At 31.9% G+C, this 72089-nt stretch overlaps 1 protein-coding gene and 1 long non-coding RNA gene across 2 annotated transcripts; both read right to left on the bottom strand.

The window, feature by feature from the left end:
* Nucleotides 1–7855: 7855 nt before the first annotated feature.
* LOC140452923 (uncharacterized) lies at nucleotides 7856–31279 on the bottom strand. The gene is made up of 3 exons (XM_072547244.1): nucleotides 31168–31279; nucleotides 15602–15661; nucleotides 7856–8675 (listed from the first exon to the last, which is right to left on the bottom strand). Exon 3 carries the CDS (start codon nucleotides 8629–8631, stop codon nucleotides 8098–8100), a length of 534 nt encoding a protein of 177 aa, XP_072403345.1. The 5' UTR covers nucleotides 8632–8675; nucleotides 15602–15661; nucleotides 31168–31279; the 3' UTR covers nucleotides 7856–8097.
* A 3921-nt stretch (nucleotides 31280–35200) lies between these two features.
* On the bottom strand, nucleotides 35201–42042 carry LOC140452903 (uncharacterized). The gene is made up of 3 exons (XR_011952240.1): nucleotides 42008–42042; nucleotides 41803–41863; nucleotides 35201–35230 (listed from the first exon to the last, which is right to left on the bottom strand). It is a non-coding gene; the product is annotated as an uncharacterized lncRNA (long non-coding RNA).
* Nucleotides 42043–72089: the final 30047 nt, after the last annotated feature.

The raw sequence follows: 72089 nt of genomic DNA on the forward strand, positions 1-72089 counted from the left end.
ATATTATCTAATTATCTAATGATTATTCTTTCATATTTACTTTGTTCTTCTTCTGACGGTAGTCTATGGTTTAGTTGCTTTAAACTTTTTTTCCGCTGGTTTCTAAGTGGTATAAACTGCTTCATTTCTATTCCGACTATAAAATTATCTTCTTCTGGTCCTCTGTATTTTCTTATATTATTTATAAATTTTTCCGAGTATATGATCTATTTTTGGTTTACAGTTTTCCTATCTGGTGATCTCCACGTCCCTTGATACTCTTTTGTGTTGGATCGTTTGTATCAATTTTTATTCCTTGTATTATTACATTTTTCCTCCTTTCTCCCTCTCCAATTTCTCTATTTTTCGATTGATGTGTTAATTTCTTTTCTAATTGAACTATTCATGTTATAGCTTTTTCATTTGTTCCTCGCAGCTTTTTTATTTCATCTTTGTAGTCGCCTTGTTGATCTTCTAGTTCTTTAATTTTCTTCTTTAGTTGTATGATTTCATCTCCGGATCTATATTGTTCTTTTTTATGTATTTTATATCTATTGTTAATTTCCTCATCAATTTTATTATTTCATCCATTCCACTTTCGTTTCCTTAATCTTTTTTTACTATTCTTTGTGTTTCTTTTATCTTTTTCTATAGTATTCCCCTCTTCTCTTCTCCTGATGCATGTCATTAATCCCTACTGGTATTCTTGGCCAAAATTTATTGGGTCATCCCAATAGCAATCATCTTTACTGACGTGTTCTACTAAGTGTCTCAAGTGAAAGAATAGGAGTTCGTGCCACTCCTATGGTTCCAGTTTATGCCACTCCTATTCTTTCCCTAATATACTTATTAATTTTATCTTTTTTTACATCTCGGCATTCTCATTTTCGCCACATGTATTCGTCGTTCCCCTTTTTAATTGCCCAACATTCATTTCTTTGCATCAAAGCTAGTCTTATTGCAGTTGTATCGAATCCTTCCTTTTTATCCTTCTTCTTCTTCCTTTTAGCTCCCTTTTAAAGAAGTGAAAAGTGAAAAGTTCCTTAGCCCTTCCCTTTTCAGGGGCCGCTATTTCTTACTCTTCTTCGCCACTCATGTCTGTCCATTGCATCTTCTTTACTGAAAGTTTTCTCTACCTGTCTCGCCATCAACAGCTCTATCCTTCATCCCACATAGTTTTCAGTTCTACATCTGGTAAGAGTAAACTATTGCAGTCTTTGTTCTTGGATATTTTTTTGAGACTGTAGCTACCCCGGCTCTGTCCATAATCAAGTTGTTCCTGATCCTATACCCTCTAGTCTTACCCAACATCTATCACATTTTCATTTCATCTACTTTCATCTTCTTTTCATGAATTCCCTATACAGGCCATACTTCACCTCCGTACACCAACACAGGTCTCACCACACTTTTGTATATCTTTCCTTTGAGCACTTTCCCTATATTTCTGTCACAGACTACTCGCTCATGCGCTTCCAGTTAAATCCACCAGCCTGTATCCTATGGGAATGAAAATGTTAAAAACTTTTACTTTCTTTGTTGTATGTTTGGCTATTTTATATATTTTTATGTCACCGTCTATAGTTTTGAAGATCTATCTTGTCTATGTTGTTGCCGACATTTATGTAGTTTTTTTCTCCTTTATTTTTTGTTGAACATCGTTTGACATCCACCAGATTTCTTTATTCTCAAAGTTATATCCTTAGGTTTCGATCCGAAGTATTTCGATAACAAGATCTCTAATAATGCTGGTTAAATTCTTCCAACATGTATTAGGACTTTCTTTCATGTTACAACATATTCTGTCTTCTATTTTTGCTCTAAATAGACTTTCTTACTTATCTTTTAGCATCAACCTCTTGAGTTTTTTGTAGTCCTCTATGATATTTTCAGTTTCAGTTTCTTTCTTTACTTCGATGCCCAGTACAAGAAATTTATGTTATTTGCTCACAGTCTTACTAATTATTACTTTGAAGTCCTTACATTCACGTATATCTTCTGATATTGTCATGAAATTATCCATTTGGCAGTTGTGATGTGCAATATAATGTATGTAATAATCTTTCTCAATTTTGAAAGAATGTGTTAACAATCGTTACATCTAAATCTGTTGCTAATTCCAGCATATCATCTCTAGCTTTATTTCTTGTTTCCAACTCTATTTCGCCTAATTTCTCCATAATATATTGCTTCATATCCCCTCTTGCATTATCCCACATGTATTAACTTTTAACTTGGAAGGCTACGAATTTATCTCAGGGTATTGGTCTCTTTGGTAGACTGCTTTTTCTATAGTTGAGGAACACTACTAAGGCAGCTTGAACTAAGACGCGTTTATATTAGGTCATGCTCACATAATATAGTAATATGCACTTATATACAATACGTTATATACAAAAGCTTTCATTGTTCAATATAGCCCGCTATTCAAAATTGAAAATCGGATGGGAACATACACATACCGATTTTGCAGTATGAGTTTTACTTTCAAATCATAAACATGTCAGATAACAAGATTGGTTGTTGAAAAGACATACATACTGTCATGTACATTTATTAAAAGAATTGCGATTATATTTAGATAAATTTAATTCCCTTTTGGAACATGTTCGAAAATTATTAATTTTCTTTTTTACCAACTATTCATTAGTATTTATCCGCTTCCACTTCTTGAAATTTAACAACCAAAATATTCATACCTTTTTTTCTAGCGGCTTTATCATGATATGATGTCTATTTTATTTGCCAGACACTCTCGTTCTTTATAATTGTCAAAGAAATATATTAAAAATTTCTATCTATAAGCCGTTTTCTAAATTTACCAGCAAATGATTTTTTTTGGAGTCGTACGATCTTTACGACCCAATATAATCCCAATATACCCAATGTAAATTTTATCGACTCGATAAAATTTACGACCCAACCGACTCTGTCGTATACTGGTGCAGACTGACTTGTTTGTTTGCCGTCAAATCGCGCCGATTTGGTCGAACGATGCAAATACACGATCAAATTACGTTCAATTTTGTAGCAGCATTCGACAAAATTGTACTGCAGCTTTGGAACGTGAGTGGCGGGCTTAACTGTATAAAATTTATTAAATTTTTGGACAGTCTTCTATTGAACTATTCGGTCTGCTGCAGAATTGGAAACAAAGCAGAAATTCGACCGGTATAGGCTAGGCTTTGACTAGGATCAAGAGATTAGGTTTCCATTCGAAACACCCCATATTATAATGTAGTTAAGCAGCTCTTTCTATGGAATTAAATGCTTCTATTATGTCTCCTAGGTCTCCTCTCTTACTTAAAGATAGAAAACGTAACCAGTGGATCAGAACCAGAACAAAGACAGTAGACGCGATAGAACAAGCAGCAAAACTGAAATGGAAATGGGCTGGACACAATGAACGTCTCCAAGACGGACGATGGAACAATGCCATCGGAAAGTGGCGTCCATACAATGCAAAGAGATCAAGAGGCAGACAACAGATGAGGTGGAAAGATGACATCAGGAAACAAGGAGGTCCCACATGGCATTTTTTTTTAATTTTACTGGAAGAACATGCCAAAATCTTATCTTTGGAAAGAAAAAGGACATAAAAAACGACTGATATTTATGCAAGTTTTACTCGAACATGCAAAAATCTTATCTTTGGAAATGAAAAAGAACATCAAAAAACACTGATAGGTATGCTATTTTCAAACATTCATTATGTATCCATATATAAAATTATTGTGTGTATTCGTTGTAAACTGTTGAAAATAACTTTCTCACGTATAATTTTTCTAGATCATGACCTGTGAACATTTTCTTTTATTATTTGCTTAATAACCGTTATGCTTTTTTACACAAAGTATTTGACGTGTGTTTTCCTATATGATACCCAAAGTAGAAAATGGATTTTATAGTATCTACTTTCGTAGAAATAGAAATGAAAATCGATTTTTCCAGTTTCTTACCTACGGGCTACTATGTGCACTGATATAACGAATGCCCAAAGATCATTCTAATATCATTTACATATTTTCGTCAATGATTTCAAAAAGCGGGAAAGCGAATTGTCTCGGCGATTAAGGCGGCGTCGGCGATTTCTTTGTTCCCCATTCTGTAACCATGACCTTTACGTATTGCTTCTATTATTATTTCGTCCATTATTATATTAAAGAGAAGTAGGCTTAACGAGTCACCCTGTCTGACTCCGCTTTGTACTGATATACACTGTGTAAGTTTTTCATTTATCTTTGCCTGTATTCAATTATGGAAGTAGATGGTTTCCATGGTTTGCATAATATTAATTGGTATGTTTCTTTTTTTCAGTAGGTATAAGACGTCTTCGACTTGGATGCGATCGAAAGCCTTTGTCAGGTCTATAAAACATAGATATGCTGGTTTATTGTACTCGATGGCCTTTTTTATGATTTGTCTTAGTACAAATAAGGCGTCTACGCAGGATCTTCCGGATCTGAATCCTTATTGTTCGTCTGATAAAGTTGTTAGTTTATTGATTTTGTTGGTTAGGACTTTTGTGTTAAGCTTGAGTGCGGTATTCAGTAGATTTAGAAATTTCAGAAATAAATTCAAAAAGAAATAAATAATCTTCATTTATGTCGAAATTATGGTACTTACGCAAATCGAATGTCCATTTTTTTTTAAGTTCTAATATTATACTAAAATATATAGCCACTAAACTAATAAACAGTTCTTAATACAGTAAAGAAATAAGCATAACTGAGTATTGGATATATTATTTGTGGAATTAACAATGTCGCCCCTCTTTTATAGTTGCTTATGACGTCTAACCCCTCCCAAATACAGGCATGTTTGCTGTTGTTTTAAAACAACTCACAACGCTAATGAGTTTTAATTAATGCTAGTCCTATGGATTTTCTTTTACGAGTTATGAATGAAACTGGCTACAACAAAATTATTTCAGAACATTTATTAAGTTTTTAATACAGCGATAACCAAGTGACAATACCCTTTACATGAATTACATAAATACCAATACCGAAACTTTTATATTTTGATTAAACATATAACACCCTTACCACCACCAGTTCTTAAACAACATATTTATTAATTTTAATCTGAACTATGAAATAGTTCGTGAACTAAATGTAGGTACTTCAGCTGGACTACCTATATACCTGTATTTACCTATATATTTAAGGTACTATTAACCCTTACCGTCACCAGTTCTTAAACAATATATTTATTAATTTTAATCTGAACCATGAAATAGTTCGTGAACTAAATGTAGGTACTTCAGCTGGACTACCTATATACCTGTATTTACCTATATATTTAAAGTACTATTAACCCTTACCGCCACCAGTTCTTAAACTACATATTTATTAATTATAATCTGAACCGTGAAATAGTTCGTGAACTAAATGTAGGTACTTCAGCTGGACTACCTATATACCTGTGTTTACTTATATATTTAAGGTACTATTAACCCTTACCGTCACCAGTTCTTAAAGAACATATTTATTAATTTTAATCTGAACCATCAAATAGTTCGTGAACTAAATGTAGGTATTTCAGCTAAAATACCTATATACCTATATTTACCTATATATACCTATATATTTAAGGTACTATTACCGTCTAGAAGTGTTTCCCAAAAAATGGCAAGAAATTTCAATCATCAATCATTGGCGTACAAACAAATACCTTTGTGCCTTTTGCAACGAAGTTTTTAGCAATGGCGCTATGTAGCCATCTAAGCTGGAAGATCATCTGAGAATATGTCACCCTAATAAAACAGATAAAGATTTGAAATATTTTCAAACACTTAAAGAAAAACTTCAGAAGAAATCCACGCTGGACAAAATGTTCGTTTTGGCCTCATAAACAAACGATGATGGTTTGCGAGCGTCTTATAATATCTCGTTGACTATAACAAAGTCCGGAAAACCGCATAATATCGAAGAGTTTATTTTGCCAGCCGTTAAAGAGCTTTTAAAAACTGTTCTACACAAACCTGCATCTGATATCATTAAAACAGTTTCTTTAAAAAACAACACAATTTAAAGATGTATTGATGAAATGAGTTATAATATTGAAAACTTCTTTGTGTGTAATTATTTGCAAACGACCCATTTCTCTACACAGCTGGACGACTCAATTTTACTTGTTAATGAAGCATTATTATTGGCATATAATCGTTTTATTATGGATCAAAATATCCAACAAGATTGCGTTTGCGAGAACTTTGACAACCGATAGAAAAGGCGAATTAGTATATTATGTTTTAAAGGCTCACTGCTTGAAACAACTAAATCGTATATCAAATTTTATATTGGTAGTTACAGATGAAGCACCTGCTACGGTTGGCCGTTATCCTGGTTTTATGTTTTTAAAAGAAAATGTAACCGGAGTATAACCAATACACTGCGTCAGTAAGAAACAGCATTTAGTTGCTAAAAATTTGAATGTAAGATTGCGTGAATACGCGGTTATTTGTGCAGGTGTGTGAAGAAACTCTTTTACGAGTTTCTCAATAGCAAAAATAAAAATTTGAAAGAAAATTTATTAAATTGAAAAACCAACATTGCTTATTTGGCAGATTTTTTTATTAAATTTAATAAGGGAAACTTGCAGTTGCAAGGTGACAGTTTAAATTTGATAAAAGCAAGGTTAATCATTTCAGCATTTCTTGCTAGAATTAAACAGATGAAGTAAAACATTACACGGAACGAATTTTCCCAGTTCACCAATTTGTTTCAGGTAATGTGCCAGAAAGACGATATTTCAATCTACGTCCAACATTTGAATGCCATTTATTCAGATTTTGAAAGTAGATTTGAGGATATTTTGACGCATTGAAGAAACGGACGTTACATTATGTAAAAAAAGAATTGATTTGAATAAGCACTAACGAAGAACTTAAAGGTACGGTTTAGAATCGAATAGCAACAATTCTAGCTCCAAAAAGACATACCTTTTGCTTATATTATGTAATACCGCGAGAAAGTTTTTAATTTCTTTTTCATATTCATACCTGCTAAAAAGGAGTTTCAGCGCAGGTATAGATCCAATAACAAAAAAATGTAACAAACTGGACATAATTAACTGAGGAGATTACTGTAACTGTAACAGATAGTTTTTATTTAAATTTAATTAATAAATGTGTAAAAATGTGAGACTACTGTTAGAAATTTAAATCTGTAAGAGTGAATAGCAGGTGGTCTATCTAAAATTAAATTTGAGAACCTCTGGTGTAGAACGCTAAAAATGGCACATTTTGAACATTTTTTTTGTGTATCTCATGATATTTGGTAATTAAACTTCTTTTATATTTTTATAAAACTTTTCAAGATTTCAAAATTTGTTTTTCAATTTTTTCCATTGTGGGTGTATTTAAAAGATGACTCCAAAAAATTTCTCGTCCATAAATTACTCGAGAAGGGTTTAAAAAAAAGTGGCTTTAGGGATAGTTTAGCAGAAAAATTAAAAATTCTCAAAACAAAACAAAATGGCGCATATTTGAAACAATTAATCAAAAATTGACTTTTCGACTTTTTTCAGTCACAAAAGTTTTATTTTTTTGTTAAATTGTGAAAAACTATCATAGAGAAAAGAACAATTTTTCAAACGTCCGCCATTTTGCTTTTTTTTGACAATTTTCAACTTTTTTTCTACTATATCACGTAAGGACACTTCTTTTTTAAAACACTTCACGAATTATATGTTTCAGATTTGCCGTTTCAGAGGTTAACTGTCCATCATGGAGCATTAATTTTTGGACGAAACATTTTTGGCGTCATCTTTAAAACATAGGAACAATGAAAAAAAAAAGAAAAAAAGATTGTTTTGTGATCTAAAAAAGTTGTATAATAATAAAAAAAGTTGGATTGTCATGTATAATAGATAAGACACAAAAAAATTAATTAATCAACACAAATTGTTGAAAATGTGTCATTTTTTAGCATTCTAAACAGTAATACTACCTTAATTAAACATAAATAATAATATAATTTTATAACACACTAACCATCAATGGGTGATAAACTTTTTATTGCTCATAGCATAATAGATTACCTATATACCTAGTACCCACCACCTAATTATTTCGGTTATCGCTAAGAATATTTGGCTATTGAAATATTATTACTATAGTCGGGGAAGTTTGTGTAAGACTCTTGTACTTTTCGGTGGAGGAGCTTTGATAGCTCCCGGTCCCTGAGGGTCAAATAGTGAGGGTCCGCTGCGTGGAGCACTTGGCGCTGGCCGTCTTTGTTGGCGCAGGTATTGGGGTGGTTCATTTCTATGTTTAATTATTCTCCTGGAAGATTCTCTCACAGGTTCCGGTAATATAGGAGAATAAAAAGATAAATTAACTTCGCCTGCCCGTCTTTGTTGGCTCGAGCGTCTTGTTGGCTCATCGGGGTTATCGCCAACAATATCTGGCTCTTCCAAGATTGGTTCTAGTGGTCGGCGCGGTTGAGCTCTACGCCTTGTACTTCTCCGGATAGGAGCTGCTCTTGGAGGAGCAGATGGGCGCTCTTCCCTCGAAGGAAGGATTACACGTCTTCTTAAATTATAGCGGTTCTCCTGGTCCTGGAGAGACGGATTTCCACGAACGTTGACAGATTCTTGAGGTCTGTTATCATTTGGTTGTTGTTGTTGTTGGTTAACATCACTCATTTTAAGAAATTCGCTTATGATTGAATCTTCGTAAGATGCGATGCCTAAAACAAAAACTATAGATTTAATGTATATTGTGAATAGTCTTAAAACACAGCTACAAACTTGGACATTTTTTAAGCTTTTATGCTTTAAGTTTAAAATTCAAGTTCTGGACAAGTATAAATAATATCAATACAGACCGAAACGGCAAGGTAAATAAATACCACCATGGAAAAATAAACACAAAAGAAGGAACTTGGAATGTGAGAGGTACTAATGAGCAGGGAGCTTTAAGAAACTTAGACCAAATTATGGAAAAATATACAATAGATATCCTTGTCCTGCAAGAAACGAAACAACTGGGAAATGAAATAATGAAAATAGGAATGAGCACACTGTTCAAGAGTGGAGGGACCAAGAGATATTTTGGAGTAGGATTCATAAGATAGCTAGCACAAGGTTTGATCACAAAGACATTCATAAGGTAACATGGACTTCTCCCGATGGAAAAAGGAAAATGAGATAGATCATGTCCTAATTGAAAACAAACATGATAAGGCAATAATCGATTGCAGGAATTACAGAGGTGCAGATACCAACAGTGACCATACACTAATAATAGCAAAACTAAAACAAGAACTACCAATAATACCAAAATCTGTTAAAGATAGATTAAATTACTAATTAGAGCGCCTTCAAGAGAAGCAGGTTGTAAACAGACTAGAGGAAGAAATAAATAAAAAAACTGGAGAATTCAGTCAAACAGGATATAGATGAAGAGTGTCAGACCATACAGACAGCCATGTCGGACGCAGCGTAAAAGTGTATAGAAAGAGAGCATATAAAAAGACGGCAAAACTGGTTTGATGAAGAATGTAGGAATGTTTTGGCAAGAAGAACCACGGCAAAACTACAAAGAGATAAAGAAAATACCCAAAATGCGATCAAAAACTATGTGGCAAGAAGAAGGGAAGTGCAAAGAATTTGCAGAAAAAAGAAAAGAGACCAACTAAAAAAGCAATTGAAAAACATAGAAGAAGCCTACATAAACAGAGAGGTAAAGAATTTCTACCCAGAAGTTAAGAAATCCAGAGATGACTCTTCTGCGAGTCTTCTTACAAACTCTCTCTGATGACGGGTAGACCCAGAAACACGTGTTAGGGAGTGGTAAGAGACTCAAATTAAATGGAAACGCAACCATTTTCGTATATGAATTTAAACAAGTTTGGATTTTACTTGTAGGATTTTTTTTTTTCTTTTTTGTATACTGTTTCATCATTGAAAAGTAATTTACGTTTGTTTAAATATTCAGATTTTAACATTATTACAGTTGTGTTGCCATTGTTCTAGGAAAGCTTTAGTTTGTTTTAAATGATAATTCTATTGACTCTTCTGGTGACTCTTGAGTTATTAATGTATGTTAAAGATCATTTTCTATGCCAGCAATAATGTTAAACGTAGGAAATTTTTTGGCAAGGTAAAGAAAAGTTCGGACCTAAACTTAAAAAGTTTTCTGCATTTGGTGGTGTTGCTTTGAGTTAAGTTCACTAGCCAACCATTCTCTGGTTTTAAATTTACTTTTAATTGGTTTCGTTTTTCTATAAGCTGTTTAATTTTATTTTGATTAAATACTGTTATTAATTTTGTTAAAAATATTTTCATATATTATTTTCTCTTTATTAAAAAATGCTCGTGTGAAATTATTATTGTATTTGTTAATTATGTGGTTTTTATTTTTTAACTGAAGTCATATAATCACAAATTATATTCAAAAAATACAATAATATGCAGGTCACCAGAAAAGCCAAACAAAATACAACAAAAATACAACAAAACATCAATAAATAAAATGATTTAGGTCATGATAAATCAAATTAAAATAAACATGAATAAAATGATGAAACAGTATACAAAAAAAGAAAAAACAAATCTTACAAATAAAATCCTTTAATTTGTAAGGGAGAGAGAATTTAAACTTGTTAAAATTCTCTCATTAACAAATGGTAGAATAAGAAATACATACAACTTATATACATAAATATACATAAAATATATAAATACATACAAGAAATAAATTTATATCTCACAATGGCATATCTTCATATATTTTTGGACTTCCAAAAGTACTTAAAAACAACATTCCTCTTCGCACAATTATTAGTAATATTGGAAGTCCGACATTCAACCTTTCCAAATATTTTGCAGACATTTTGGGAAATGGAATCGGTAAAATGGAATCATATACGGAATTTATGGGATGTTCACAATTTTATTTCAAAACAGTATGTACCAATTAATCACAAACTTATATCTTTTGACGTAAAAAATCATTATACTCTAACATTTTAATTCAAATAGCTTTAAACTGTGTGAAAACTAGATGGAATAACATATTTCTCTTCCACTTAAAGAAATTCTAAAGGTTGTAAAATTCTGCCTCAACTTAGCGTTCTTCCGACATGAACATGAATACTATTCTCAGATTTCTGGAGTGGCCATGGCTTCGCCTCTCTCAGCACCAATGGCAAACTTAGTAATGGAAATATTAAAAAAACAGTCATCTCTAAATTAAAATTCAACATACATTTCTACAAATGATATATGTTGATGACTGCTTACTCTGCATTCCGGATCATGAAATCGATCATACTCTTGAAATGTTCAATAATTTCCATAATAACATAAAATTTATTTATGAACTAGAAGAAAACAATAAAATTACTTTTCTTGACTTAAGTTTAGAATATAGCAACATTAACCGAATGATAACAACTAACTGGTGTACAAAAGATTTTTGGTCCAGAAGAATTTTTAATATCAACGCACACATAGTCCATAAAAGAAGTGTTGTATTCAGTCTAACTGAGATGGTAATTAAGCTGTTTAGCCCAAAATACCATTTCGCAAAACTGAGAAAAGCTGAAAGATATCTTATAACTATCACCATAATCATCATCAAAATAACTATCCACCAGAAATTTACAACATAATCTAATTAAAACATCTAATTAAAAAAGAAGTATTATCAGAAATCAATCAAATTGCAATACCAATCCTAAATAAACCCAAAGCATACCTAGCAATAATAATAATAATGTGACTAAATTAAAGAACACTGTATATCCTTATCATACATTAATGGATTTTGTAAACAAATGTCAAAAATGTTGGCAAAATATGATAATACGATATTAATGTTGGACATAAATCATCAAAAACATCTGGAAAATATTGTTCAAAATTTAAACCCAAGGTTAATAAAGATCATCAATCAAATGTTATTTATAGAATAAATAGTAAATACTGTAATTCAACATATATTGGGCAAATACACCAATGCCTGCATAGAAGGGTTGTTGAATGTTGCACACAAATATAGTGTACAAACACAACAGCCCTAGCCAAACATTCTCTAGAAAATAACCATTCCTTTGATTTTGAAAATGTACAGATTTTGGAAAAAGAACAAAATTACAACAAAAGATGCATATTATTATTGGACATGGTTTACATAAAAAAGGATCCAAATTTTATTAATAATAAGACCGATATCAAAGATCTTTCCAATATGCATCATAATTTAGTAAATTGAGTTGTTTTTAAATGCGCCATGGCGGATATTTTTAAGATACAACCCTGAACCAGTCGAGTTCTAAGATACCTGCTAGATGATATTTGTCAATGTTAGATACCAATATTTAAGGTCAGGAAACAACAAACTATGTATATATATACATATATATATATATATATATATATATATATATATATATATATATATATATATATGTATATATATATATATATATGTATATATATATAATTTATACATTTATACATCTACATAAATACAGATTGTTGTAATTTATTATTTCTTTTAGTGATACCTACAATGGGGACAATCCGATACAATATGAACACGTTTTGGAACTGAGAAGACATCAAGATTGAAACAACTAGCAAAATTACACCGAAAACTTGGCGCCCAGACCAACCGAAGGATTTTCTTACTCTAGTGCAGAGGTACCAAAAGTAACACCAAAATTGGAACCTATTTGATAGACACCCCAAGACCTTGAAACATCACAAAAATCGAAAATATAACACAACATGTGAATGACAGACTCCATAATACAACTATTACTAATAACATTCCATACATTGCTAAACTTAATTCGAATATCAATCAATGCGCAGATAAGCTTAGTCTTTCACTCCCAAATTACATATTAGATGAATTCTGGTTGTGACAAAAGAATTCATGTTATAACAGTCAAATATTAAAAATCTTAGTATTTTAATTAAAAACAAAACCAACTTATACAGTAGTTTCAATGATAAGTCGATAAACAATATCGCCAATATCGAAGTTCCTTTTCTAATTATTGACTTCTTAGCATTGGGTCCTAAATTTAACCTACCCACAACTCCTAAAGATATAGACAACTTTAAATTGATCAGTGAGGTAGAAAATATCATCACATGGACACCCGAAAAAAGACCAAAATCTAGTTAGAAGCTTACCTACTAATTAAATTACAAACTCCATACAACCCAACAAAACAGATAGGTCCCTCTCACTCTCAATCGAAAAAGAAACTAGAACCTATCTGAAAAAGAATCCGAATTTTCTAGTCACAAAATCCGATAAAAGTAATGTAACTGTCCTAATGGATAAGGATATGTCGCATATTCAAATATCATTGGACCTCCTGAGTGACCATGAAACTTAGGCATTGTTATATAAGTTGTAAGTATTTATTGTATAAGTTGGTTAAAAGACTCAAAAGTAGAGAACACACCTCAGATCAATTAGGGCTACCTAAAATTCCCAAACCTGATTTGCCCCTTAGAACAATAGTATCATGTATAAACTCATCTTTTCATCCTTTGGCAAAAATCATGTGTCAGCTACTTCTTTTAATAATTTTAACAAATTTAAGATTAAAGACTTCGATTTTGCACAAAAAATCAATAATACAATCATACCAGATAACTTAGTTGTAGTTGTGTCATTTCATGTTGTGTTATTATTCACTAATATACAACTTGACCGAATGACTTTAATACAGCCTATTTGTAAGATTCCTAAAAAAGTTTTTGTGTAAATTATTGCTTTTATTTATAGCCATACATATTTTTCTTTTAATAACAAGTTTTATAAACAAACATTAGAATTACTGATGGGTGGATCTGCCTTGCCAATAGTGACTGAAATTGTAATAAATAAATAGTTGTATTTTGTACATCAGAATGTGAAATTTTAATTTCCATTTATTTAACAATATATAGATGACCTGCTAACAGCTGTATCACATAATGAAGTGCAAAATACACTACCAATCTTTAATTCTTTCAACGCTCATCTGCAGTTTACTGTGGTACTTGATACTAGAGTTGTTAGAACTGAAAATAACATTATTTGTCTAGATTGGTATAGAAAAAACACTAACTCAGGTAGATATATACCTTTAAATTCTTATCACCCACCCTCTAAACAGATAGTTGATACAGTTCTAGCAATAAATTGATTTTCAAGGATTTCACATCCAATGTTTACAGAAATAAACTTCAAATTGGTATTTGAAAGTCTACTATGGACCTAATAATTATCCTAACAAACTATTAAACAAGCTGTTATACATAAACAAAAATAAATGTATTTAAATAATCTCAGGCAGATATATACCTTTTAATTCTTATCACCCCACCCTCTACACAGAATGTTAATACAGTTCTAGCAACTAAAAATAGATTTTTAAACATTTCACATCCAGTGTTTACAGAAAAAACTTAAAATTTTAATATGAAACTCTTCTATGTACCTAATTATTCTAAAAAACTATTAAACCAGCTGTTATACACAAACATAGAAATAAATGTATTAGACAGTAAATTAAATCAAGAACATACTAACATTGACACCTATGTACAGGTCAGATAATATGGAACATTACCATACATTAATAATCTTACACAACCTCTCACTAGATTGTTCAATCAATTTAATATAAAAATTCCTAATTATAATAATAAGAAGATAAATCATTCCACTCAAAACTAAAAGATGCTATCCCAATTGAAAAGAGTTGTAACGTCATCCATGGTATACCTTGTGAATGTGGTAAAATATACATACAGACAAGTAAAAGATGAGTCCTTCACAAGAGTGACTGCAAACATAAACCCCTTGCGACAAGTCTTAGCATACTTGTCAACGATAATGACCACTGTGTCTTCTATGCTATATCAATAATGTTCAAACTCTTTAAATCAGCAAAAACGAGGTCTAAAAGAATTATACAAGTAATTTAAGCTCAATTTACAAAAACTACCACAGTCTTATGTGAGAACACTGTGATGTGCTTCCTAATTTTACTTAAACATATTATGTTACATTATTTAATAACAAAAATAAAGATTAAGCAACTTATACTGCTCTTGTATATACTTGTAAAAATATTATGAAACACATGTAATCCAAATTACCACCAACATAAATGTAATTTAAACATAAAATTGTTGCTTCCCTTTTGAAATTATATTCATATAAGTATAGATCATAATCATACAGATTTGAACCTATAATATTTTACATTAATTACTAAAAGTTGCCAAAAGGTAGGCAGCACATGACTATGTATCTAAATGTTGACTACGAAGTCTAACCTACATTAAATCGTAACAATTTATATATAAGAAAAGTATTAAAATGGGTAAAAGTGGAACATAATAAAATAATTGGTTTTGTATTAACTTTAAGTTAATTAAGTAGTGGTGACATAATATATCGGTAGGACATTTTAAACGTTCCAACTAATTTATGACGCAGTAGAATGGAAATGCCGGTTTTTATAAAAATCAAAACTGTCAATGTAAAATATACCATATAGCATAATATTACCAAAGCCAAATAAGACATATAGAAGAAAATGAAATAAAATAGATAATATTGATTAATTTAAAAAATCTAATATAAAATACTTACCCCAGGGTCTGAAGAATAGCAGGAAAAGGTGTAGGAACTACAATACCAATATGGCTGACTCTGAAAGAGAAACGTTTAAATGTTAATAATAATTTATATCATTATACTTCGTATTTAGCATTTAATAATACTGTATAAATGATATCAAATTATATTAAAAAGGATATTAAAGAAATATTTATATTTAAAAATTTCCAGGTATACCTTTATAAATTAATCTTTCAATCAATCGACAGAAATATTCTTTCGTTGTTCATTAAAAAAGGGAAAAGAATCGTAGAATTTTCTGGAAAAAAGGAAATAGATATTTGACATAAACCGGATCACGTGACAATCACGTGACTTTTTTAGCTTAGTGTGATTGGTTGAATATATTAAATACAAATTAGCTGTCAATATTACAAATTTATTGTGACAAAGAATTAATTAATTAATCTTTTAAAATGTTTTTTGGGATTGTTTCTTAAGGGGCGATATTATATTAAAAATAAACACAATATTTTTACTTATTACTCTTAGATATTAATAGCAACCTTTAGAAAAATATATGCTGTGTTTTCTAGTATGAAAATACCGTGTTCATAAATAAGTACTTAATGTAACTTCTAAGCTATACAACCAAACACACGTACTTATAGCAAATATTAATAGTAAACAAACTAAACAGTAAATAAAATAGAACTTTACGAATTACCGACAATCAATATTTATTTATTTGCACCATATAATAAATAGTTATGTTAAATTATAACAACTGAAATATACCTATCTTCTAAATATACACTACCCAAAATTTTATGGGTTTAGTATACACTTCCACTATTTATAATAATTTTTCTTTTTTCAACGAAAGAATTCTGTAATAAAAGTTTATTTAAGCTGTTATTACTGTGAGCTAGGAATTTGTATGTTGTAGGTTTCTAACCATGAATCTGTCAAAATATGCCCGAGTTGAGCGAATGGACCTTAACAACATATATTTAGCAAATTTTCTAGATGTCTTGGGCAAAACGCACAAGACTTTCTAAAACCATTTTCTAAATTAAACCAGCTAAAAAAAGGTGGACTATAATTTACTGGCAGTTATTGTGGACTATTGTCATTTTTACATCTAATAAAAAATTGGAAAAAAAAATACAAATGTAATAATAAACACTTTTATTACAACAAATTAGAACAAATGTAAATCTTAGTTAGTAATACAAATATAAATAAAGTCGATGTACCGGGTGGTCCAATAAGCCGATCTCTCAGCTATACCTATATCACAAACTATTCATGTAATTTTAGGAGAAAAAATTCCTTAGTAAAGTGGCCAAGAGAAATCGCTAGAAATAACTTTTAAGTTTCTGGGTTAACCCAGATATGCCCAATTATACCAAGTGTTAAATAAGTAAACTAGAAAGAGGCCTAAATTTTGCACAAAGTTGTTCAAGGATTTTTTTTTATTTTTTCAAATAAAGGGGGGGGAGTGGGAAAGTATTTGAAAGGAAATACCTATAACTTTGGTTTGGATCAACCGATTTTAACGAAATTAGTGTCATTAGAGAGAGTGTGGACGAATTAATTTACATCTACTATAAAATAATTGTATTTAGTTTTTTTAATTGTCATAGGTAGAGGGTACTTTCGAATCTACTCCATTTTCATTGCTATCTCCTATCCTATCATTGTTATTAATAAATATCTATTTTCTAAAAGTATCAGGTATTCTATCTCAGAAGTCCCCAATGGCGAAAAATTAGCGTCCATTTCTAATAACATACAGTTGATTAATTCTCTGTCCCAACTCAGAATGATCCACAAAATATCCTTCTCTCCAGTACTTCCCACAAATCACTAATAAGCTAACGAAACTCTTTAGAAACTTACCCGTTACAATAGCCCTAAAAATTAACAGAACTGTAAAGTTGTTGTCGAAGACCAAAACTCCATTGATCCCTTTTGAACATACTAGTGTTGTCTACCACATACCTTGTGTAGAGTGAAACTCATGCTGCATTGGCGAGACCAGCTGCTCTCTTCAAGGTCGTCTAACTTCTTATAAAAGCGATATTAGGATTTCCAAACCTTCTTTTGCCATCTCAACCAAACATGAAATCCACTTCACAAAATACTGGCAAAACAACAAAATTATCATAAAAGATGCCTCCTTGAAATGTGCCATATTCTTAAATATTCATTAGTCCTTAATAAATAAACTAACATTGATAATTTAAGCCAGATTTATCACTCTCTGATCTTACACAATATATAAGAATCACACTAAACTTCATATTTTAGCTGAACAAATAGTCTAATAATTCCACCATTCACAACCTCCATTCGAACAAAGTATTTCTCAAAAAAGTAACTTCCCAATCTAAAACATTTGATTCGCATAGATTATCTTCCCCAAATTTTAGTGTTAAACGTGATAGTAGTAGTGTAGTAGTTCCAGTATGTATACCAGAGTCTACCACAGGTCAGGAGGATTCTTTTATTTATGATTCTTCTTGTTTTCCTATTGCATCCTCTGATTGTGTAGGTAGAGATAATAAGATTAGTTTGGTACCATTTAAAATTTTTGACCAATCAGATAATGGTTGTTTTGATTTGAATTCATTATTAGTGAAGAAACATAATGATAATAGACCTTATCTTCCTATTAAAATTTTAGGACAATCTTATTTAGCTCTTTTAGATAGTGGCTCAAACATTTCTGTGATAGGTTCACATTCATTAGCTTTATTGAAAAAGGCTGAGATTTCTATTATGCCCATTTCTTCTCTGCAAGTATCTACTGCAGATGGTACAGTTCAGTCTATTACAGGCAAATTTGAAACTGAAATCACAGTAGCAGATTTATGTAAGCAAATTACATTCTATATTATTCCCTCAGTTCAGAATTCTATAATTTTAGGTATCGATTTCTTAAATGCTTTTAATAGCACACTAAATTGTTCTAATTTTTCTTTTTCTGTTTCTCAATTTAATCTGTCTGTACTTAGTACTATTCAGGACTTTTCGAGTTTATCTAGTCTCGACCAAAGACAATTAGAGAATATGATCTCTAAATTTGTATCTCTTTCATCAAAAGACAAGTTAGGTCGTACCTCCTTAATATCTCATACTATTGAGGTGGGAGATACTACACATTTTAGACAATATCAGTATCCTATTTCTCAGGCATGGCAAGTTGACTTGGAAAAGGAAATCGATTCCATGTTAGAGTTGAAAATCATTGAACCTTCCACGGCTTCTTACTGTAGTCCATTGTGGTTAACAAAGAAAAAAGATGGATCTTTTAGGGTCTGCTTCGATGGTCGAAAGTTGAATAGTATTACTTCAAATCGGGATGTTTATCCTATTCCCAGAATAGATGTCATTTTAAGTAAACTCCATAATGCTAAGTACATTTCTTCTATCGACCTATCTAAAGCTTTTCTTCAAATACCTTTAAGTGAAGAAAGTAAAAAGTATACAGCTTTTGCAGTCAGTGGGAAAGGATTATTTCAGTTTGTCACTATGCCTTTCGGTCTTGTTTTAGCTCCTCAGACAATGTGTCGTTTGATGGATTTAGCCATTGGTCCTCAATTAGAGCCCTATGTTTTTTATTATTTGGATGACATTTTGGTTGTCACTCCTGATTTTTCACTTCATATGGAAATTTTAGATAAGTTGTTGTTACGTCTCAAAGAGGCTAACTTGACTATTAAGTTAGATAAGTGTCAGTTTTGTCGTCCTAGTCTTAAATTTTTAGAATATGTAGTTGATAGTAAAGGTTTAAGGACAGATCCTGATAAAGTTACAGCCATTAAGGACTTTCCTATACCTAATACTACCACCCAAGTCCGTAGGATATTGGGAATGTGTGGATATTATCGTCGCTTTGTTCCGTCTTATTCTACTTTGTTGTCCCCACTTACAGATTTGCTTAAAAATAGGAAAAAAGGCCAAAACATTACATGGACTTCAGAAGCCGATGATGCTTTCTGGCGTATAAAAGAAGCTCTTACTAGTGCTCCTGTCATGACGTTTCCGAATTTTAAAGAGCATTTTTACCTCATGACAGATTGTTCCAACACTGTTTCAGGTGGTGTACTATTTCAGATAAAGGATGGTTCGGAACACCCTATAGCTTATACCAGCAAAAAGCTTAATAAAGCACAGAAAAATTATTCCACTACAGAAAGAGAACTTCTTGCAATTATTCATGGTCTTGATGCCTTTCGATACTATCTTGAAGGTCGTAAGTTTACTATCATTACAGATCATAGTTCTTTATTATGGTTACATTCTATGAAAAATCCGTCACAGCGTTTGTCCCGTTGGATTTGTAGGCTTTCTGTTTTTGATTATAGAATTGTGCATGTTGCAAAGCCAATGCTGTTGTGGTTGCAGACGCGTTGTCACCAACGTTCGATATCAATCTTTTAGATCTGTCCACTTTATTTCCAGATAATTGGTATCGAAAGATGATTCATAATGTCACCCAAGAACCTAGTAGATATCCTGATTTCAAGGTGGAAAATAATATCCTTTATAAACAGTTATTAGTCCTGTCGAATCTTTATCGAATATGTCTGATTGGAAAATAGTAGTCCCAACAGCTAATAGGGATGAAGTGTTGAAAACCTTTCATGATGATGTGACATCAGGTCACTTTGGTTTCTACAAAACTTTTAGTAAGATAGCTGAGCTATATTACTAGCCTGGTTTGCGCAACTTAGTTAACAAATACATTTCGAGATGTAGAGTTTGTGCAACATGCAAGCCGAGTAACCTACCTCAAGCTGGATTAATGGGTTCATTTAGGAACATTAATTTTCCTTGACAAATGATATCTTTAGATCTTATTGGACCATATCCACGTAGTTATTCAGGTAATACGTATTGTTTGGTTGTTGTACATTACTTCACCAAATTTCCTTTAGTTTGTCCTCTTCGAAAGGCTACAACTCCAGCCATATTGAAATTCTTAGAGGAACAAGTTTTCTTTTTTTGTGGTACTCCGCAAATACTTTCGTGTGACAATGGTCCACAATTCATTTCAAAAGCCTTTAAAGATCTTTTGAATAAATATAAGATCCAAAAGATTTTCTACAATGCCTCTTATCATCCGCAAGCTAATCATACTGAACGGGTAAATCGCAGCATTGTTACTGCTCTTCGATCTTATACCTACACTGATCATAGAGCTTGGGATCAGTATATTCATTCAGTCGCTCAAGCCATTCGAACTTCTGTTCATGAAGTTATTCAATGTTCTCCAGCTTAGGTTAATTTCGGTAGGCATGTTCCTTTGTCAGGTGATTATTTTGGATTAATTTCTGAGAATTCAGCAACCTTTCCTCAAGTTTCGGAGAAACTTCATCGTATGGATGATCTCCAAAATTTACCTCCAATCTTCGCTGACATTAGGAAGAAGTTAAAGGCCTCTTACCTTAGAAATCAGAGTCAGTATAATTTGAGGAAACGAGACATGCGATTCTTTATTGGCGATCGAGTATTGAAGCGAAATTTTGTAAAATCAAGTAAGGGTGATGCCATTTCTGCTAAGTTCTGCCAGAAATATATTCCCTGTACTGTCGTTCGAGTAATTTCTCCTTTAGTATATGAATTAAAAGACAATTCAACAAATAGACGAATTGGTCAATTTCATATAAAGGATTTACTTCCAGATAATACAGTGGATGACATAGCATCCTCTTCTTCAGATGAAGATTAGGTTTATCTATTAAAGTTAATCTACCATTTGACTATTATAGTTTTGGCTCGGTTTTGATTACGATTTGGTATTTTCTTGGAACTTTATTAATAATCACCAGACATTGTATATGTTCAGCTTATTCCTTGCTTATTATTTGGTTATATAAGTTTAAATTATTAAGCCTTTTCATTCTTATTATTAGGTACATTTATCTTTGTTTACTTTATACTGGTATGGAATGATATTAAATACTACTATTATATATTTTGTTTGTTAATTTGATTATCATCTTTTGTTTATTTGGTTTGCCATTTTGGAAAGAATGTTGTGATTTTTTGTGTATAGATTTAATCACTTAGTCATACTTTATTTTAATTAATATTCTGATGTACTATATGGGATGATTCTAAAATCAGTTACTAGGAACTATTTATACACTTAATTTTTAGGTTTTTTGGTATACTCTTATGTCATATGGACTATTTTGCCTGTGTATATTTGATTGAATATGTGGGTTCGAAGTTGTTGTTCAAACAAGTTGGCCACTATTGTTCAATGGATTTCGTAACTCCTCATTTTCATGGGAAAAATATACAGATGACTGGGCAGTACGATGTTTCATTCTTAATTAGCTAACGATCTTCAATTTGAATTCTATTTTGAACATTTTAGTTTTAATCTTGAGTCTTTCCAGACTATGTTCAATTATAATTACAAAAGATTTCCTTTAGCTGATTTCTTACTCTCACTTATGTTAAGATATTCTTGACATTGCTACCTCTATGGCTAGCATAGTTAGATTGCTTTCTGAAATTAGTAATTTATATTTTAGTCAACAAATGACCGTTTACAGTTACATTCACTTCTTTCTTTAGGCATCCACTTATTGATTTTGGATTTAGAACTAGAACATATCTTGTTCTTTCTTAGTAATGTCAGAACGAATCATTAATTTGCAGTTTCTACAGAAATTGGCCTGTTCGTTCTTGATGTTTGTTTGTTGATTATTTACTTATTATTTACTTGATTACTTACTTCTTTAACTATTACTTTTTTGATATGTTGAGTAGTTATCATTGGCTTACTAAATGCCTTGTAACTCACTTATGTCTGATATTCTTATAAATCTGTTGTAGCTACCTGCTATAGTTAGTGAATATCAGCATGAGTTAATTTGTTTGATGTTGATTTAGATTCAATGATTTAGTCTATGAATATTGTGGTTTAGGCACATATTACCGGATGTGGGTATAGGTTGACCTAATTTATTTAGATTATTTGATTAGAGTGTGAATTGGTTACCCATTTGCCTGGTCGATTATACCTTTGGATATGCTATTCTATAAATCTGTTGTCCACTGGTTGATCAATTTTGGATTTAGTGCCCAATTCAACACTTAAATTGGTTTATATATGTTTGGTATTTTTTTTTACTTATAAATTGTGAATCGGTCCACACCTCTGCCTGATTGATTATCCTTGGATATTCTACTATAAATCTGTTGTCCACCGAATAGTCAATTTTGGAATCAGTGTCCGATTTCACATTATTTTCAGATATAGTATTTGTCTTTACGACTATTTTAGGCTACGTGAAAGCTTTAATGTAGTTGTGTACTGTAGATAGTATGTGACTTGGAAGTCACTTAGTAATATTTGGATATCTTTAGATGTCTCCTTCTTTCTACATCATTCATCATCTGTGGTAAATTACAATCTTGCGAATCGATGTGGATTGTTCGGAAGTTAGTGTATTTTAGCTACATTTGGCAAACTAGTGCCATGGCTAAAAATTTAAATTTTAGATTGGTTTGTATCCTTGGCTTCTACTGCAATGATGGAAACTTTGGCGAACCAACAGTTAAGCGCCTGTTCGAGCTATTGCCATGGCGCACGGTTCATACGTATTCTATAATTGTTGTTAGATATGAAAAAAAAAAAAAAATATTTTCATTTAAAATTTTTTTTTTCTCCGAGTAAGAGGGGAGTGTAACGAGTCCGTCACTTTAATAATTCTTTAGTCATTATAAATAAAAAAAAAAAAAGAAAGAAAAGGAAACAGGTATTAATTAAAATATTTAGTTTTCACCACAAATTTTAATACCTATCCAAATATATACAGTATAATTTTGCTTTTATAATTACCCACCACCAATTATGTACAGTCAACCTAGTTATATACAAAAAAATAAATACCCCCGTTATACACAACTGATCCTAGATGATCTGAATTTATAAATAATAAAATATAAGAAAATTTTAATGATTTGTCCTAAAAAGGTAATTTACTGGCCTACTAGAGAGGTAACCCTGTACTTCGGCTTTCAATTAAATATTCGGCAAAAGTAATGAGGACACTATCCTGACGGGATAGATGTCCAAAGGTTTAAATATATAATAATACAATAACAATTAATAACTCTCTGATTAAATGTGTACACATAAAACCGTACAACAGAGTTGAAAGGGAGGACTTAAAAACCTCTACCTGTAGTTGACAATTAGTCCTTAAATGTTATTCAGTAAATTGTTTACAAAAAAATGACGGTTCTTATTATTAAATGAAATAGTAGAAGTTAAATATACAAAAAAAATATTACACAAAAAAAATGATTAAAATTGGTGAATAAGACTTAATACAAATAAATAGTGTTCCACACTCTAAATGGGGGAGATCGTTCCAACTAGTTCCCTGAAGTTGTCCGGGAATAGTTTCAGAGAGGTCTGGACCTCTAAAGGAACAGCTATGGGTGACGGACAATTGTGTAAATCCAAACTTATATTTCTTTCTTTTTTTTAAAATCCAAAATCCAAAAAAAAAAACAAAATACCAAATTGTTCCCCTGACTTCTGCTTGACTCCCAAAGGTAGGCGGCTCAGAGTGGCTATAAACCAAGCAGGACACTTAAAAAAAAACCCAAACTAAAACTGTCTGCTACTTCTTTGAACTCAAGTGCTTTTCACGAACGTCGAAGCAGAAGTGCGCAATGGGCACGGGTTTTAAGCTAGCTTTAGTTTATTTGTTTTTGTTACATCAATCCCCATTGTTTTTGTTACACCACGTACAATTTTTTTTACCAATCCTTTTTCAACATTTCGCACATTGAAGGTACGACCACCCACTAAGAAATAGAATAAACACAATGTGCTGATAGTCCTATTTTCTATACAAGCAAAACGGTTGTCACCACAATAAAACCAAATGATACCAACGCTAAAATTTAAATTCACCAGACGATTAAGTTAACGGACTTCAGAGCTTTGTAGTTAGTTGTGTTTTTTGTTAAGATATTTGCTATTGTACATACATGAACCTTTAAAAAGTGAAAAAGTAGCTTTAATTTGATATCAAAAACCTGCATATACGTCATGAGGAGCGTATTTTATTTAAAAAATTAATTAACGAATATCTTCTGTTCAAAAATGAATTACCATTCCAACAGAAGTTGGCAAAATCATCACAAGATTAAAAAGAAGCAGAGCTCCTTGAAGCTCCTTAAGAATTATTTAAGAGAAACAAACTGCGAACTCTAACTAGCAAGAGCTATCAGCGACAAGAAGATCAGATTTAACAGGAAGAAGAAGACAGGAATGGCCATCCTAGACATCGAGAAGGCATATGACACGGTCTGGAAAAAATCCCTAATCTACAATATGGACAGAGCTTGGTTACCTCATTACTTAGTTAACATATGTGACACAAATCTAATTAATAAAACTTTTCAAGTTTTCCGCCAACCAAAAGACGTCCAGAATTCAAGAAATCCAAGAAAGGACGCCTCAGGGCAGTATACTCTCGCCTATTTTGTATAACATTTTTGTTTTAGACTTACCAACAGATCCAAAAACAAGTACAGCCCTCTACGCAGATGACACGGTAATCTACGCAACAAGAAAAGAGGACAGAAGAATTGTCCAAAACATAGAAAACTAGCTTGGAAGAATCACAGAATTCACGGAAAATGGAAAATAAAGATTAACACCCAAAAGACGCAGTTCACCATGTTTACACAGGAGAAAAACCCACCAGTAGTAGTAATCACAATGGGAGCTAACAAGATCCAATCAGAAGATTCTGACAAGTACCTAGGAGTCCATCTCGACAGGAAACTCTTCACGAAGAATGTAACGAAAGTATTTTGCCTACCTCATTGTAAGAATATGGGGTATAAAATTGGGGACAGAAATTATGGGGGCGAAGATAGGGCAAGCAAAACAATCGTTACTGGTGCGAACGGCACTCAGGGGTTAGCTGGAGAGCTGGGGTCGTGGATAAGTGAACGACAAGGGTTCGGATTTGGGCAGCGACAAAAAAAATGAAATAAAGGGGTACTTACATAAATCTCCTGGACAAAATGAATAAAATTGACAGACAAGAAATACCTCTAGCTATTTCAAATGAACGCCGCTTCGAGAAGACTTCCTGCTGGAGGAAAGAAAGATTCTACTTTCCTAAAAAGTAAACACACAAAAAAGATTAGGAGATTTTTCTAAACTAAAATAAACAAAATGGTAGGAGAAACAAATCAACCGTTTATTTTTGTGTCAAACAAACAGTTATCAAAAATACAGATTGCACCAGAAGCATACTAAATAACATAGTAACAAAATTAACAAAAACTTACGTGCTCATCTGTTTACAAAGGAGATTGCTATAAAAATCTTCGAAATGGTTCTTAGGTTATTTATTAATATGGCCAAATTAGATTATTAAAAGTTAAGTTAAAATTAAATTAAAATTAAAATAGTTTTACAACAACAGCAGATTTAAATGAAAGCAATTATTAATTATCAAAAAATAATGTCTATTTAATTTGGAAAAATTAATATGTTAATTGTTACCTTAATTCATAAACTTTGCCACTTAACTTTGAAAAACTTTATTACTTCCTCCTCTGGGATTGGAGCTGCAACGACAAAACTCTCAACTGGGACAAAAAGGAAACCATTTCTATACGCAGGAACGAAGATCTGACGTAGATGGGGCTGGATCAAGCAGGCAAACGACAACAAAGCTGGTGGGACATCCTATATAATCATTTTCCAAAATTTCTTCAGTTCCGGTGTACTGCACAAATCTTATGATGACTACTCTGTTCTAAACTGCCATTATGCAAAGAGTATTATCACCTTAACCGGTCTTAAGACATAACACAAAAAAATTGAATCGACTCCCGATTCAAAATCGCCCAAACATCTTTCTACTCTGAAATCTCTTGCTTGACTCCCTTTGCGTTAATTTTACAAGTTCAACGCCAAATAATTTCCCTTCACGTCTTCGGAACCAGTTGTGCCTACAAACTTAAAACAAACATAATACCCTCGACAATCGTTCGTAACAACCTTGAAATATTTCCAGCTTTATTACGTTTTATAAAAATTGAATACCTGACATGCAATATTTTTTCTAGGAACGGTTGAACTTAAATCGCCATAAAATATCGATCGTTTTAAAATTCCTTTGCAAACAGAAAAACGAAAATATTCCACCGACAGGGGCGTCTTTAGAAATTTTTAGCATATAAATATTTCGTAGTTAAAAAAATTTAAAACGCTACAAGAACAGGCAACAAATCAAGATAAAAGCAAATATTGCTAAAAAACTAATACTTCCTTATATTTTTAGGTCCAGTCCACTATCGACGGCCAAGAAGATCCAGTTATACTAGGCCTACTTTAGATCGCTGTCCCAGTATGGAGCTCCACCACGGAAACCAACTGGAAGAAGCTAGAAACTACAGAAACGTCATGCTACAGAAATATCGATGGATCAACATGGAAAAAAAAATAACAAATGCAACCATCAGAGAAAATATATTTTAGTATACACCACTAAGGGAGGTGTCTAAGAATAGGATAAGATACTTCTTCCACCAAACCACAAGAAGACTCCTAAAGACCAGGGAGATCCACGCCAAAAATCGGATCCAGAGGATGTACAGGTCAAAACACAGACTGATCGACCATTTTTATTGACCATTTAAGTTGACCATAAGAATAAGCAGTGAAGAGATCACAACAAAATGTATTGTACAGGGTATAAACGAATGGACACTAAATAGGAAAAAAATGAGACAGTCACAACAGCCGAATAGCAGACACAAGAGTCGTTAAAATAGCAAGAGACAATTCACCAAGTTAGAAGAAGTATCGGCCAGCGCCAGCCACACCAGATATGGAGTGAGAATCTTGCAGTGGGAGTGGGAGTTTGCAGTACATGAAAGAACACATGGAGGTTTAAAACAAAGGTAAGTGAAGTGTTTCGCATATTGAGGGGACGTTAACGGGTTGACAGATGTATGTTAACGAGTACCGTGGATGTTTCTTTATGATTATCCTTAGAATTTTCCTTTCAGTGGTCCATAAGTTTTATTTAGCATTTGTTGATATAGGTTTTAGCGGTTGCGTGATTTAATACTTCTAAATTTGCCATATAGGGCCGTTAGGCGTGCAGCTCTTCTTCTTACCCGATTTAAGATGTTTTTAAAGTCGGTATCCCAACGTTTTTTTTTGTAGTGTTTTTGTAAACTCTGCCCAGCTTGGACACCGAGGTTCCCAATTTAAACTTTTCTCCGTTAAGCCTTATATGGTTCTCAATATCTCATTGGGGTGAGCCGTGATATCTGAACAGAATTACTGCGTTTTAGCAAGGTTAAGAGTGACTTTCGATTTGTTACACCATTTAACGATTTTGTCTAGTTATATTTCAGCCTTATTGAATAAAGGCTAATCCCTTGCGGAACGATAAGCGGTACCTGATCAGTGTATATGGAAGGTGGATATAGAAGGTGGATATATAGAAGGTGGATTTGGATCTATTGGTGGAAGGTGAAAGTCGCTGTTGTAGATTGTGTATACTATTGTAGATAAAATTGAGCCTTATTATACTTCTAGTGTAGTGAAGTGTGCGGAGAATTTACCTGCAACTTTAACTAGAACTATCCCGTTGGAGCGATAGGAATTATTAATTCAGCTCGGTGTAGTACATCAATCAAGCTTAACTGTAAGACTTAATCAAATGCCTTCTGGAAATCCAGAAAAATGCTGATTGCAAATCTGCGGTGTTCATTGAGGGCCTGGATTGCTGCTTCAATTAAAGCATTATAAGTTGAATGTCCATCTTTGAATCCAAGTTCGAAATTTGGGATTATGTGCAAACCTTCTCGGAAAATTTCCAAAATTCTCTCGTAAACTTTACTTAGATTGTTTAACAGAAAGATAGGTCTACAGCATTTCGTGCTACCTTCACGAATACCTGACGATACCTTCAGGTATTCGCGCTACCATCGGATGATCGTTAACTACCAAGTGCGGCCGGGGATTTTTAAGTATGTCTTCTACTTCTGCTCGGTTGCTTGTCTAAATTGCTGTTTTGGGTTGTCTGGGGATCGGAATACGGCCTAATTTTTGAATGAATTGGCCTTATCTTGTGGATTATTTAAGACGATGTTTACTTTGAAATGTGGTATTTTGTCAAAAAAACTTTGTATTTTTTGTCTGGTTAGGATTTTGAATTTATTACAAAATTTTTCGTTATCACGGTAGTCCAGGCTGGAGGTAACTCGCACCCACTGTTATTGTTTCAGCTTGTTAACCGTCAGTCTGATGGATGCCGATAGACGGTTGTATTTGATAAGGGGATTACGATAGCTTTTATACTATCTGATTAATCTCAACTTTACTTGAATTTTAGCTAGGAAAGAACTCTTGGTGGAAATGTTGGAGTATATATATACAACTATATTATATTTAATCTTTGAAATGGTTAGAGAGGAAGGTTCTTTGAGAAAATTTTCAAATTTGTGATATTCCTCTTTTAACTTGGCAACTGGACTCATTTAGCATAATTAAAGCCGCTTCTTTGATTTTTCTCTTTTTAACATATGTTTCTTTTAGGACTATACTTGAATCATTCCATTGAACCTTACGTTCATTTTCCCATGCGTGTTTACATTCAACCTCGACAATCGTCTAGTATACTGAAGCATTTCATTATCCTCGAAATCATTTCATAATATATATTATGAATTAAGATTATTCAAAATATTCATACCTTTTTTTCTAGCGGCTTTATCATGATATGATGTCTATTTTATTTTATACACTCTCGTTCTTTTTAATTGTCAAAGAAATATATTAAAAACTTCTATGTATAAGCCGTTTTCTAAATTTACCAGCAAATGATTTTTTTTGCAGTCGTACGATCTTGTCATCACAATATACACGATAAAATTTATCACCCAACCGACTCTGTCGTATACTGCTGCAGACTGACTTGTTTGTTTGCCGTCAAATCGCGCCGATTTGGTCGAATTATGCAAATACACGATCAAATTACGTTCAATTTTGTAGCAGCATTTGACAAAATTGTATTGCAGCTTTGGAACGTGAGTGGCGGGCTTAACTGTATAAAATTTATTAAATTTTTGGACAGTCTTCTATTGAACTATTCGGTCTGCTGCAGAATTGGAAACAAAGCAGAAATTCGACCGGTATAGGCTAGGCTTTGACTAGGATCAAGAGATTAGGTTTCCATTCGAAACACCCCATAATATAATGTAGTTAAGCAGCTCTTTCTATGGAATTAAATGCTTCTATTATGTCTCCTAGGTCTCCTCTCCCACTTAAAGATAGAAAACGTAACCAGTGGATCAGAACCAAAACAAAGACAGTAGACGCGATAGAACAAGCAGCAAAACTGAAATGGCCAGACCACAGATGAGGTGGAAAGATGACATCAGGAAACAAGGAGGTCCCACATGGCATTTTTTTTAATTTTACTAGAAGAACATGCCAAAATCTTATCTTTGGAAAGAAAAAGGACATAAAAAACGACTGATATTTATGCTAGTTTTACTTGAACATGCTAAAATCCTATCTTTGGAAATGAAAAAGAACATCAAAAAACACTAATAGGTATGCTATTTTCAGATATTCATTATGTACCCATATATAAAATTATTGTGTGTATTCGTTGTAAACTGTTGAAAATAACTTTCTCACTTATAATTTATCTAGATCATGACCTGTGAAGATTTTCTTTTGTTATTTGCTTAATAACCGTTATGCTTTTTTACACAAAGTATTTGACGTGTGTTTTCCTATATGATACCCAAAGTAGAAAATGGATTTTATAGTATCTACTTTCGTAGAAATAAAAATGAAAATCGATTTTTCCAGTTTCTTACCTACGAGCTACTATGTGCACTGATATAACGAATGCCCAAAGATCATTCCAATATCATTTACATATTTTCATCAATGATTTCAAAAAGCGGGAAAGCGAATTGTCTCGGCGATTAAGGCGGCGTCGTCTGCATAACATATTATTTGGATTTCTTTGTTCCCCATTCTGTAACCATGACCTTTACGTACTGCTTCTATTATTATTTCGTCCATTATTATATTAAAGAGAAGTAGGCTTAACGAGTCACCCTGTCTGACTCCGCTTTGTACTGATATACACTGTGTAAGTTTTTCATTTATTTTTGCCTGTATTCAATTATGGAAGTAGATGGTTTCCATGGTTTGCGTAATACTAATTGGTATGTTTCTATTTTTCAGTAGGTATAAGACGTCTTCGACTTGGATGCGATCGAAAGCCTTTGTCAGGTCTATAAAACATAGATATGCTGGTTTATTGTACTCGACGGCCTTTTCAGTGATTTGTCTTAGTACAAATACGGCGTCTACGCAGGATCTTCCGGATCTGAATCCTTATTGTTCGTCTGATAAAGTTGTTAGTTTATTGATTTTGTTGGTTAGGACTTTTGTGTTAAGCTTGAGTGCGGTATTCAGTAGGTTTAGAAATTTCAGAAATAAATTCACAAAAGAAATAAATAATCCTTATTTATATCGAAATTATGGTACTTACGCAAATCGAATGTCCATGTTTTTTTAAGTTCTAATATTATACTAAAATATATAGCCACTAAACTAATAAACAGTTCTTAATACAGTAAAGAAATAAGCATAACTGAGTATTGGATATATTATTTGTGGAATTAACAATGTCGCCCTTCTTTTATAGTTGCTTATGACGTCTAACCCCTCCCAAATACAGGCATGTTTGCTGTTGATTTAAAACAACTCACAACGCTAATGCGTTTTAATTAATGCTAGTCCTATGGATTTTCTTTTACGAGTTATGAATAAAACTGGCTACAACAAAATTATTTCAGAACATTTATTAAGTTTTTAATACAGCGATAACCAAGTGACAATACCCTTTACATTAATTACATAAATACCAACACCGAAACTTTTATATTTTGATTAAACATATAACACCCTTACCACCACCAGTTCTTAAACAACATATTTATTAATTTTAATCTGAACTATGAAATAGTTCGTGAACTAAATGTAGGTACTTCAGCTGGACTACCTATATACCTGTATTTACCTATATATTTAAGGTACTATTAACCCTTACCGTCACCAGTTCTTAAACTACATATTTATTAATTTTAATCTGAACCATGAAATAGTTCGTGAACTAAATGTAGGTACTTCAGCTGGACTACCTCTATACCTGTATTTACCTATATATTTAAAGTACTATTAACCCTTACCGCCACCAGTTCTTAAACTACATATTTATTAATTTTAATCTGAACCGTGAAATAGTTCGTGAACTAAATGTAGGTACTTTGGCTGGACTACCTATATACTTTTATTTACCTATATATTTAAGGTACTATTAACCCTTACCGTCACCAGTTCTTAAAGAACATATTTATTAATTTTAATCTGAACCATCAAATAGTTCGTGAACTAAATGTAGGTACTTCAGCTAAAATACCTATATACCTATATTTACCTATATATACCTATATATTTAAGGTACTATTACCGTCTAGAACAGTGTTTCCCAAAAAATGGCAAGAAATTTCAATCATCAATCATTGGCGTACAAACAAATACCTTTGTGCCTTTTGCAACGAAGTTTTTAGCAATGGCGTTATGTAGCCATCTAAGCTGGAAGATCATCTGAGAATATGTCACCCTAATAAAACAGATAAAGATTTGAAATATTTTCAAACACTTAAAGAGAAACTTCAAAAGAAATCCACGCTGGACAAAATGTTCGTTTTGGCCTCATAAACAAACGATGATGGTTTGCGGGCGTCTTATAATATCTCGTTGACTATAACAAAGTCCGGAAAACCTCATACTATCGAAGCGTTTATTTTGCCAGCCGTTAAAGAGCTTTTAAAAACTGTTCTACACAAACCTGCATCTGATATCATTAAAACAGTTTCTTTAAAAAACAACACAATTTAAAGATGTATTGATGAAATGAGTTATAATATTGAAAGCTTCTTGTGTAATTATTTGCAAACGACCCATTTCTCTACACAGCTGGACGACTCAATTTTAATTGTTAATGAAGCATTATTATTGGCATATAATCGTTTTATTATTGATCAAAATATCCAAAAAGATTGCGTTTGCGAGAACTTTGACAACCGATAAAAAAGGCGAATTAGTATATTATGTTTTAAAGGCTCACTGCTTGAAACAACTAAATCGTATATCAAATTTTATATTGGTAGTTACAGATGAAGCACCTGCTACGGTTGGCCGTTATCCTGGTTTTATGTTTTTAAAAGAAAATGTAACCGGAGTATAACCAATACACTGCGTCAGTACGAAACAGCATTTAGTTGCTAAAAATTTGAATGTAAGATTGCGTGAATACGCGGTTATTTGTGCAGGTGTGTGAAGAAACTCTTTTACGAGTTTCTCAATAGCAAAAATAAAAATTTGAAAGAAAATTTATTAAATTGAAAAACCAACATTGCTTATTTGGCAGATTTTTTTATTAAATTTAATAAGGGAAACTTGCAGTTGCAAGGTGACAGTTTAAATTTGATAAAAGCAAAGTTAATCATTTCAGCATTTCTTGCTAGAATTAAACAGATGAAGTAAAACATTACACGGAACGAATTTTCCCAGTTCACCAATTTGTTTCAGGTAATGTGCCAGAAAGACGATATTTCAATCTACGTCCAACATTTGAATGCCATTTATTCAGATTTTGAAAGTAGATTTGAGGATATTTTGACGCATTAAAGAAACGGATGTTACATTATGTAAAAAAAGAATTGATTTGAATAAGCACTAACGAATAACTTAAAGGTACGGTTTAGAATCGAATAACAACAATTCTAGCTCCAAAAAGACATACCTTTTGCTTATATTATGGAATACCGCGGGAAAGTTTTTAATTTCTTTTTCATATTCATACCTGATAAAAAGGAGTTTCAGCGAAGGTATAGATCCAATAACAAAAAAATGTAACAAACTGGACATAATTAACTGAGGAGATTACTGTAACTGTAACAGATAGTTTTTATTTAAATTTAATTAATAAATGTGTAAAAATGTGAGACTACTGTTAGAAATTTAAATCTGTAAGAGTGAATAGCAGGTGGTCTATCTAAAATTAAATTTGGGAACCTCTGGTGTAGAACGCTAAAAATGGCACATTTTGAACATTTTTTTTGTGTATCTCATGATATATGGTAATTAAACTTCTTTTATATTTTTATACAACTTTTGAAGATTTCAAAATTTGTTTTTCAATTTTTTCCATTGTGGGTGTATTTAAAAGATGACTCCAAAAAATTTCTCGTCCATAAATTACTCGAGAAGGGTTTAAAAAAAAGTGGCTTTGGGGATAGTTTAGCAGAAAAATTAAAAATTCTCAAAACAAAACAAAATGGCGCATATTTGAAACAATTAATCAAAAATTGACTTTTCCACTTTTTTCGATCACAAAAATTTTATTTTTTTTGTTAAATTGTGAAAAACTCTCATAGAGAAAAGAACAATTTTTTTAAGCGTCCGCCATTTTGCTTTTTTTGACAATTTTCAACTTTTTTTCTACTATATCACGTAAGGACACTTCTTTTTTAAAACACTTTACGAATTATATGTTTCAGATTTGCCGTTTCAGAGATTAACTGTCCATCATGGAGCATTAATTTTTGGACGAAACATTTTTGGCGTCATCTTTAAAACATAGGAACAATGAAAAAGAAAAAAAAGAATGTTTTGTGATCTAAAAAAGTTGTATAATAATAAAAAAAAGTTGGATTGTCATGTATAATAGATAAGACACAAAAAAATAATTAATCAACACAAATTGTTGAAAATGTGTCATTTTTTAGCATTCTAAACAGTAATACTACCTTAATTAAACATAAATAATAATATAATTTTATAACACACTAACCATCAATGGGTGATAAACTTTTTATTGCTCATAGCATAATAGATTACCTATATACCTAGTACCCACCACCTAATTATTTCGGTTATCGCTAAGAATATTTGGCTATTGAAATATTATTACTATAGTCGGGGAAGTTTGTGTAAGACTCTTGTACTTTTCGGTGGAGGAGCTTTGATAGCTCCCGGTCCCTGAGGGTCAAATAGTGAGGGTCCGCTGCGTGGAGCACTTGGCGCTGGCCGTCTTTGTTGGCGCAGGTATTGGGGTGGTTCATTTCTATGTTTAATTATTCTCCTGGAAGATTCTCTCATAGGTTCCGGTAATATAGGAGAATAAAAGGATAAATTCACTTCGCCTGCCCGTCTTTGTTGGCTCGAGCGTCTTGTTGGCTCATCGGGGTTATCGCCAACAATATCTGGCTCTTCCAAGATTGGTTCTAGTGGTCGGCGCGGTTGAGCTCTACGCCTTGTACTTCTCCGGATAGGAGCTGCTCTTGGAGGAGCAGATGGGCGCTCTTCCCTCGAAGGACGGATTACACGTCTTCTTAAATTATAGCGGTTCTCCTGGTCCTGGAGAGACGGATTTCCACGAACGTTGACTGATTCTTGAGGTCTGTTATCATTTGGTTGTTGTTGTTGGTTAACATCACTCATTTTAATAAATTCGCTTATGATTGAATCTTCGTAAGATGCGATGCCTAAAACAAAAACTATAGATTTAATGTACATTGTGAATAGTCTTAAAATACAGCTACAAACTTGGACATTTTTAACATGGTTTAAGTTTAAAATTCAAGTTCTGGACAAGTATAAATAATATCAATACAGACCGAAACGGCAAGGTAAAGAAATACCACCATGGAAAAATAAACACAAAAGAAGGAACTTGAAATGTGAGAGGTACTAATGAGCAGGGAGCTTTAAGAAACTTAGACCAAATTATGGAAAAATATACAATAGATATCCTTGTCCTGCAAGAAACGAAACAACTGGGAAATGAAATAATAAAAATAGGAATGAGCACACTGTTCAAGAGTGGAGGGACCAAGAGATATTTTGGAGTAAGATTCATAAGATAGCTAGCACAAGGTTTGATCACAAAGACATTCATAAGGTAACATGGACTTCTCCCGATGGAAAAAGGAAAATGAGATAGATCATTGGTAGGTCATAGATCATAGATAGGTCTTAATTGAAAACAAACATGATAAGGCAATAATCGATCGCAGGAATTACAGAGGTGCAGATACCAACAGTGACCATACACTAATAATAGCAAAACTAAAACAAGAACTACCAATAATACCAAAATCTGTTAAAGATAGATTAAATTACTAATTAGAGCGCCTTCAGGAGAAGCAGGTTGTAAACAGACTAGAGGAAAAAATAAATAAAAAAACTGGAGAATTCAGTCAAACAGGATATAGATGAAGAGTGTCAGACCATACAGACAGCCATGTCGGACGCAGCGGAAAAGTGTATAGAAAGAGAGCATATAAAAAGACGGCAAAACTGGTTTGATGAAGAATGTAGGAATGTTTTGGCAAGAAGAACCACGGCAAAACTACAAAGAGATAAAGAAAATACCCAAAATGCGATCGAAAACTATGTGGCAAGAAGAAGGGAAGTGCAAAGAATTTGCAGAAAAAAGAAAAGAGAACAACTAAAAAAGCAATTGAAAAACATAGAAGAAGCCTACATAAACAGAGAGGTAAAGAATATCTACCCAGAAGTTAAAAAATCCAGAGAAGACTCTTCTTCGAGTCTTCTCACAAACTCTCTCTGATGACGGGTAGACCCAGAAACACGTGTTAGGGAGTGGTAAGAGACTCAAATTAAATCGAAACGCAACCATTTTCGTATATGAATTTAAACAAGTTTGGATTTTACTTGTAGGATTTTTTTTTTGTTTTTTGTATACTGTTTCATCATTGAAAAGTAATTTACGTTTGTTTAAATATTCAGATTTTAACATTATTACAGTTGTGTTGCCATTGTTCTAGGAAAGCTTTAGTTTGTTTTAAATAATAATTCTATTGACTCTTCTGGTGACTCTTGAGTTATTAATGTATGTTAAAGATCATTTTCTATGCCAGCAATAATGTTAAACGTAGGAAATTTTTTGGCAAGGTAAAGAAAAGTTAGGACCTAAACTTAAAAAGTATTCTGCATTTGGTGGTATGTTGCTTTGAGTTAAGTTCACTAGCCAACCATTCTCTGGTTTTAAATTTACTTTTAATTGGTTTCGTTTTTCTATAAGCTGTTTAATTTTATTTTGATTAAATACTGTTATTAATTTTTTTAAAAATATTTTCATATATTATTTTCCCTTTATTAAAAAATGCTCGTGTGAAATTATTATTGTATTTGTTAATTATGAGGTTTTTATTTTTTAACTGAAGTCATATAATCACAAATTATATTCAAAAAATACAATAATATGCAGGTCACCAGAAAAGTCAATATAATTATTATTTAAAACAAAGCTTCCCTAGAACAAAATACAACAAAAATACAACAAAACATCAATAAATAAAATGATTTAGGTCATGATAAATCAAATTAAAATAAACATGAATAAAATGATGAAACAGTATACAAAAAAAAAACAAATCTTACAAATAAAATCCAAACTTGTTTAAATTCTCTCATTAACAAATGGTAGAATAAGAAATACATACAACTTATATACATAAATATACATAAAATATATAAATACATACAAGAAATAAATTAATATCTCACAATGGCATATCTTCATATATTTTTGGACTTCCAAAAGTACTTAAAAACAACATTCCTCTTCGCACAATTATTAGTAATATTGGAAGTCCGACATTCAACCTTTCCAAATATTTTGCAGACATTTTGGGAAATGGAATCGGTAAAATTGAATCATATACGGAATTCATGGGATGTTCACAATTTTATTTCAAAACAGTATGTACCAATTAATCACAAACTTATATCTTTTGACGTAAAAAATCATTATACACTAACATTTTAATTCAAATAGCTTTAAACTGTGTGAAAACTAGATGGAATAACATATTTCTCTTCCACTTAAAGAAATTCTAAAGGTTGTAAAATTCTGCCTCAACTTAGCGTTCTTCCGACATGAACATGAATACTATTCTCAGATTTCTGGAGTGGCCATGGCTTCGCCTCTCTCAGCACCAATGGCAAACTTAGTAATGGAAATATTAAAAAAACAGTCATCTCTAAATTAAAATGCAACATACATTTCTACAAATGATATATATGATATATGTTGATGACTGCTTACTCTGCATTCCGGATCATGAAATCGATCATACTCTTGAAATGTTCAATAATTTCCATAATAACATTAAATTTAATTATGAACTAGAAGAAAACAATAAAATTACTTTTCTTGACTTAAGTTTAGAATATAGCAACATTAACCAAATGATAACAACTAACTGGTGTACAAAAGATTTTTGGTCCGGAAGAATTTTTAATATCAACGCACACATAGTCTATAAAAGAAGTGTTGTATTCAGTCTAACTGAGATGGTAATTAAGCCAAAATACCATTTCGCAAAACTGAGAAAAGCTGAAAGATATCTTGGAAAAAAAATAACTATCCACCAGAAATTTACAACATAATCTAATTAAAACATCTAATTAAAAAAGAAGTATTATCAGAAATCAATCAAATTGCAATACCAATCCTAAATAAACCCAAAGCATACCTAGCAATAATAATAATAATGTGACTAAATTAAAGAACACTGTATATCCTTATCATACATTAATGGATTTTGTAAACAAATGTCAAAAATGTTGGCAAAATATGATAATACGATATTAATGTTGGACATAAATCATCAAAAACATCTGGAACATATTTTTCAAAATTTAAACCCAAGGTTAATAAAGATCATCAATCAAATGTTATTTATAGAATAAATAGTAAATACTGTAATTCAACATATATTGGGCAAATACACCAATGCCTGCATAGAAGGGTTGTTGAATGTTGCACACAAACATAGTGTACAAACACAACAGCCCTAGCCAAACATTCTCTAGAAAATAGCCATTCCTTTGATTTTGAAAATGTACAGATTTTGGAAAAAGAACAAAATTACAACAAAAGATGCATATTATTATTGGACATGGTTTACATAAAAAAGGATCCAAATTTTATTAATAATATCAAAGACCGATATCAAAGATCTTTCCAATATGCATCATAATTTAGTAAATTGAGTTGTTTTTAAATGCGCCATGGCGGATATTTTTAAGATACAACCCTGAAACACTCGAGTTCTAAGATACCTGCTAGATGATATTTGTCAATGTTAGATACCAATATTTAAGGTCAGGAAACAACAAACTATATATATATATATATATATATATATATATATATATATATATATATATATATATATATATATATCTATATATATATATATATATATATATATATATATATATATATATATATATATATATATAATTTATACATTTATACATTTATATAAATACAGATTGTTGAAATTTATTATTTCTTTTAGTGATACCTACAATGGGGACAATCCGATACAATATGAACACGTTTTGGAACTGAGACGACATCAAGATTGAAACAACTAGCAAAATTACTAATTATTGACGTCTTAGCATTGGGTCCTAAATTTAACCTACCCACAACTCCTAAAGACATAGACAACTTTAAATTGATCAGTGAGGTAGAAAATATCATCACATGGACACCCGAAAAAAGACCAAAATCTAGTTAGAAGCTTATCTACTAATTAAATTACAAACTCCATACAACCCAACAAAACAGATAGGTCCCTCTCACTCTCAATCGAAAAAGAAACTAGAACCTCTCTGAAAAAGAATCCGAATTTTCTAGTCACAAAATCCGATCAAAGTAATGTAACTGTCCTAATGGATAAGGATATGTCGCATATTCAAATATCATTGGACCTCCTGAGTGACCATGAAACTTAGGCATTGTTATATAAGTTGTAAGTATTTATTGTATAAGTTGGTTAAAAGACTCAAAAGTAGAGAACACACCTCAGATCAATTAGCAAAATTCATCACCACATACAACAGCATTTGCCCAAAATATTACGGGCTACCTAAAATTCCCAAACCTTATTTGCCCCTTAGAACAATAGTATCATGTATAAACTCATCTTTTCATCCTTTGGCAAACATGATGTGTTAGCTACTTCTTTTAATAAATTTAACAAATTTAAGATTAAAGACATTCGACTTTGCACAAAAAATCAATAATACAATCATACCAGATAACTTAGTTGTAGTTGTGTCATTTTATGTTGTGTTATTATTCACTAATATACAACTTGACGAATGACTTTAATACAGCCCATTTGTAAGATTCCTAAAAAAGTTTTTGTGTAAATTATTGCTTTTATTTATAGCCATACATATTTTTCTTTTAATAACAAGTTTTACAAACAAACATTAGAATTACTGATGGGTGGATCTGCCTTGCCAATAGTGACTGAAATTGTAATAAATAAATAGTTGTATTTTGTACATCAGAATGTGAAATTTTAATTTCCATTTATTTAACAATATATAGATGACCTGATAACAGCTGTATCACATAATGAAATGCAAAATACACTACCAATCTTTAATTCTTTCAACACTCATCTGCAGTTTACTGTGGTACTTGATACTAGAGTTGTTAGAACTGAAAATAACATTATTTGTGTAGATTGGTATAAAAAAAACACTAACTCAGGTAGATATATACCTTTTAATTCTTATCACCCACCCTCTAAACAGATAGTTGATATAGTTCTAGCAATAAATTGATTTTCAAGGATTTCACATCCAATGTTTACAGAAATAAACTTCAAATTGGTATTTGAAAGTCTACTATGGACCTAATAATTATCCTAACAAACTATTAAACAAGCTGTTATACATAAACAAAAATAAATGTATTTAAATAATCTCAGGCAGATATATACCTTTTAATTCTTATCACCCCAGCCTCTAAACAAAATGTTAATACAGTTCTAGCAACTAAAAATAGATTTTTAAAGATTTCACATCCAGTGTTTACAGAAAAAAACTTAAAATTTTTATATGAAACTCTTCTATGTACCTAATTATTCTAAAAAACTATTAAACCAGCTGTTATACACAAACAGAAATAAATGTATTAGACAGTAAATTAAATCAAGAACATACTAACATTGACACCTCTGTACAGGTCAGATAATATGGAACATTACCATACATTAATAATCTTACACAACCTCTCACTAGATTGTTCAATCAATTTAATATAAAAATTCCTAATTATAATAATAAGAAGATAAATCATTCCACTCAAAACTAAAAGATGCTATCCCAGTGGAAAAGAGTTGTAACGTCATCCATGGTATACCTTGTGAATGTGGTAAAATATACATACAGACAAGTAAAAGATGAGTTCTTCACAAGAGTGACTGCAAACATAAACCCCTTGCGACAAGTCTTAGCATACTTGTCAACGATAATGACCACTGTGTCTTCTATGCTATATCAATAATGTTTAAACTCTTTAAATCAGCAAAAACGAGGTCTAAAAGAATTATACAAGTAATTTAAGCTCAATTTACAAAAACTACCACAGTCTTATGTGAGAACACTGTGATGTGCTTCCTAATTTTACTTAAACATATTATGTTACATTATTTAATAACAAAAATAAAGATTAAGCATACTGCTCTTCATAAAATGGTTGCTTCCCTTTTGAAATTATATTCATATAAGTACATATAAAAAAACCTTGCATCAGGGTACAGATTTGAACCTATAATAGGTATTTTACATTAATTACTAAAAGTTGTCAAAAGGTAGGCAGCACATGACTATGTATCTAAATGTTGACTACGAAGTCTAACCTACATTAAATCGTAACAATTTATATATAAGAAAAGTATTAAAATGGGTAAAAGTGGAACATAATAAAATAATTGGTTTTGTATTAACTTTGCTTGGCTATTAAGAATTACGTCTGAGTCCTTCTATAATAAAAAATTACAAGTAGTGGTGACATAATATATCGGTAGGACATTTTAAACGTTCCAACTAATTTATGACGCAGTAAAATGGAAATGCCGGTTTTTATAAAAATCAAAACTGTCAATGTAAAATATACCATATAGCATAATATTACCAAAGCCAAATAAGACATATAGAAAAAAAAAAAATAAAATAGATAATATTGATTAATTTAAAAAATCTCATATAAAATACTTACCCCAGTTTCTCAAGAATAGCAGGAAAAAGGTGTAGGAACTACAATACCAATATGGCTGACTCTGAAAAAGAAACGTTTAATTGTTAATAATAATTTATATCGTTATACTTCGTATTTAGCATTTAATAATACTGTATAAATGATATCAAATTATATTAAAAAGGATATTAATGAAATATTTATATTTAAAAATTTCCAGGTATACCTTTATAAATTAATCTTTCAATCAATCGACAGAAATATTCTATCGTTGCTCATGAAAAAGGAAAAAAGGAAATAAATATTTGGCAAAAACCGGATGTCAACAATCACGTGACTTTTTTAGCTTAGTGTGATTGGTTGAATATATTAAATACAAATTGGCTGTCAATATTACAAATCTATTGTGACAAAGAATTAAATAATTAATCTTTTAAAATGTTTGGTGGGATTGTTTCTTAAGGGGCGATATTATATTAAAAATAAACACAATATTTTTACTTATTACTCTTAGATATTAATAGCAACCTTTAGAAAAATATACGCTGTGTTTTCTAGTATGAAAATACCGGGTTCATAAATAAGTACCTAATGTAACTTCTAAGCTATACAACCAAGCACACGTGCTTATAGCAAATATTAATAGTAAACAAACTAAACAGTAAATAAAATAGAACTTTACGAATTACCGACAATCAATATTTATTTATTTGCACCATATAATAAATAGTTATGTTAAATTATAACAACTGAAATATACCTATCTTTTAAATATACACAACCCAAAATTTTATGGGTTTAGTATACACTTCCACTATTTATAATAATTTTTCTTTTTAAAATGAAAGAATTCTGTAATAAAAGTTTATTTAAGCTGTTATTACTGGGAGCTAGGAATTTGTATGTTGTAGGTTTCTAACCATAAATCTGTCAAAATATGCCCGAGTTGAGCGAATGGAACTTAACAACATATATCTAGCAAATTTTCTAGATGTCTTGGGCAAAACGCACAAGACTTTCTAAAACCATTTTCTAAATTAAACCAGCTAAACAAAGGTGGACTATAATTTACTGGCAGTTATTGTGGACTATTGTCATTTTTACATCTAATAAAAAATTGGAAAAAAAAATACAAATGTAATAATAAACACTTTTATTACAAAAAATTAGAACAAATGTAAATTTAGTTAGTAGTACAAATATAAATAAAGTCGATGTACCGGGTGGTCCAATAAGCCGATCTCTCGGCTATACCTATATCACAAACTATTTATGTAATTTTAGGAGAAAAAATTCCTTAGTAAAAGTGGCCAAGAGAAATCGATAGAAATAACTTTTAAGTTTATGGGTTAACCCAGATATGCCCAATTATACCAAGTGTTAAATAAGTAAACTAGAAAGAGGCCTAAATTTTGCACAAAGTTGTTCAAGGATTTTTTTTTTATTTTTTCAAATAAAGGGTGGGGGGGAGTGGTAAAGTATTTGAAAGGAAATACCTATAACTTTGGTTTGGATCAACCGATTTTAACGAAATTAGTGTCATTAGAGAGAGTGTGGATGAATTAATTTACATCTACTATAAAATAATTGCATTTAGTTTTTTGTCATAGGTAGAGGGTACTTTCGAATATACTCAATTTTCATTGATATCTATTCCTATCCTATCACTGTTATTAATAAATATCTATTTTCTAAAGGTATCAGGTATTCTATCTCAGAAGTCCCCAATGGCGAAAAATTAGCGTCCATTTCTAATAACATACAGTTAATCAATTCTCTGTCCAACTCAGAACGATCCACAAAATATCCTTCTCTCCTGTACTTCCCACAAATCACTAATAAGCTAACGAGACTCTTCAGAAACTTACCCGTTACAATAGCCCTAAAAATTAACAGAACTGTAAAGTTGTTGTCGAAGACCAAAACTCCATTGATCCCTTTTGAACATATTAGTGTTGTCTACCACATATCTTGTATAGAGTGAAACTCATGCTGCATTGGCGAGACCAGCTGCTCTCTTCAAGGTCGTCTAACTTCTTATAAAAGCGATATTAGGATTTCCAAACCTTCTTTTGCCATCTCAACCAAACATGAAATCCACTTCACGAAGGTCAAAATACTGGCAAAACAATTAAATTATGATAAAAGATCCCTCCTTGAAATGTGTTATATTCTTAAATATTCATTAGTCTTAATAAACAAACTAACATTGATAATTTGAGCCAGATTTATCACTCTCTGATCTTACACAATATATAAGAATCACATCAAACTCCATATTTTAGCTGAACAAATAGTCTAATAATTCCGTCATTCACAACCTCCATTCGAACAAAGTATTTCTCAAAAAAGTAACTTCCCAATCTAAAACATTTGATTCGCATAGATTATCTTCCCCAAATTTTAGTGTTAAACGTGATAGTAGTAGTGTAGTAGTTTCAGTATGTATACCAGAGTCTACAACAGGTCAGGAGGATTCTTTTATTTATGATTCTTCTTGTTTTCCTATTGCATCCTCTGATTGTGTAGGTAGAGATTATAAGTTTAGTTTGGTACCATTTAAAATTTTTGATCAACCAGATAATGGTTGTTTTGATTTGAATTCATTATTAGTGAAGAAACATAATGATAATAGACCTTATCTTCCTATTAAAATTTTAGGACAATCTTATTTAGCTCTTTTAGATAGTGGCTCAAACATTTCTGTGATAGGTTCACATTCATTAGCTTTATTGAAAAAGGCTGAGATTTCTATTATGCCCATTTCTTCTCTGCAAGTATCTACTGCAGATGGTACAGTTCAGTCTATTACAGGCAAATTTGAAACTGAAATCACAGTAGCAGATTTATGTAAGCAAATTACATTCTATATTATTCCCTCAGTTCAGAATTCTATAATTTTAGGTATCGATTTCTTAAATGCTTTTAATAGCACACTAAATGGTTCTAATTTTTCTTTTTCTGTTTCTCAATTTAATCTGTCTGTACTTAGTACTATTCAGGACTTTTCGAGTTTATCTAGTCTCGACCAAAGACAATTAGAGAATATGATCTCTAAATTTGTATCTCTTTCATCAAAAGACAATTTAGGTCGTACCTCCTTAATATCTCATACTATTGAGGTGGGAGATACTACACATATTAGACAATATCAGTATCCTATTTCTCAGGCATGGCAAGTTGACTTGGAAAAGGAAATCGATTCCATGTTAGAGTTGAAAATCATTGAACCTTCCACGGCTTCTTACTGTAGTCCATTGTGGTTAACAAAGAAAAAAGATGGATCTTTTAGGGTCTGCTTCGATGGTCGAAAGTTGAATAGTATTACTTCAAATCGGGATGTTTATCCTATTCCCAGAATAGATGTCATTTTAAGTAAACTCCATAATGCTAAGTACATTTCTTCTATCGACCTATCTAAAGCTTTTCTTCAAATACCTTTAAGTGAAGAAAGTAAAAAGTATACAGCTTTTGCAGTCAGTGGGAAAGGATTATTTCAGTTTGTCACTATGCCTTTCGGTCTTGTTTTAGCTCCTCAGACAATGTGTCGTTTGATGGATTTAGCCATTGGTCCTCAATTAGAGCCCTATGTTTTTTATTATTTGGATGACATTTTGGTTGTCACTCCTGATTTTTCACTTCATATGGAAATTTTAGATAAGTTGTTGTTACGTCTCAAAGAGGCTAACTTGACTATTAGGTTAGATAAGTGTCAGTTTTGTCGTCCTAGTCTTAAATTTTTAGAATATGTAGTTGATAGTAAAGGTTTAAGGACAGATCCTGATAAAGTTACAGCCATTAAGGACTTTCCTATACCTAATACTACCACCCAAGTCCGTAGGATATTGGGAATGTGTGGATATTATCGTCGGTTTGTTCCGTCTTATTCTACTTTGTTGTCCCCACTTACAGATTTGCTTAAAAATAGGAAAAAAGGCCAAAACATTACATGGACTTCAGAAGCCGATGATGCTTTCTGGCGTATAAAAGAAGCTCTTACTAGTGCTCCTGTCATGACGTTTCCGAATTTTAAAGAGCATTTTTACCTCATGACAGATTGTTCCAACACTGTTTCAGGTGGTGTACTATTTCAGATAAAGGATGGTTCGGAACACCCTATAGCTTATACCAGCAAAAAGCTTAATAAAGCACAAAAAAATTATTCCACTACAGAAAGAGAACTTCTTGCAATTATTCATGGTCTTGATGCCTTTCGATACTATCTTGAAGGTCGTAAGTTTACTATCATTACAGATCATAGTTCTTTATTATGGTTACATTCTATGAAAAATCCGTCACAGCGTTTGTTCCGTTGGATTTGTAGGCTTTCTGTTTTTGATTATAGAATTGTGCATGTTGCAAAGCCAATGCTGTTGTGATTGCAGACGCGTTGTCACCAACGTTCGATATCAATCTTTTAGATCTGTCCACTTTATTTCCAGATAATTGGTATCGAAAGATGATTCATAATGTCACCCAAGAACCTAGTAGATATCCTGATTTCAAGGTGGAAAATAATATCCTTTATAAACAGTTATTAGTCCTGTCGAATCTTTATCGAATATGTCTGATTGGAAAATAGTAGTCCCAACAGCTAATAGGGATGAAGTGTTGAAAACCTTTCATGATGATGTGACATCAGGTCACTTTGGTTTCTACAAAACTTTTAGTAAGATAGCTGAGCTATATTACTAGCCTGGTTTGCGCAACTTAGTTAACAAATACATTTCGAGATGTAGAGTTTGTGCAACATGCAAGCCGAGTAACCTACCTCAAGCTGGATTAATGGGTTCATTTAGGAACATTAATTTTCCTTGACAAATGATATCTTTAGATCTTATTGGACCATATCCACGTAGTTATTCAGGTAATACGTATTGTTTGGTTGTTGTACATTACTTCACCAAATTTCCTTTAGTTTGTCCTCTTCGAAAGGCTACAACTCCAGCCATATTGAAATTCTTAGAGGAACAAGTTTTCTTTTTTTGTGGTACTCCGCAAATACTTTCGTGTGACAATGGTCCACAATTCATTTCAAAAGCCTTTAAAGATCTTTTGAATAAATATAAGATCCAAAAGATTTTCTACAATGCCTCTTATCATCCGCAAGCTAATCATACTGAACGGGTAAATCGCAGCATTGTTACTGCTCTTCGATCTTATACCTACACTGATCATAGAGCTTGGGATCAGTATATTCATTCAGTCGCTCAAGCCATTCGAACTTCTGTTCATGAAGTTATTCAATGTTCTCCAGCTTAGGTTAATTTCGGTAGGCATGTTCCTTTGTCAGGTGATTATTTTGGATTAATTTCTGAGAATTCAGCAACCTTTCCTCAAGTTTCGGAGAAACTTCATCGTATGGATGATCTCCAAAATTTACCTCCAATCTTCGCTGACATTAGGAAGAAGTTAAAGGCCTCTTACCTTAGAAATCAGAGTCAGTATAATTTGAGGAAACGAGACATGCGATTCTTTATTGGCTATCGAGTATTGAAGCGAAATTTTGTAAAATCAAGTAAGGGTGATGCCATTTCTGCTAAGTTCTGCCAGAAATATATTCCCTGTACTGTCGTTCGAGTAATTTCTCCTTTAGTATATGAATTAAAAGACAATTCAACAAATAGACGAATTGGTCAATTTCATATAAAGGATTTACTTCCAGATAATACAGTGGATGACATAGCATCCTCTTCTTCAGATGAAGATTAGGTTTATCTATTAAAGTTAATCTACCATTTGACTATTATAGTTTTGGCTCGGTTTTGATTACGATTTGGTATTTTCTTGGAACTTTATTAATAATCACCAGACATTGTATATGTTCAGCTTATTCCTTGCTTATTATTTGGTTATATAAGTTTAAATTATTAAGCCTTTTCATTCTTATTATTAGGTACATTTATCTTTGTTTACTTTATACTGGTATGGAATGATATTAAATACTACTATTATATATTTTGTTTGTTAATTTGATTACCATCTTTTGTTTATTTGGTTTGCCATTTTGGAAAGAATGTTGTGATTTTTTGTGTATAGATTTAATCACTTAGTCATACTTTATTTTAATTAATATTCTGATGTACTATATGGGATGATTCTAAAATCAGTTACTAGGAACTATTTATACACTTAATTTTTAGGTTTTTTGGTATACTCTTATGTCATATGGACTATTTTGCCTGTGTATATTTGATTGAATATGTGGGTTCGAAGTTGTTGTTCAAACAAGTTGGCCACTATTGTTCAATGGATTTCGTAACTCCTCATTTTCATGGGAAAAATATACAGATGACTGGGCAGTACGATGTTTCATTCTTAATTAGCTAACGATCTTCAATTTGAATTATATTTTGAACATTTTAGTTTTAATCTTGAGTCTTTCCAGACTATGTTCAATTATAATTACAAAAGATTTCCTTTAGCTGATTTCTTACTCTCACTTATGTTAAGATATTCTTGACATTGCTACCTCTATGGCTAGCATAGTTAGATTGCTTTCTGAAATTAGTAATTTATATTTTAGTCAACAAATGACCGTTTACAGTTACATTCACTTCTTTCTTTAGGCATCCACTTATTGATTTTGGATTTAGAACTAGAACATATCTTGTTCTTTCTTAGTAATGTCAGAACGAATCATTAATTTGCAGTTTCTACAGAAATTGGCCTGTTCGTTCTTGATGTTTGTTTGTTGATTATTTACTTATTATTTACTTGATTACTTACTTCTTTAACTATTACTTTTTTGATATGTTGAGTAGTTATCATTGGCTTACTAAATGCCTTGTAACTCACTTATGTCTGATATTCTTATAAATCTGTTGTAGCTACCTGCTATAGTTAGTGAATATCAGCATGAGTTAATTTGTTTGATGTTGATTTAGATTCAATGATTTAGTCTATGAATATTGTGGTTTAGGCACATATTACCGGATGTGGGTATAGGTTGACCTAATTTATTTAGATTATTTGATTAGAGTGTGAATTGGTTACCCATTTGCCTGGTCGATTATACCTTTGGATATGCTATTCTATAAATCTGTTGTCCACTGGTTGATCAATTTTGGATTTAGTGCCCAATTCAACACTTAAATTGGTTTATATATGTTTGGTATTTTTTTTTAATTATAAATTGTGAATCGGTCCACACCTCTGCCTGATTGATTATCCTTGGATATTCTACTATAAATCTGTTGTCCACCGAATAGTCAATTTTGGAATCAGTGTCCGATTTCACATTATTTTCAGATATAGTATTTGTCTTTACGACTATTTTAGGCTACGTGAAAGCTTTAATGTAGTTATGTACTGTAGATAGTATGTGACTTGGAAGTCACTTAGTAATATTTGGATATCTTTAGATGTCTCCTTCTTTCTACATCATTCATCATCTGTGGTTAATTACAATCTTGCGAATCGATGTGGATTGTTCGGAAGTTAGTGTATTTTAGCTACATTTGGCAAACTAGTGCCATGGCTAAAAATTTGAATTTTAGATTGGTTTGTATCCTTGGCTTCTACTGCAATGATGGAAACTTTGGCGAACCAACAGTTAAGCGCCTGTTCGAGCTATTGCCATGGCGCACGGTTCATACGTATTCTATAATTGTTGTTAGATATGAAAAAAAAAAAAAAATTTTCATTTAAAATTTTTTTTTTCTCCGAGTAAGAGGGGAGTGTAACGAGTCCGTCACTTTTTTAATTCTTTAGTCATTATAAATAAAATTTAAAAAAAAAAGAAAGAAAAGGAAACAGGTATTAATTAAAATATTTAGTTTTCACCACAAATTTTAATACCTATCCAAATATATACAGTATAATTTTGCTTTTATAATTACCCACCTCCAATTATGTACAGTCAACCTAGTTATATACAAAAAAATAAATACCCCCGTTATACACAACTGATCCTAGATGATCTGAATTTATAAATAATAAAATATAAGAAAATTTTAATGATTTGTCCTAAAAAGGTAATTTACTGGCCTACTAGAGAGGTAACCCTGTACTTCGGCTTTCAATTAAATATTCGGCAAAAGTAATGAGGACACTATCCTGACGGGATAGATGTCCAAAGGTTTAAATATATAATAATACAATAACAATTAATAACTCTCTGATTAAATGTGTACACATAAAACCGTACAACAGAGTTGAAAGGGAGTACTTAATAACCTCTACCTGTAGTTGACAATTAGTCCTTAAATGTTATTCAGTAAATTGTTTACAAAAAAATGACGGTTCTTATTATTAAATGAAATAGTAGAAGTTAAATATACAAAAAAAATATTACACAAAAAAAAATGATTAAAATTGGTGAATAAGACTTAATACAAATAAATAGTGTTCCACACTCTAAATGGGGGAGATCGTTCCAACTGGTTCCCTGAAGTTGTCCGGGAATAGTTTCAGAGAGGTCTGGTCCTCTAAAGGAATAGCTATGGGTGACGGACAATTGTGTAAATCCAAACTTATATTTCTTTCTTTTTTTTAAAACCCAAAATCCAAAAAAAAAACAAAATACCAAATTGTTCCCCTGACTTCTGCTTGACTCCCAAAGGTAGGCGGCTCAGAGTGGCTATAAACCAAGCAGGACACTTAAAAAAAAAACCCAAACTAAAATTGTCTGCTACTTCTTTGAACTCAAGTGTCTTTCACGAACGTCGAAGCAGAAGTGCGCAATGGGCACGGGTTTTAAGCTAGCTTTAGTTTATTTGTTTTTGTTACATCAATCCCCATTGTTTTTGTTACACCACGTACAATTTTTTTTACCAATCCTTTTTCAACATTTCGCACATTGAAGGTGCGACCACCCACTAAGAAATAGAATAAACACAATGTGCTGATAGTCCTATTTTCTATACAAGCAAGACGGTTGTCACCACAAGAAAACCAAATGATACCAACGCTAAAATTTAAATTCACCAGACTATTAAGTTAACGGACTTCAGAGCTTTGTAGTTAGTTGTATTTTTTTTAAGATATTTGCTCTTGTACGTACATGAACCTTATATCATGATGTTAAAAAATTAGCTTTAATTTGATATAAAAAACCTGCATATACGTCATGAGGAGCGTATTTTATTTAAAAAATTAATTAACGAATATCTTTTGTTCAAAAATGAATTACCATTTTAACAGAAGTTAGCAAAATCATCACAAGATTAAAAAGAAGCAGAGCTCCTTAAGAATTATTCAAGAGAAACAAACTGCGAACTCTAACTAGCAAGAGCTATCAGCGACAAGAAGATCAGATTTAACAGGAAGAAGAAGACAGGAATGGCCATCCTAGACATCGAGAAGGCATATGACACGGTCTGGAAAAAATCCCTAATCTACAATATGGACAGAGCTAGGTTACCTCATTACTTAGTTAACATATGTGACACAAATCTTATTAATAAAACTTACACGGTAATCTACGCAACAAGAAAAGAGGACAGAAGAATTGTCCAAAACATAGAAAACCAGCTTGGAAGAATCACAGAATTCACGGAAAATGGAAAATAAAGATCAACACCCAAAAGACGCAGTTCACCATGTTTACACAGGAGAAAAACCCACCAGTAGTAGTAATCACAATGGGAGCTAACAAGATCCAATCAGAAGATTCAGACAAGTACCTAGGAGTCCATCTCGACAGGAAACTCTTCACGAAGAATGTAACGAAAGTATTTTGCCAACCTCAGGGTAAGAATATGGGGTATAAAATTGGGGACAGAAACTATGGGGGCGAAAATAGGGCAAGCAAAACAATTGTTACTGGTGCGAACGGCACTCAGGGGTTAGCTGGAGAGCTGGGGTCGTGGATAAGTGAACGACAAGGGTTTGGATTTGGGCAGCTACAAAAAAAATTAAATAAAGGGGTACTTACATAAATCTCCTGGACAAAATGAATAAAGTTGACAGACAAGAAATACCTCTAGCTATTTCAAATGAACGCCGCTTCGAGAAGACTTTCTGCTGGAGGAAAGAAAGATTTTACTTTCCTAAAAAGTAAACACACAAAAAAGGTTAGGAGATTTTTCTAAACTAAAATAAACAAAATGGTAGGAGAAACCAATCAAACGTTTATTTCTGTCTCAAACAAACAGTTATCAAAAATACAGATTGCACCAGAAGCATAATAAATAACATAGTAACAAAATTAACAAAAACTTACGTGCTCATCTGTTTACAAAGGATTACAAATTAAGGATATCCTTGTTTATGAAAATATCTTAAAATTTAACCTTATATATGAAATATCTTTTCTATATAATAATCAAATTAAAATTGTTTTACAACAACAGCAGATTTAAATGAAAGCAATTATCAATTATCAAAAAATAATGTCTATTTAATTTGGAAAAATTAATATGTTAATTGTTACCTTAATTCATAAACTTCGCCACTTAACTTTGAAAAACTTTATTACTTCCTCCTCTGGGATTGGAGCTGCAACGACAAAACTCTCAACTGGGACAAAAAGGAAACCATTTCTATACGCAGGAACGAAGATCTGACGTAGATGAGGCTGGATCAAGCAGGCAGCTGGTGGGACATCCTATATAATCATTTTCCAAAATTTCTTCAGTTCCGGTGTACTACACAAATCTTATGATGACTACTCTGTTCTAAACTGCCATTATGCAAAGAGTATTATCACCTTAACCGGTCTTAAGACATAACACAAAAAAATTGAATCGACTCCCGATTCAAAATCGCCCAAACATCTTTCTACTCTGAAATCTCTTGCTTGACTCCCTTTGCGTTAATTTTACAAATTCAACACCAAATAATTTCCCTTCACGTCTTCGGCACCAGTTGTGTCTACAAACTTAAAACAAACATAATACCCTCGACAATCGTTCGTAACAACCTTGAAATATTTCCTGCTTTATTACGTTTTAGAAAAATTGAATACCTGACCTGCAATATTTTTTCTAGGAACGGTCGAACTTAAAACGCCATAAAATATCGATCGTTTTAAAATTCCTTTGCAAACAGAAAAACTAAAATAGTCCACCGACAGGGGCGTCTTTAGAAATTTTTAACATATAAATATTTTGTAGTTAAAAAAAATTTAAAACGCTACAAGAACAAGCAACAAATCAAGATAAAAGCAAATATTGCTAAAAAACTAATACTTCCTTATATTTTTAGGTCCAGTCCACTATCGACGGCCAATAAGATCCAGTTATACTAGGCCTACTTTAGATCGCTGTCCCAGTATGGAGCTCCACCACGGAAACCAACTGGAAGAAGCTAGAAACTACAGAAACGTCATGCTACAGAATCATCGATGGATCAACATGGAAAAAAAATAACAAATGCAACCATCAGAGAAAATATATTTCAGTATACACCACTAAGGGAGGTGTCTAAGAATAGGATAAGATACTTCTTCCACCAAACCACAAGAAGACTCCTAAAGACCAGGGAGATTCACGCAAAAAATCGGATCCAGAGGATGTACAGGTCAAAACACAGACTGATCGACCATTTTTATTGACCATTTAAGTTGACCATAAGAATAAGCAGTGAAGAGATCACAACAAAATGTATTGTACAGGGTATAAACGAATGGACACTAAATAGGAAAAAAATGAGACAGTCACAACAGCAGAATGGCAGACACAAGAGTCGTTAAAATAGCAAGAGACAATTCACCAAGTTAGAAGAAGTATCGGCCAGCGCCAGCCACACCAGAGATGGAGTGAGAATCTTCCAGTGGGAGTGGGAGATTGCAGTACATGAAAGAACACATGGAGGTTTAAAACAAAGGTAAGTGAAGTGTTTCGCATATTGAGGGGACGTTAACGGGTTGACAAATATATGTTGACGAGTACCGTGGATGTTTCTTTATGATTATCCTTAGAATTTTCCTTTCAGTGGTCCATAGGTTTTATTTAGCATTTATTGATATAGGTTTTAGCGGTTGCGTGATTTAATACTTCTGAATTTGCCATATAGGGCCGTTAGGCGTTCAGCTCTTCTTCTTACCCGATTTAAGTTGTTTTTAAAGTCGGTATCCCAACGTTTTTTTTGTAGTGTTTTTGTAAACTCTGCCCAGCTTGGACACCGAGGTTCCCAATTTAAACTTTTCTCCGTTAAGCCTTATATAGTTCTCAATATCTAATTGGGGTGAGCCGTGATATCTGAACAGAATTACTGCGTCTTAGCAAGGTTAAGAGTGACTTTCGATTTGTTACACCATTTAACGATTTTGTCTAGTTATATTTCAGCCTTATTAAATAAAGGCTGATCCCTTGCGGAACGATAAGCGGTACCTGATCAGTGTTTATGGAAGGTGGATATAGAAGGTAGATTTGGATCTATTGGTGGAAGGTGAAAGTCGCTGTTGTAGATTGTATATACTATTGTAGACAAAATTATGCCTTATTATACTTCTAGTGTAGTGAAGTGTGCGGAGAATTTATCTGCAACTTTAACTAGAACTATCCCGTTGGAGCGATAGGAATTATTAATTCAGCTCGGTGTAGTACATCAATCAAGCCTATTTGTAAGACTTAATCAAATTCCTTCTGGAAATCCAGAAAAATGCTGATTGCAAATCTGCGGTGTTCATTGAGGGCCTGGATTGCTGCTTCAATTAAAGCATTATAAGTTGAATGTCCATCTTTGAATCCAAGTTCGAAATTTGGGATTATGTGCAAACCTTCTCGGAAAATTTCCAAAATTCTCTCGTAAACTTTACTTAGATTGTTTAACAGAAAGATAGGTCTACAGCATTTCGTGCTACCTTCACGAATACCTGACGATACCTTCAGGTATTCGCGCTACCATCGGATGATCGTTAACTTCCAAGTGCGGCCGGGGATTTTTAAGTATGTCTTCTACTTCTGTTCGGTTGCTTGTCTAAATTGCTGTTTTAGGTTGTCTGGGGATCGGAATACGGCCTAATTTTTGAATGAATTGGCCTTATCTTGTGGATTATTTAAGATGATGTTTACTTTGAAATGTGGTATTTTGTCAAAAAAACTTTGTATTTTTTGTCTGGTTAGGATTTTGAATTTATTACAAAATTTTTCGTTATCACGGTAGTACAGGCTGGAGGTAACTCGCACCCACTGTTATTGTTTCAGCTTGTTAACCGTCAGTCTGATGGATGCCGATAGACGGTTGTATTTGATAAGGGGATTACGATATCTTTTATACTATCTGATTAATCTCAACTTTACTTGAATTTTAGCTAGGAAAGAACTCTTGGTGGAAATGTTGGAGTATATATATACATCTATATTATATTTAGTCTTTGAAATGGTTAGAGAGGAAGGTTCTTGGAGAAAATTTTCAAATTTGTGATATTCCTCTTTTAACTTGGCAACTGGACTCATTTACCATAATTAAAGCCGCTTCTTTGATTTTTCTCTTTTTAACATATGTTTCTTTTAGGACTATACTTGAATCATTCCATTGAACCTTACGTTCATTTTCCCATGCTTGTTTACATTAAACCTCGACAATCGTCTAGTATACTGAAGCATTTCATTATCCTCGAAATCATTTCTATTATGAATTAAGATTATTCAAAATATTCATACCTTTTTTTCTAGCGACTTTATCATGATATGATGTCTATTTTATTTTATACACTCTCGTTCTTTTTATTTGTCAAAGAAATATATTAAAAACTTCTATCTATAAGCCGTTTTCTAAATTTACCAGCAAATGATTTTTTTTGCAGTCGTACGATCTTGTCATTACAATATACACGATAAAATTTACGACCCAACTGACTCTGTCGTATACTGCTGCAGACTGACTTGTTTGTTTGCCGTCAAATCGCGCCGATTTGGTCGAATGATGCAAATACACGATCAAATTACGTTCAATTTTGTATCAGCATTCGACAAAATTGTACTGCAGCTTTGGAACGTGAGTGGCGGGCTTAACTGTATAAATTTTATTAAATTTTTGGACAGTCTTCTATTGAGCTATTCGGTCTGCTGCAGAATTGGAAACAAAGCAGAAATTCGACCGGTATAGGCTAGGCTTTGACTAGGATCAAGAGATTAGGCTTCCATTCGAAACACCCCATATTATAATGTAGTTAAGTAGCTCTTCTATAGAATTAAATGCTTCTATTATGTCTCCTAGGTCTCCTCTCTCACTTAAAGATAGAAAACGTAACCAGTGGATCAGAACCAGAACAAAGACAGTAGACGCGATAGAACAAGCAGCAAAACTGAAATGGAAATGGGCTGGACACAATGAACGTCTCCAAGACGGACGATGGAACAATGCCATCGGAAAGTAACGTCCATACAATGCAAAGAGATCAAGAGGCAGACCACAGATGAGGTGGAAAGATGACATCAGGAAACAAGGAGGTCCCACATGGCAGAGAACAGATCAAGATAGGGAAAGATGGAGAGAACTGGGGGAGACCTATATCCAACAATGGAAGGATAGAGAATAGGTTCCAAAAAAAATTATGTCTCCTATGCTTTTAGCTTTGATATTGATGTTATCCAGCAAACACTAGTGTTTTGACGGTTCTTATTAGCAGAAGGGTTTTTTCCAAAAAACCAGAAAAAACAGGTTTTTTGGTTTAAAATTCAAAAATAGAATTTATTTATCTCCATTTTTTTCATTTTCTTCATTTTCAGTACGGGTATTAAAAACTTTAAATAGGAACTCCAATCTGGAGGCTTTTGCTGTACCCAACCTGTTTCGAAGTTTCGACTGCACTAGTTCATTATTTTTGTGGCTATTTCACCACTCAAGGTGTCACTTTTGAAGTGACACTGTTTTCAAACAAATGTTTTTGCACATTTTTACACTTTTTGCTTCAAACTTTATAATTGACAAAACGTCAATTTCGGGATACTTTTCTTTTGCGAAGTCCAGTGCTTTCGATCTCTCTTCCTGTGTTAAATATATGTAAGAAGATTTTTCGCTTGGGTCAAGCATATATGATAAAACATTTGCTTCTGTCATTGCCATTTCATACCGACTTCTTTCAGTCAAAAGCTATAGCTATATAGGTTAGGTAATCCGTGTCAGTAGCAACAAGTTGTCAAGTCTATCAACTTGGACGCCTTGGACACTTAACGACTTCTTGCTCTGAAATGAGGATTGATTAAAATTTTAACAAATGGTATGTTACCCAGTAGGACGCTTTTTATTTCAAATCTGACTTATCCAAATTATAGTAACATGATCTTATATAGATGTCGCCACTCAACTCAATTATAGAAAAATATGGACTTAGCTACTTTTGACGCTGATGACTTCAATTGTTACACATTTTAGATGCGACCTCTTCGTTTATTATTGAAATGTATTATATCTGTCATTATTTAATAGTCTAATTTTGTAAGCATGATATCAGAAAAGTTACTTAGTCAGTTTTTTTTAGTTTTCCTGGAAGAACATGCCAAAATCTTATCTTTGGAAAGAAAAAGGACATAAAAACGACTGATATTTATGCTAGTTTTACTCGAACATGCTAAAATCTTATCTTTGGAAATGAAAAAGAACATCAAAAACACTGATAGGTATGCTATTTTCAGATATTTATTATGTATCCATATATAAAATTATTATGTGTATTCGTTGTAAACTGTTGAAAATAACTTTCTCACTTATAATTTATCTAGATTATGACCTGCGAACATTTTCTTTTGTTATTTGCTTAATAACTGTTATGCTTTTTTACACAAAGTATTTGACGTGTGTTTTCCTATATGATACCCAGAGTAGAAAATGAATTTTATAGTATCTACTTTCGTAGAAATAGAAATGAAAATCGATTTTTCCAGTTTCTTACCTACGGGCTACTATGTGCACTGATATAACGAATGCCCAAAGATCATTCCAATATCATTTACATATTTTCGTCAATGATTTCAAAAAGCGGTAAAGCGAATTGTCTCAGCGATTAAGGCGGCGTCGTCTGCATAACATATTATTTGGATTTCTTTGTTCCCCATTCTGTAACCATGACCTTTACGTACTGCTTCTATTATTATTTCGTCCATTATTATATTAAAGAGAAGTAGGCTTAACGAGTCACCCTGTCTGACTCCGCTTGGTACTGATATACACTGTGTAAGTTTTTCATTTATCTTTGCCTGTATTAAATTATGCAAGTAGATAATTTCCATGGTTTGCATAATATTAATTGGTATGTTTCTTTTTTTCAGTAGGTATAAGACGTCTTCGACTTGGATGCGATCGAAAGCCTTTGTCAGGTCTATAAAATATAGATATGCTGGTTTATTGTACTCGATGGCCTTTTCTGTGATTTGTCTTAGTACAAATACGGCGTCTACGCAGGATCTTCCGGATCTGAATCCTTATTGTTCGTCTGATAAAGTTGTTAGTTTATTGATTTTGTTGGTTAGGACTTTTGTGTTAAGCTTGAGTGCGGTATTCAGTAGATTTAGAAATTTCAGAAATAAATTCAGAAACAAATAAATAATCTTCATTTATGTCGAAATTATGGTACTTACGCAAATCGAATGTCCATTTTTTTTTAAGTTCTAATATTATACTAAAATATATAGCCACTAAACTAATAAACAGTTCTTAATAGAGTAAAGAAATAAGCATAACTGAGTATTGGATATATTATTTGTGGAATTAACAATGTCGCCCCTCTTTTATAGTTGCTTATGACATCTAACCCCTCCCAAATACAGGCATGTTTGCTGTTGCTTTAAAACAACTCACAACGCTAATGCGTTTTAATTAATGCTAGTCCTATGGATTTTCTTTTACGAGTTATGAATAAAACTGGCTACAACAAAATTATTTCAGAACATTTATTAAGTTTTTAATAGAGCGATAACCAAGTGACAATACCCTTTAGAATAATTACATAAATACCAACACCGAAACTTTTATATTTTAATTAAATATATAACACCCTTACCACCACCAGTTCTTAAACAATATATTTATTAATTTTAATCTGAACCATGAAATAGTTCGTGAACTAAATGTAGGTACTTCAGCTGGACTACCTATATACCTGTATTTACCTATATATTTAAAGTACTATTAACCCTTACCGCCACCAGTTCTTAAACTACATATTTATTAATTTTAATCTGAACCGTGAAATAGTTCGTGAACTAAATGTAGGTACTTCAGCTGGACTACCTATATACCTGTGTTTACCTATATATTTAAGGTACTATTAACCCTTACCGTCACCAGTTCTTAAAGAACATATTTATTAATTTTAATCTGAACCATCAAATAGTTTGTGAACTAAATGTAGGTACTTCAGCTAAAATACCTATATACCTATATTTACCTATATATACCTATATATTTAAGGTACTATTACCGTCTAGAACAGTGTTTCCCAAAAAATGGCAAGAAATTTCAATCATCAATCATTGACGTACAAACAAATACCTTTGTGCCTTTTGCAACGAAGTTTTTAGCAATGGCGCTATGTAGCCATCTAAGCTGGAAGATCATCTGAGAATATGTCACCCTAATAAAACAGATAAAGATTTGAAATATTTTCAAACACTTAAAGAGAAACTTCAGAAGAAATCCACGCTGGACAAAATGTTCGTTTTGGCCTCATAAACAAACGATAATGGTTTGCGAGCGTCTTATAATATCTCGTTGACTATAACAAAGTCCGGAAAACCGCATACTATCGAAAAGTTGATTTTGCCAGCCGTTAAAGAGCTTTTAAAAACTGTTCTACACAAACCTGCATCTGATATCATTAAAACAGTTTCTTTAAAAAACAACACAATTTAAAGATGTATTGATGAAATGAGTTATAATATTGAAAGCTTCTTGTGTAATTATTTGCAAACGACACATTTCTCTACACATCTGGACGACTCAATTTTACTTGTTAATGAAGCAATATTATTGGCATATAATCGTTTTATTATTGATCAAAATATCCAAAAAGATTGCGTTTGCGAGAACTTTGACAGCCGATAGAAAAGGCGAATTAGTATATTATGTTTTAAAGGCTCACTGCTTGAAACAAGTAAATCGTATATCAAATTTTATATTGGTAGTTACAGATGAACCACCTGCTATGGTTGGCCGTTATCCTGGTTATATGTTTTTAAAAGAAAATGTACCCGGAGTATAAGCAATACACTGCGTCAGTCAGAAACAACATTTAGTTACTAAAAATTTGATTGTAAGATTGCGTGAATAGGCGGTTATTTGTGCAGTTGTGTGAAGAAACTCTTTTACGAGTTTCTCAATAGCAGAAATAAAAATTTGAAAGAAAATTTATTAAATTGAAAAACCAACATTGCTTATTTGGCAGATCTGTTTATTAAATTTAACAAGGGGAACTTGCAGTTGCAAGGTGACAGTTAAAATTTGATAAAAGCAAAGTTAATCATTTCAGCATTTCTTGCTAGAATTAAACAGATGAAGTAAAACATTACACGGTACGAATTTTCCCAGTTCACCAATTTGTTTCAAGTAATGTGCCAGAAAGACGATATTTCAATCTACGTCCAACATTTGAATGCCATCTATTCAGATTTTGAAACTAGATTTGAGGATATTTTGACGCATTGAAGAAACGGATGTTACATTATGTAAAAAAAGAATTGATTTGAATAAGCACTAACGAAGAACTTAAACGGTACGGTACGGTTTAGAATCGAATAACAACAATTCTAGCTCCAAAAAGACATACCTTTTGCTTATATTATGGAATACCGCGAGAAAGTTTTTAATTTCTTATTCATATTCATACCTGATAAAAAGAAGTTTCAGCGCAGGTATAGATCCAATAACAAAAAAATGTAACAAACTGGACATAATTAACTGAGGAGATTACTGTAACTGTAACAGATAGTTTTTATTTAAATTTAATTAATAAATGTGTAAAAATGTGAGACAACTGTTAGAAATTTAAATCTTTAAGAGTGAATAGAAGGTGGTCTATCTAAAATTAAATTTTGAAACCTCTGGTGTTGAACGCTAAAAATGGCACATTTTGAACATTTTTTTTGTGTGTCTCATGATATATGGTAATTAAACTTCTTTTATATTTTTATACAACTTTTGAAGATTTCAAAATTTGTTTTTTAATTTTTTCCATTGTGGGTGTATTTAAAAGATGACTCCAAAAAATTTCTCGTCCATAAATTACTCGAGAAGGGTATAAAAAAAAGTGGCTTTAGGGATAGTTTAGCAGAAAAATTAAAAATTCTTAAAACAAAACAAAATGGCGCATATTTGAAACAATTAATCAAAAATTGACTTTTCGACTTTTTTCGGTCACAAAAATTTAATTTTTTTTTGTTAAATTGTGAAAAACTATCATAGAGAAAAGAAAAATTTTTTTAAACGTCCGCCATTTTGCTTTTTTTTTTAACAATTTTCAACTTTTTTTCTACTATAGCACGTAAGGACACTTCTTTTTTAAAACACTTCACGAATTATATGTTTCAGATTTGCCGTTTCAGAGATTAATTGTCCATCATGGAGCATTAATTTTTGGACGAAACATTTTTGGCGTCATCTTTAAAACATAGGAACAATGAAAAAAAAAAAGAAAAAATTGTTTTGTGATCTTCAAAAGTTGTACTTATAATAATAAAAAAAAGTTGGATTGTCGTGTATAATAGATAAGACACAAAAAAATTAATTAATCAACACAAATTGTTGAAAATGTGTCATTTTTTGGCATTCTAAACAGTAATACTACCTTAATTAAACATAAATAATAATATAATTTTATAACACACTAACCATCAATGGGTGATAAACTTTTTATTGCTCTTAGCATAATAGATTACCTATATACCTAGTACCCACCACCTAATTATTGCGGTTATCGCTAAGAATATTTGGCTATTGAAATATTATTACAATAGTCGGGGAAGTTTGTGTAAGACTCTTGTACTTTTCGGTGGAGGAGCTTTGATACCTCCCGGTCCCTGAGGATCAAATAGTGAGGGTCCGCTGCGTGGAACACTTGCCGCTGGCCGTCTTTGTTGGCGCAGGTATTGGGGTGGTTCATTTCTATGTTTTATAATTATTCTCCTGGAAGATGTTCTCACAGGTCCCGGTAATACAGGAAAGGAGACTGATAAATGGCGCACTTCGCGTGCAACACCTGGCCTTGACCGTCTTTGTTGGCCCGAGCGTCTTGTTGGCTCATCGGGGTTATCGCCAACAATATCTGGCTCTTCCAAGATTGGTTCTAGTGGTCGGCGCGGTTGAGCTCTACGTCTTGTACTTCTCCTGATAGGAGCTGCTCTTGGAGGAGCAGATGGGCGCTCTTCCCTCGGAGGAAGGATTACACGTCTTCTTAAATTATAGCGGTTCTCCTGGTTCTGGAGAGACGGATTTCCACGAACGTTGACTAATTCTTGAGGTCTGTTATCATTTGGTTGTTGTTGTTGGTTAATATCACTCATTTTAATCAATTCGCTTATTATTGAATCTTCGTAAGATGCGATTCCTAAAACAAAAACTATAGATTTAATGTACATTGTGAATAGTCTTGAAATACAGCTACAAACTTGGACATTTTTTAAGCTTTTATGCTTTACGTTTAAAATTCAAGTTCTGAAAAAGTATAAATATTATCAATACAGATCGAAACGGCAAGGTAAAGGAATACGACCATGGAAAAATAAACACAAAAGAAGGAACTTGGAATGTGAGAGGTACTAATGAGCAGGGAGATTTAAGAAACTTAGACCAAATTATGGAAAAATATACAATAGATATCCTTGTCCTGCAAGAAACGAAACAACTGGGAAATGAAATACTAAAAATAGGAATGAGCACACTGTTCAAGAGTGGAGGGACCAAGAGATATTTTGGAGTAAGGTTCATGGTTTCTGAGAAAGTAAACAAAGCAGTTGTAAATTTTCAATCAATATCAGACAGAATATTATGTTACTTAAGAGTAAGAGGAAATTATAGGAAGATAAGTATCATTAATGTACACTGAAGATGAAGACTTAGAAACCAAAACAGAGTTCTACGAAAAGCTAAGCACCCTAATAGGGAATATACAAAAATACGATATAAAGATAATCATTGGTGACAACAAAAACGGGAAAAAGTTAATAGACTTTGCTTCAGAGAATAAAATAAAGATAGCTAGCACAAGGTTTGATCACAAAGATATTCATAAGGTAACATGGACTTCTCCCGATGGAAAAAGGAAAATCAGATAGATGATGTCCTAATTGAAAACAAACATGATAAGGCAATAATCGATTGCAGGAATTAAAGAGGGGCAGATACCATCAGTGACCATACACTAATAATAGCAAAACTAAAACAAGAACTGCCAATAATACCAAAATCTGTTAAAGATAGATTATATTACTAATTAGAGCGCCTTTAGGAGAAGCAGGTTGTAAACAGACTAGAGGAAGAAATAAATAAAAAAACTAGAGAATTCAGTCAAACAGGATATATATGAAGAGTGTCAGACCATACAGACAGCCATGTCGGATGCAGCGAAAAAGTGTATAGAAAGAGAGCATATGAAAAGACGGAAAGACTGGTTTGATGAAGAATGTAGGATTGTTTTGGCAAGAAGAAACTTGGCAAAACTACAAAGAGATAAAGAAAATGTCCAAAATGCGATCGAAAACTATGTAGCAAGAAGAAGGGAAGTGCAAAAAATTTGCAAAAGAGAACAACTACAAAAGAAATTGAAAAACATAGAAGAAGCCTACATAAACAAAGAGGTAAAGAATTTCTACCCAGAAATTAGATAGATCGTGAGAACAATAAATCTAAAAGAGAGTTCATTGAAATGTCTTATATTTTCCTTAACGATTTCTCCATCAATGTTAAGAGTAACATTAAGAATCTAAGCGATATATACCACTGCTTACTTAAATCAGATACTAAGAACAATACAAAATCTCAAATAACTAACTTGACTGATATATCCATTAACAACTAACCTACTTTAATAATAATTTTCATTAACTAAAAAAGATAACATTCCCTTGCTTTTCTTAGATACACCTCAATAAGATATTATTATAATAATACATGAAAAATATATTATAATTATAAAAAAAAATTTTTCAATTAAGAAAATCTAAAATAATATTTCCCTATACTGGGATTTAAATTCATTCGGTTTTACCAATGAACCTTAACGACATAAAGATTCAAAAGAACTACTTGAATTGTCAGCACATGCGTTCTGGTAAAACAGAACCTCACATTTAAACTTTCTAACAATCAAAAATTTAGTTATTGTCGACAATTCAAAGAATTACCTCCTTTTAAATGTAGCTACATTGGGTTTTTCGATTAAGCTCAAAGCTACCATACATTTCCAACGTTATAAAAAAAACTTTTTTTGCAAATAGAAACAAAAAACACCACTATGTTATTACTAGCTAAGTTTTTTAACATTCGAACTCTACAATTCTAAGTTACGGTAAGATCAATAATGTTTTTAATAGATAATATATGGTAGCTAATTATAATTTATTCTCTTTCAGCCCTGAAGAAGCCAAATTAATTCTCTTTGGCGAAAACTTTCGGCGAAACAATTGATACTCATTAGAGTCTTTCTTGCAGATGACCCCAATATTTAAGAGTTTACTATTTAACTTATTTGCAAAGATTAAACTTCTTTTCTATATATATATATATATATATATATATATATATATATATATATATATATATATATATATATATATATATATACATAATTTATAAAATTATATAAATACAAATTGTTATAATTTACTATTTTTTTAGTGATACCTCCAATGGGGATATTTTACGATACAATATGAACACGTTTTGGAACTGAGACGACAGCAACATTGAAACAACTAGAAACATTACAATAAAAACTTGGCGCCCAGGCCAACCGAAGGATTTTCTTACTCGAGTGCAGACGTAACAAAAGTAACACCAAAATTAGAACCTATTTGAAAGACACCCCAAGATCTTGAAACATCACAAAAATCGAAAATATAACACAACATGTGAATGACAGACTTCATAATACAACTATTACTAATAACATTCCATACATTGCTAAACTTAATTCAAATATCAATCAATGCGCAGATAAGCTTAGTGTTTCACTCCCAAATGACATATTAGATGAATTCTGGTTGTGACAAAAGAATTCATATTATAACAGTCAAATATCAAAAAGCATAGTATTTTAATTAAAAACAAAACCAACTTATACAGTAGTTTCAATGATAAGTCGATAAACAATATCGCCAATATCGAAGTTCCTTTTTTAATTATTGACTTCTTAGCATTGTGTAATAAATTTAACCTACCCACAACTGCTAGAGACATAGACAACTTTAAATTGTTCAGTGAGGTAGAAAATATCATCGCATGGACACCCGAAAAAAGACCAAAATGTAGTTAGAAGCTTACCTACTAATTAATTTACAAACTTCATACAACCCAACAAAACAAATAGGTCTCTCACTCTCAATCGAAAAAGAAACTAGAACCTATCTGAAAAAGAATCCGAATTTTCTAGTCACAAAATCCGATAAAAGTAATGTAACTGTCCTAATGGATAAGGATATGTCGCATATTCAAATATCATTGGACCTCCTGAGTGACCATGAAACTTAGGCATTGTTATATAAGTTGTAAGTATTTATTGTATAAGTTGGTTAAAAGAGTCAAAAGTAGAGAACACACCTCACATCAATTAAAGACATTCGACTTTGCACAAAAAATCAATAATACAATCATACCAGATAACTTGTAGTTGTGTCATTTCATGTTGTGTTATTATTCACTAATACACAACTTGACCGAATGACTTTAATACAGCCCATTTGTAAGATTCCTAAAAAAGTTTTTGTATAAATTATTGCTTTTATTTATAGCCATACATATTTTTCTTTTAATAACAAGTTTTACAAACAAACATTAGAATTACTGATGGGTGGATCTGCCTTGCCAATAGTGACTGAAATTGTAATAAATAAATAGTTGTATTTTGTACATCAGAATGTGAAATTTTAATTTCCTTTTATCTACCAATATATAGATGACCTGATAACATCTGTATCACCTAATGAAGTGCAAAATACACTACCAATCTTTAATTCTTTCAACACTCATCTGCAGTTTACTGTGGTACTTGATACTAGAGTTGTTAGAACTGAAAATAACATTATTTGTCTAGATTGGTATAGAAAAAACACTAACTCAGGTAGATATATACCTTTTAATTCTTATCACCAACCCTCTAAACAGATAGTTGATACAGTTCTAGCAATAAATTGATTTTCAAGGATTTCACATCCAATGTTTACAGAAATAAACTTCAAATTGGTATTTGAAAGTCTACTATATACCTAATAATTATTCTAACAAACTATTAAATAAATTGTTATACATAAACAAAAATAAATGTATTTAAATAATCTCAGATAGATATATACCTTTTAATTCTTTTCACCCCACCCTCTAAACAGAATGTTAATACAGTTCTAGCAACTAAAAATAGATTTTTAAACATTTCACATCCAGTGTTTACAGAAAAAAACTTAAAATTTTTATATGAAACTCTTCTATGTGCCTAATTATTCTAAAAAACTATTAAACCAGCTGTTGTACACAAACATAGAAATAAATGTATTAGACAGTAAATTAAATCAAGAACATACTAATATTGACCCCTCTGTACAGGTCAGATATGAAACATTACCATACATTAATAATCTTACACGACCTCTTACTAGATTGTTCAGTCAATTTAATATAAAAATTCCTAATTAGAATAATAAGAAGATAACTCATTCTACTCAAAACTAAAAGATGCTATCCCAGTTGAAAAGAGTTGTAATGTCATCCATGGTATACCTTGTGAATGTGGTAAAATATACATACAGACAAGTAAAAGATGAGTCCTTCACAAGAGTGACTGCAAACATAAACCCCTTGCGACAAGTCTTAGCATACTTGTCAACGATAATGACCACTGTGTCTTCTATGCTATATCAATAATGTTCAAACTTTTTAAATCGGCAAAAACGAGGTCTAAAAGAATTATACAAGTAATTTAAGCTCAATTTACAAAAAAGTTGGAACAGGGTACAGATTTGAACCTATAATATTTTACATTCATTACTAAAAGTTACCAAAGGGTAGGGTACAGATTTGAACCTATAATATTTTACATTAATTACTAAAAGTTGCCAAAAGGTAGGCAGCACATGACTATGTATCTAAATATTGACTACGAAGTCTAACCTACATTAAATCGTAACAATTTATATATTAGAAAAGTATTAAAATGGGTAAAAATGGAACATAATAAAATAATTGGTTTTGTATTAACTTTGCTTGGCTATTAAGAATTACGTCTGAGTCTTTCTATAATAAAAAATAAGAAGTAGTGGTGACATAATATATCGGTAGGAGATTTTAAACGTTCCAACTAATTTATGACGCAGTAAAATGGAAATGCCGGTTTTTATAAAAATCAAAACTGTCAATGTAAAATATACCATATAGCATAATATTACCAAAGCCAAATAAGACATATAGAAGAAAATGAAATAAAATAGATAATATTAATTAATTTAAAAAATCTAATATGAAATACTTACCCCAGGGTCTCAAGAATAGCAGAAAAAAGGTGTAAGAACTGCAATACCAATATGGCTGACTCTGAAAAAGGAAAAAAGGAAATAGATATTTGGCAAAAACCGGAAGTCAACAATCACGTGACTTTTTTAGCTTAGTGTGATTGGTTGAATATAATAAATTCAAATTAGCTGTCAATATTACCAATCTATTGTGACAAATGAATTAATTAATTAATCTTTTAAAATGTTTGGCGGGATTGTTTCTTCAGGGGCGATATTATATTAAAAATAAACACAATATTTTTACTTATTACTCTTAGATATTAATAGCAACCTTTAGAAAAATATACGCTGTGTTTTCTAGTATGAAAATACCGGGTCCATAAATAAGTACCTAATGTAACTTCTAAGCTATACAACCAAGCACACGTGCTTATAGCAAATATTAATAGTAAACAAACTAAACAGTAAATAAAATAAAACTTTACGAATAACCACAATCAATATTTATTTATTTGCACCATATAATAAATAGTTATGTTAAATTATAACAACTGAAATATACCTATCTTTTAAATATACACTACCTAAAATTTTATGGGTTTAGTATACACTTCCACTATTTATAATAATTTTTCTTTTTTCAATGAGAGAAGTCTGTAATAAAAGTTTATTTAAGCTGTTAATACTGTGAGCTAGGAATTTGTATGTTGTAGGTTTCTAACCATGAATCTGTCAAAATATGCCCGAGTTGAGCGAATGGACCTTAACAACATATATCTAGCAAATTTTCTAGATGTCTTGGGCAAAACGCACAAGACTTTCTAAAACCATTTTCTAAATTAAACCAGCTAAACAAAGGTGGACTATAATTTACTAGCAGTTATTGTGGACTATTGTCATTTTTACATCTAATAAAAAATTGGAAAAAAAATACAAATGTAATAATAAACACTTTTATTACAAAAAATGAGAACAAATGTAAGTCATAGTTAGTAATACAAATATAAATAAAGTCGATGTACCGGGTGGTCCAATAAGCCGATCTCTCGGCTATACCTATATCACAAACTATTCATGTAATTTTAGGAGAAAAAATTCCTTAGTAAAAGTGGCCAAGAGAAGTCGCTGGAAATAACTTTCAAGTTTCTGGGTTAACCCAGATATGCCCAATTATACCAAGTGTTAAATAAGTAAACTAGAAAGAAGCCTAAATTCTGCAAAAAGTTGTTCAAGTAATTTTTTTTATTTTTTCAAATAAAGGGTGGGGGAGAGTGGGAAAGTGTTTGTGGATAAACACCTATAACTTTGGTTTGGATCAATCGATTTTAACGCAATTAGGTCATTAGAAATAGTGTAAATGAATTAATTTACATCTACTATAAAATAATTGCATTTAGTTTTAATTGTCATAGGTAGAGGGTATTTTCGAATAGAAAAAATTAAAATTTGTTTTTCTTCAAAATGTTTAATGGAAACACCTCATCATCATCATTGGTGCTACAGCCCTATAAAAGAGCCTCGACCTTCCCAAGTCTATCACGCCAATCAGTTCTATCCATTGAAAACTGTTGCCAGTTTGCTGCGCCTATTTGTCTACCATCCTCATCTACACCATCCCTCCATCTGAGTTTTGGTCTACCCCTACTTCTACTTCCCACAGGTTGTGACATAATGATTCTTCTAGGAGGGTTCTGTATCTGTATTGATCTTGCCAGATGTCCTGCCCATCTTAGTCTTCCTATTTTTATAAAGGATACTACGTCTTTACCACCAAATATATGTTTATATCTGTGATATATCTCGTAGTTGTACCTCCTTCTCCAAACACCATTTTCACAGATGCCACCAAATATTCTTCTCAGGATACTTCGTTCAAATATAAGCAGGAGATTTTCATCTGCCTTGGCAATGGTCCATGTCTCCGACCCATATGTCAACACTGGTTGTATAAGGGTTTTGTATATGGTTATTTTTGTTTTTTGGCTTAAGTTTCTGCTTCTCATATGTCTACTCAGTCCAAAATAGCATTTGTTTGCTAGGATTATTCTTCGCTTGATTTCTTCCGTCATGACGTTCCCCTTGGTGATCAGAGAGCCTAAGTATGTGAATTTGTCCACCACTTGAAAGGTAGAATTATCAACCGTGAATTGGTATCCGATGTTTCTGGCTCTAATGTTGGGTGTTGATGTCATTATCTTAGTTTTATTTTCATTTACTTGCAGGCCCATATTTTTTGAGGCGTTTGACAAGGTGGTATACATTTCTTCTAGCTTGCGTGTTGTGCGGGCAACTAGATCAACATCATCTGCATATGCCAAAATTTGGGATGATTTATTAAAAATGTAATGGAAACACCTATTTATTGTAAATTATAATGGAACCTGATTAAATTCGTAACAAAATGGCGCAAACCGCATGTTAATAGCTTTTCTCGAACTCGAGATGAATAAAAACGCATAAGCATAAGTAAGTAGGTATAGTATTAACTCACCCTTTATTATAACTTAAAATTAAATATGTGAAAGATCATACAAATATCTCGATCATTAAAACTTAATGTCCAATTAAATGTTCAAATTGTTTTCCATCGTTGTCCACACAAAGATGCAATCTTTCGCGCGTATACATAACAGCTGCTTCAATCTCAGCTGTTGATATACTATTGCGTTTACAATCTTTGGAAATTTTGAGGACAACGTTAATATTTTACTTAAGATTTTGACGTAAAGTTGTAATACCCAATCGTTCTTTCAGCCGGGGTTCGGCGAAATAACGAGCCAATTCAACCATATATTCGTATCGGGATAAAAATTTTCTATTTGCTTTTAACGTGTTTGTGGTGTAAATGTAAATAACATATGAGTTAATACTTGCAATATTTATCATATTATAAAACATAAACTAGGGCCATCTCCTCGTTTTACGACTCGTATTCTCATATTCGAACACATCTAGTCAACGTTCCATTATAATCAGTTATTATGAAGTGAAGTGTTGAAAGAATTAAAACTACCTAATTTTTCTTCGGTATATAGAATAGAATTTATTTAGTCAATATACAAAAATAATTTTGTTTTTGAAAAGTCTAAGAAATTGTGACAATTTGTACATACATACATATTAAAATGTTTGCGAATTTAAAGATTAGAAACAGATATTTAATATTAACAATTTAAGAAACGACTAACACACTAAATAAAAATACGAAATATCGACATAATAGGCAAATCCCCTGACCAAACTAGTACTATTGTGTAGAAGCCGTACCGAGGTACTCCTTTTTTGAATAGAAACAATGTTTCAAAAAGTGTGATTTGATTTTAAGCTTAAACAATAAAAATTGAAGACTTTTTAATTCATCTGGTAAAAAGTTATACAAACCAACATCAGTCGAATTTTTTATGCTTTTTGTCAACCTAAAACCTGCTCTAATAGCATCTTTAGATCTTGTATCGTGATCATGGAAGTTGGAGTTTATATTAAACTTACCTTTGTTGGCATGAATTTCAATCAGCATCTCATATATACAGAGTGAAGGTAGTGGCATAATACCTAAAACCAGAAATATAAAGGTTTACAGTGTCCCCTATACTCTTCTCTTGCAAGTATCCTCACTACTCTTTTTTGTAGTTTAAAAATTTGATATGCGTGAATAGAATTGCCCCAAACAGTTATTCGGTACTGTAGATGGCTATGGAATAGTGCAAAGTAGCACATTCTAAGGGTACTTTTAGGAATCCTATAAACTAAGTTGCATAATAAAAATATACTCTGTAGCAAGTCTAGAACTTAAGTAATCTGTATGAGCACTCCAATCCAAATTATCATCTAAAAAGATTCCTAATACTTTAACACTATTTCTTGAGATATACTTTCAATCGAAACTAAAAATCAAATTCTAATTTTTCTCTTCGTTTAGCTTCAGCCCATTATGTAAAAACCAGTTTTTTGCTTTTTGGGTATCACTATCTATTTTAATTTTTAAATTATGTTAATTAATATCAGTATTAATGAGAGTTGTATCATCTGCGAAGCAAACACATTTTATAGGAAAATTATAGTGAAATAAATCATTCAGATAAATAAGAAAGAAAGTGGGTCCTAATATCGAACCCTATATTCGACAGTGTTCAATTCAGAATAGCTGTTATTAAGAAAAACTGCCAGTTTTCTATTTGTTAAGTATGATCTAAATAGATTAAGTGTTTCCCCTAATACCGTATTGTACCGTATGTTATTTTCAGTTCTAACAACTCTAGTATCGAATATCTCTAAAGTCGAATGTCTTTAATATTAAATTTGTTAAATTCATTAAAAGAAGTAGCTAACACATCATTTTTGCCAAAGGATGAAAATATGAGTTTATACATGATACTATTGTTCTAAGGGGCAAATCAGGTTTGGGAATTTTAGGTAGCCCGTAATATTTTGGGCAAATGCTGTTCTATGTGGTGATCAATTTTGCTAATTGATGTGAGGTGTGTTCTCTACTTTTGAGTCTTTTAACCAACTTATACAATATATACTTACAACTTATATAACAATGCCTAAGTTTCATGGTCACTCAGGAGGTCCAATGATATTTGAACATGCGACATATCCTTATCCATTAGGACAGTTAAATTACTTTTATCGGATTTTGTGACTAGAAAATTCGGAATATTTTTCAGAGAGGTTCTAGTTTCTTTTTCGATTGAGAGTGAGAGAGACCTATCTGTTTTGTTGGGTTGTATGAAGTTTGTAATTTAATTAGTAGGTAAGCTTCTA

The sequence above is a fragment of the Diabrotica undecimpunctata genome, chromosome 11 (assembly GCF_040954645.1).
Source record: "Diabrotica undecimpunctata isolate CICGRU chromosome 11, icDiaUnde3, whole genome shotgun sequence".
Taxonomy (NCBI): domain Eukaryota; kingdom Metazoa; phylum Arthropoda; class Insecta; order Coleoptera; family Chrysomelidae; genus Diabrotica; species Diabrotica undecimpunctata.

Bases quoted from the DNA above. Each gene is read 5' to 3' on its own strand.
- LOC140452923 (XM_072547244.1), bottom strand. From the start codon at position 8,631: ATGAGTGATGTTAACCAACAACAACAACAACCAAATGATAACAGACCT.